At 40.2% G+C, this 52,808-nt stretch overlaps 2 protein-coding genes and 1 pseudogene across 2 annotated transcripts; all 3 read left to right on the forward strand.

Annotated features, from left to right (window-relative positions):
* Positions 1-11,953: 11,953 nt before the first annotated feature.
* On the forward strand, positions 11,954-16,550 carry LOC115579324 (major histocompatibility complex class I-related gene protein-like; the record flags this gene model as incomplete). The annotated part of the gene is made up of 4 exons (XM_030412827.1): positions 11,954-11,990; positions 12,851-13,117; positions 13,456-13,731; positions 16,252-16,550. Coding segments are annotated over exons 1-4 (879 nt in total), but the record flags the coding sequence as incomplete, so codon positions are not given.
* A 3,871-nt stretch (positions 16,551-20,421) lies between these two features.
* LOC115579325 (major histocompatibility complex class I-related gene protein-like) lies at positions 20,422-23,204 on the forward strand. The gene is made up of 5 exons (XM_030412829.1): positions 20,422-20,512; positions 20,729-21,073; positions 21,723-22,030; positions 22,157-22,253; positions 23,200-23,204. Exons 1-5 carry the CDS (start codon positions 20,422-20,424, stop codon positions 23,202-23,204), a joined length of 846 nt encoding a protein of 281 aa, XP_030268689.1.
* Positions 23,205-26,781: 3,577 nt separating this feature from the next.
* Positions 26,782-52,277, forward strand: LOC115578669 (major histocompatibility complex class I-related gene protein-like; annotated as a pseudogene).
* The last annotated feature ends 531 nt before the right edge of the window (positions 52,278-52,808 follow it).

Raw genomic sequence — 52,808 nt, forward strand, 5'->3', positions numbered from 1 at the left:
CAGACAGACAGTGATGGTGTTTGGATTGCTCAGTGACCTGAGACTTACTTATGAGACTAAGCATGTAAACTCCTTTACATTAATGAACATGAATGAATGTTAAGCTCAAATGTATTGTTTTTTTCTTTTTGTGCTGTTGTTTGTCTTTTCAATAAAATCCTCACATTTTAAAAATTTTGGTCCACATGCAGTTTGGTATTCAGTATTCTCACAGAGAAATGTGAACTCTGAGCAGAGTTAGTTCCCAGACAAGGTTAGCTTAGCTTAGCATGAATGCAGGAAGTTAAGAGATTTTAAACAGAGAGCCAGTATCTCTGTTAAAGGAGCCTTCTGACATCTAAACAGCTGACTGACTGATGTCCTGTAATGTTTAACCTGTGAGGAGGTCATACGATAGGTTTAGAAAGAAAGAGAAACAAACTGAGACTGAGAGACTCAGAGTGAGATACATGTTGAAACATGTTTCTGTTTGACTCCTAACTGTTTGGTGATCATCACTGAAATCTACATGGTAATTGCACCATAATTCTATAGAGTCCTTCTGACCTGTTGATAACTGACTCATTGAATGAATGCACTGATGTTGCTGAGCAGGGTGTTCAACACTTGTGCCCAGTCGAACGAGGTCAAGCAGTTTAACACTAATACAAACAGCTGATGTGGGACTGACAGAGGTCGTCATCTGATCTGAAACACTTACTCAACACATACTGTTGATGGCAGGTTCCCCTGACAGCTCCCAGATCAGCACACTGGATGAGGCAGTCATGAGAGTCTGTCATGTTGAAACACCTCAGCTAAACGTGTATGTAAAAAAAAAAAAAAGATAAACAAAGATCATGTTTGTCTACCCATTGATAAAACAATTAGCAAGCTGTTGCACAAGAATGGCAAAGGAAGTGTAGACAAAAGTTCCCCAGACAAGAAACTGGCTCACACATGATCATTTTCAGGTGATGGAAAAATATGAGAGGCAACTTCCTGGAGTATCATATTGCGGGAAGAAAACAAAACAAAGCATACTGTTTGAAAGTCTGAGTGGGGAGGTGTGGTGAGTGCAGGTTGAACAGTTGAACAAGGGTTGAGATTTTATGTTAATGTAACAACATTAGCTGGCTAGCTTACATTAGCCTCAAGGGCTAGAATGTTTGAGGTTGCTTAGTCGCACCCAGTGTTGGGAAGATTACTTTGGAAATGTAGTTGGTTACAATTACAAGTTACCCTGTTGAAAATGTAATAGTAGTGTAACTATTTCAATTACTTTCTCGAAGTAATGTAACTAATTACATTTGATTACATTTTGATTACTTTTCTTAATTTTGAATTAAATCTCTCAAGTGTTAACCATTTTCACATTTTAAGACCTATAGTGTGATAAACCTTTCAGCAGTACTTAAGGCTATATAAAAACAACATGATAAAAGACTCAACCAGACTGAACTTCTGTAACTTTTCTTTTTTTTTACTGTTAGAACAGCTGGATACAGTACACTTAATGTAACGTTCTTCATCATCTTAACGTATCTGTAAACTTTCACAGTCAACACCTTCAACAGTTCATGCAAATTTGGAGCAAGACTCAAATCAAAACACTTGCTCTTTTGCTCTGTAGCATTTTCCATTATCTTAACATATGTGTTAACTTTCACACAACACCTTCAACAGTTCATGCAAATTCGGAGCAGGACTTAAATTAAAACACTTGCTCTTTTGCTCTGTAGCATTTTCCATTATCTTAACATATGTGTTAACTTTCACACAACACCTTCAACAGTTCATGCAAATTCGGAGCAGGACTTAAATTAAAACACTTGCTCTTTTCCTCTGTAGCATTTTCCATTATCTTAACATATGTGTTAACTTTTACACAACACCTTCAACAGTTCATGAAAATTTAGAACAGGACTTAAATCAAAACACTTGCTCTTTTCCTCTGTAGCATTTTCCATTATCTTAACATATGTGTTAAATTTCACACAACACCTTCAACAGTTCATGAAAATTTAGAGCAGGACTTAAATCAAAACACTTGCTCTTATGCTCTGAGAATCAAAAGTGGCCAAGGGAATGATACAAAAAGCTAACAGATGTCCACACACTGTACATCATTCACTATGGATAGTATCAGTGGGATAGTGATGGTGGTTGTAACGGAGCAGCAGGACCTGTTCCATGTGGTCATCTCTCATTCTGTTTCGAGGTGCCGTCAAAAGATTGCCTCCATGACTAAACAGACGCTCCACTGGAGCACTGGAGGGCAATGTGGTGTTGTACTTTAGAAAAAGTCTCTTCACAGTGGGAAATGCCTGAAGAGATTTCAGATTGATATCTGAATCTTCGAGGTACTTTGTGACTTCATTGTGAGTTGTGCTGTCTGATGAGGATTTGGCATTATCAAAGACAAAAAAGCTGTCATCTGAATCGACATCAGACTTTGAAGTGTCACCCTGTGTCATTGCAACAGGACTCGGTTGTTTTTGTTGTTGTTCCATCGAAACTGCTTCCTGCAGGAGGGTTCCTCTCATATCATCTCTCTTCTCAGGGCTTAGCCAACTTAAACGGAACTTTGGCAGGGTCACAGTCGCCATCTTTGCTTCATGACTATCCATCACCGATCCAAAGCGGTGCTCTATGGCCTTAATGATAGCTATGATGATCTGTGCTGTATAAGTCACATGAGGTAGTTTTTCAGACAGCTTTGCCTTGAGGCTCAGCAGAGTTGGGATCACAAATCCATAGTAACATTTGTTCTCGCCCTGGAGAATGTCAATGGCAACAGCTAAAGGCTGCAGAACCTCAGTGTACTCTTTCAAGAATGCAGACTCTTGTGGATGAAGCATTGGGACACCAAGCTTGTCACAGATGTTCCTCAGCTGGTCTTCTGGTACCCCTAGAACTTTTGTGAGGGCCCTGAACTCAGAGCTCCACCTTGTGACTGACGGGATGATGAGCTGCATGTTGGCAATCTCTTGAATCACCTCTGTGGCTAACAGAGATCGATGTGCTTTGTTCCAGATAGATGAACACTTCGCCATGGCACTTCTATACAGCTTACGTGATGGGCCATTCGATCCTGCTTTGTGAACCTCATTGGTGGCAATTAGATTCAAGGTATGAGCAGAGCAGCGCTGGTGTTGTGGGAGGAAAAACTGCTCGTCATCTCCCTCTTCTTGAAAAAGACCATCTACATCCAGAAATTCCACTCCATCATTGTGGTCATCTGACTCCTCCTCAGTTGCACCAAACACACGAAATGCCTTTACAAAATTGCTGCCGTTATCAGTCACAGTGGATCTGACTTTGCTTTGAATGTTATATTCGGCATGGATTTCATTTAGTTTTGCTGCCACTACGTCAAAGGTGTGTCGTCCTTTAAGGCGTTCACATGCCAAAGCTGCAGAATGTCTCTCAAGTGTGCCTTTGTCAATCCAATGACATGTCACTCCAAAGAAACTGCGGTTTTGTGCTGACCAAATGTCTGCTGTTGTGCAGACACTGTCCACATCCATCAGCTTTGAGGTTAAAGACTGTTTCATAGATGCAAACTCTTTTTCGATGCGCTGCATCAGGGTTTTTCGGCACATAGGTTTCCTCCCGCCACTTATTCCCTCTATCAAATTCCGAAATGACTTCTGTTCCACCACTGAGAAGCACTGAACATCATCAATAACAAAATCAAACACCAGTTTGTTGACACGTTCCTGTGACACATTGAAACCTGCTGCCAGCCTGGCTTGTTTTAAAGCAGGTTGAGATGAAGGGATTGGTGATTCATCTTCCCTCTCATCAGACGGTTTGGATGGTTCTTGCACCAAGAGGACCCTTGGATGTTTCCTCTGAAAAAAAAGTTTATTAAAAACATAGATCAGTATTTTGGAATTGAGCACATATTTGTTCTTTACACAAATAATAAGCTGATAACAAAACATGTTGAAATGTAAATTTAAAAAAAGTGTTTGTTGCATTATTTATGTACAGCATGTGGAAAACATGATACCATGTTGACCCAATGACAAATGTGCACAATTTAGACAATAGCACAAGCCAGATAAGTGATGGCATAATGTTCCATAAAATAGACCAAAATTATAAAGATGAAACTGTTCAAAAGTTCTTATTTTATATGTTTAAAGGTTTAACCATATATTATGAGTCTGACCTTCGGCCTGTACTGAAGGAGGCTCACTTCCTCACTAAATGGAGCGACAACGGGCTGATTTCAGCCAAGAGGAGCAGATTGTTTTAATGGAGAGAGTATGAGCGATACAAAAAAGCCTGATCACAGCCTGAAGCAACAGTGTTGCTGCAAATATGACAAGAGGAGGCTGATTTTAATTTCTGACAGCTCTACACTGAGCTGCTTTTAAATATGAAGCTTTATAGCAACAACAACTGTTGTTTTAAACTGTGTTTTATATTGTTTTCATATATTTCACTGATCGCAATTATAAAATGCCAGTGTGTGTTTTACTGAAAGCGAGGCTGCGTATGAAAATAGGTTACAGTGGGTTTTTAGGTGCTGTAGCTACAAGCAAATCTCATGTCGTCTACAGAGTAGACTTACTCAAGATTTGCGTTTGGGCAACAGATAACAGGCGAAACAATTAATTTATTCATGACCACATTAAGTTAAATTATCTGTCCTGCTGCGAGGGCACGACTTCTTTCAGTGGTGACTGATGTATATAAAAGTAAACAGGCTATAGCCTAATAAATGACCTCCTGACGCGAGTCGGATCATCAGCTGAGCAGCGTATCCCCTCAGCTGAACATCTGTAGGCGGAGACGCTCAGAGAGAAAGTAACCAGCAGCGGATCAGCGCGATCTCTCCCTCCGTACAAATGCTCCGTTCTGATCCAGCTCCACTGGACTTTCAAAGTAAAGGTGACGCCGGCTGTAAATGAGTTAATTAGTGAAACAGCGGCGCTTTTATAGCCGATTTTAAGCTGAAACGCTGAACATAACCTGGTCTTGACCTTAGTGCTTGCAGTTACCATAGGCTACAGCTACATCACGCTACGTACCTTTAGATGTGTCTTCAGGTTCGACATCGACAGTTTCGACGTCGACAACACCTTAACTGCCGGCATACACTCTTTGCATTGTACCAAAATTTTTGGGCCCTTATCTTCTGTTTGTATAAAGTGTTTTTTGTATTTCCAGCCCAGGAACATCTTGTGCGCTGCCGACATCGTTGCTGCTGTGTCTGACTGCCGCCGTTTGTCCCAGCGTTGGTTGAGTTGAATGGCACATGACCAGAGAGAGCCAATCACAAGCGTCAGTTTTGGAAGGAGGATGTTGATATGAAAAAAACTAAAAACAAACATGAATCCAGGAGGGGCGAAAAACTATTTCATAAATCCGAGCTTTTGCTGCGATTTTTCAAATGTAACTTAAGTTGTAATCATTGAGATTTCCAAAAGCAACTGTAATTTAATCACATATTTACTCCCAGTAATGTAACGGATTACAATTACGTACATTTTGTAATTAAATTACGTAACGTCGTTACATGTAATTCGTCACTCCCCAACACTGGTCGCACCATCAGACTCTCATGATGCCTCTCTCATAAGTTGTTGTGGTCCGGCTAAGAAACTACAGATTGTAACCCATGACCATCAAACATGTTTGATCTTATCAGAGCTCTGACGAGTCTGAGCGGTTCAGTACAGCACATTATCAGATCATCTGTGTGGAACAGCTGGTTACTACTTTTGATGTTTTGTGTTTTCTTACATGTGAGCGAGACATGAGGTAGTTGTTGGAGAGGCAGCCGAGGCTAATATTAAAAACTTAACAGTGCAGTGTGAGGAACTGGCCATCTGTTGAATTCCTACTGCCATTAGCTAGTTAGCTCAGTTAGCAGTGCAGGTAGTGGTTTGGACTGTGAACTCAGACCACCGGGGGAGTGTTGGTGTGTGTCTAGGGCTTTCTGGTTAGTGAGCTAACTAAACAAAGAGATAGTAATTTCAAATTTGTCATTTCTTTACATTCTGTTGGTAATTTTATCGAGGTCTTTTTAAAAAATGTTTCCAACAACAATTCTTACACATTTAACTTGGACTCTTGTGGTATTAGGAACATTTCATGATCAAAATGTTCACTCTGAGCAGAGTTAGCTCCCAGACAAGGTTAGCTTAGCTCAGCATGAACCCTGAAGTTGTTTGAACTGAACTTTTTCACCTTAAAATAACTTCAGAATCAGTTTGATGGTACAGTGTCTTGTAACAGATGAATGTTGTCTCTGTCACTTGTTTCTGTACGATGTAACTTCAGTGATATGGGTCGCCGATTGTAAAGTCGCACATGCTAAAATAAAAGAGCAACATTTAGCAACAATCATGTTTACACAAAGATAATTTTATTATTATTATTCATTATTTACTTTTGACCAGATTTACAGCAATATTTGTGAACACTGATATTTATTTCTCTTGGGGGTTAAAGGGGAAACTAAGAAGGGATATGAGTTGGACCCAAATGCAGTTTGAACTCAGGAGGCAGGAAATGGGATAAACAAAAAGCAAGCTTTATTCTCAAGCCGAACCAGGAACCCAAAAACAGACAAAAAAGGGGATGAAAGACAAAGTAGCAACAAAACAGCAATAAAACAAAGTGCAAAAGAAAAAGTGAAAAGTACAAATTAAAACCAAAGTTCAAATCAGTGCAAAATGCAAAAATCCAAAAACACATACGAATGGAAACTGGGAGCAGACAGGGGCTGACAAATACAATGACCGGACAAAGAGTGCAGGGATGACACAGACAAAATACACAGACACTGATAATCAGACAAGGAACAGGTGAGGAGAGAGAGAAGGGAGGAGGCCAGGTGTGTTAACGAGGGGGGGAAAAGCAAAGAGGAGAAAGCCAGGAGGGAACAAGACTAACAGACAGAGGGAGGCACACAGGAGAACTTAAAGGACACATGAGACATGGAAAATCCAAACTTAAAACACAACACCAAATCAGGAATCATGACAAATCTAAAGGTTAAATGTTAAATCTAAATCTAAATGTTAAATCTAAATCTAAATGCTAAATAGGAATCTAAATGTTAAATTTAAATCTAAATGTTAAATGTAAATGTAAGATATAAATATGAATGTTCAATGTAAATGTTGAATATGAATACAAATGTTAAATTTAAATCTAAATGTTAAATCTAAATGTTTAATCTATATGTCATGGGTGAAGTTAAATATTTAGCTAATGTGCAAATTTACACTGCCTGCCACTGGAAGTACAAAAATAAAATCTCATTGACGTGAACAAGTGCTATCCGCAGCCTTCTTCGGGTAGTCAGATGCAGTTATTGCGCTGCACTGTTAGCGCTTAGCTGGGAACACTGGTAGGGACGTTTTTTCAGCAATACAGAGGTTCAGCAATGTGTCTGCTACGACAGTGACTGAGGCCGCACTATCGCTGCAGTGGCGGTTAGCGTATTCTCCGCTGTTGTTTCTTCACACAGAGACAAGCAGCTTGATGTTTGATGGGTTAGCATCTCAATCCCAACAAATTATAACAGCATCCATATGATTATAAACTGTCAGCACGTTCATGTTTAGATTAACAGGAGGACACCTGCGAAATACCTTGAAAAAAACACACAAAAAAACACGCGGCATCTTTGTGTGTGAAACACAGCAGTTCGTCTTCATGCCGGCACTGTTTGGCTCTGTGTTAACAAACAACATTGGAGCATTGGCGAACCGCCACCTGTGAAAAGGACTATTGAAAGCTACAGCATCCACCACAGTAGAGCCACCACAGCACTTGGTAGCTTTTATTTTGGTACTTCCGGCGACAGGCATTGTGAATTTGCATATTAGCTAAATATTTAGTTTCACCCATGACATTTATATTTAACCTTTATATTTAAATTTAAGATTTATATTTATATTTAATATTTAACATTTTTATTTTTATTTTCTATTTAGATTTTACTCAACTTTACAATCGGCACTCCATACCAACCTTCACTATATCTCAGAAGAGAGACGCACTGGCTCAAACTCCATATTCTCCCAACAACAACAACATGACTCAGCACATTTCGACAGAGTATTCTGTGTCAGGTTAAATAATCACAGACAGGAAGTTTGTTTCTGCAGAACTGGCACAGAACGACATTGTTACCATATATACTGTCGAACCGGTTCTCCTCCATCGAGCTTCATTATACATACTTCAGCATAAGCAGTCATGTTGCCTGAATCTCCTTCCTCACCTGGGTTAACTTTAGTGAGAAGGACGGATCACAGCATTTACTTTAACATGCAAGCTTTTAATACACAACATTGTTATGACGTAATGACCTTTGTTTATAATTAGCACCCACATTACATCTGACAGACTGTTACAGACCTGAGATTTGTGTTTATAATAGTGGTGTTGCACTCAGAAGCCTTCAGCACGTCAGAACAAATCTGTTATTCTTTGCCTGCGAGGTGATCAGAGGATCCGTTCATGAAGAAAGTGAAACCAATGATAACAGATAACAGACTCAAAGTGAAATACATGATGATTCATTCACTGTAGTGAGCTGAGCGTAGAAAACAAATGTATGAGCGGCATTCAACAATAATGAAATCACCCAAAAAGAAATAATACATATAAAGACATGTTTTTTCCCCATTAGAGCTCTGCCCACTTCAAACATGCAGCACGTGATTCTGGAGAAACATAGTTGATTGTTGAGTCTCATTCCCAGGTCATCAAATACCAGAGCTTTGGGTCGGGCAGCTGTGAAACTCTCAGCCTCTATTTCATACATGTCTTTGCTGCCATCTAACGGCTGTTTAGTGGTATTATATACAGTATTACAAACAGGGCTGTGACACTTGTATTGTGGAGCCTGATTCCCTTTCAAGTGGATAAAATAAATATCTCACACACACACTGGGTACTTTAAGGAATCCAGGTTTGACTGGTTCTGTCCAAACTGAAACCTTTGTAGAATATATGTGCTCTGTGGTATTTCTGTCTACTTTGGTTCAGTTGAAGTCGAGGAGCTGCTGAATGATTTCAGTGGCATCTCTGTGCAAAGGATCATTGTTATCATGGCGTTATCTACTGACTGATGTAGAATAAGTTATAGGTGGTGATACAAATGTACATGAGGATACATTCTCTGAGATCTGAACTATCCACTGAGACCAAGATCATGTAAATTCACCTGATAGTTGTGGAGCTAATTTTGTGTATGTCTGTGTAGACAAGCCACACCTACCAGCACCATGTTTACTTCAAAATATGTTGAAAAAATAAATACTTTTACACTTTACATTTATAGAATAACTTCAAGAATTTAAATAATATATTGTTTTCCTGTCTGTTGATTTTTATGTAAACGCTGAAAAGAGTTTTCTCTTACACACTAATGAAGCGACGCCTGCGAGCTAGTTCAGGCAGTCAACTCGAGCTTCACTGCCATATACACACGTGATATGCTTCTCTCCACAGACCATCCCACAAACGCACCCTCTCTATTGAGCGGGTTATTTAAACGCATGAATTTCGCTTCTCTCCCTCTGGCTCGTCAATGCTGCTGTTGCTCTGCACAAGCATCACCGCCCGCTCTTTCAGCCCACTACCACCCCAGCATCCACCTGCAGGCTCTGTCTAGGGGGAAATCTTTCATCATCACTCCCCAATATCTCATGTAATCATATCCGCGGGGAGTGGTGAGGTCAGAGCCTAGACGCCAAAACAAATCTAACAATGTTCTGCTTCTAATAAACATTTCAAACGTGAGTTGTCTGACTGAACTGACTTTATTGTAAAGCAGTGTCAAGATCCCAGTCTTTGTGTTCTCTTAATTCCTGTTTTATTTTGAAATTGTGCCCTCATGTGTTGCTTGTTGCTTTTCAGTTCCTCCCTCTGTGTGTTTTCCGTTCCTATGAGTTGTACTTTTCTTTTGTTTGCACTTTTGTTACTGCTGTCTCTTGTCCTTTTGACTCAGTTTTGGTGGATTATTGTTTTTTGTGAGTCATTCAGCTTTTGTTTAATAAAGCTCGTCTTTAGTTTCTCAATCCTGTCTTCCGTGTGTTTGCTGCATTTGTGTCCACATCTTGCTACCATATTGTAACAGAGCATATCAGTATCTCCACATGCTGCACGAGCCACCATCAACCCCCGACTAATCTGTGTCATTTTTCACAACTCTGTTCAAATTGATTAGTTGATTCATATTTTTGCTGACTGTCTGTCAGGGTACATGCTTCAGTGTATGGTGTTGACATTTAACTGGTGTTGCTGGGACAACATGTTACTTTACTGATGTTTCCAGATGTTCCTCTGATCCTACGCTCAACAGTACAGATACATGTGCTTCAGAGAGGTGAAACATTACAACCACTGCGATACAGGAAAGTCACTCCTCCTTTTCTATTGTGACATTGTTTTGATGAGGTCACATTTCTGACCTCCGGTTCTCCTTTATTTTTCAACTAGTGTCAAAAAGTAGAGATGAATTCATGATTAAGAATTCACCTCCTGTTTCTTCTGTTTTACTTCTAAGTTTTTTATTCATTCATGATTTCAGCACCAAAAACTGTTGTTTAAGTTAAGCTGTAGAGGTGTGAATACTTCAGCATGTTGTTGTCTTGTCTTGTTGTATCTGTTGTTCCTCGTGACGTCTCTGTGAGCAGGGCGGTGTGTTTGTCAGTCATGTTTCTGGATTCAGTCTGTTGACAGCAGCTGAAAGGTCAGAAACATTCTGTTAGTTCTCTTCTCCTGCACAGAAACATCAAGCACGCACATTTAATAAAGTACAACGAGTCGGTTACATCACTGAGAAGTTGGAGGTGTTCAGCTTGTCGCCTGCAGCTCTTCATCTAACTACTTATTAAGCACAATTATAAATTCAAATCAGTTTGTGTGCTGTTGGGACTGAGTAAGTAAAAAGGAGAGGAAAAAACATGAACTTCCAGCTGCTCTGTATTTATTAATAAACTAGCTAAAAGAATGAACTTGAAATACTAAATCAAATTAACTCAACTGTTTGTTACATCATGCTGCTTTTCAGCTGTTTCTGGAGACATGTTAAGTTACTGTTGTCTGTCAGATCACCAGCAGAGGGAGGACTTCAACCATATTATCTCTCTATAAAAGCATGGAATCTCTGTCTGTCTGTGTGTGTGTGTGTGTGTGTTTGTGTGTCTGTTGGTCAAATATCTCTGCGGATCAGGATCAGACTGACCTGCGACTTTCAACATGGCTGCTGCGTGGTTCAGTGGTGTGGAATAAGCATTTGCTTGGACTGCAATGATACCGTGAATGAATTATTTCATAAATGCTTTACAAATTCCACGAGCATTGTCCACCGGAGCCACCACAGTCACATGCGCACCAGAGCCAATCACTGCACACCGTGGCCACGTGCGCACCGCCAAAATGATAAGCATTTATATTTCATATGAGCTCATTCATGCGTGCTTGCCCTCTCCCAGAACTTTAAAAATTGCATCCATCTAATTTTCTTTCGGGTGCAGGTCGGGTGTCGGTATCAATGTATAGCGGGTCGGCTCGGGTGCGGAATGTAATTTGTGCTACTGTCGGAAAACGGGTCGGATGCGTTTTTAAGGATGGCAGGTGCGGGTTTGCAAAGTAAGACCTGTACTCCGTACCAGGACTCTGCTCTAAGTGACCATTTTAATCCTCTAGCTAATTATCAAGCTAAATATCCAACATGCTAGCTAACGTCAAGGACTGCGGTGGAAGACGATGGTAAAATATTTCCTTTCTCTAACACTGGATTTATTTATGCCAACGGTTTTAGATGATTTGGATTTTTTTGTGAATATACAATAACAAACTAGATGTTTCTATACAGTTCAACTCACCGTAACAGTCAGTCATAGGCGACATTTTTGTCATTTTGTAACTAATTCATGGCTGCTTCAGAGCAGCACACAGACCCACCATCCGTCACCGTGTGTGTGTGCGCATGCGAGTGGAGGAGGGCGTGAAGCGCACAGCTCCAGGTTCGAAAACAGCTTCATTTTATGATTTTTTTGCACTAATACAGCCCTGAATTAGCAGTACTGAAGTCATTCAAGGTCATGCAAACAAAAGAGACTGACTGAAACATCGGTATGCGTTGGAAAGGCGGAAATATTTTTTCACATTCCACATTTAGACCATGGCAGAGCAAATTAGACTATGGCGGGCCGCCACAGTCTTGTCAACATATGGGAAACACTGTGTATTTCTGCATCTGTTTTTCATTTTAGTGGTGCACATAGCAGAGTATTGGTCACAGCCTGATGTAATATATCACTTCCCAACTGGCTTCCTGTGAGAAAACCTGCCACCGCGAGGCTCACACTCTCTCGTCCTATCACTGTCAATCTCTCATTCCTCATGCCTAAAACTACAAACTACAAACAATCGTCCAATACTTCCATGAGTGATGGAAATGCCAGCCCACTGGGTACTTTCTGACACAGTTGCTCAATGAATAGTGCTTTTAATTCATCCTAACTCATCCTCAACCAAGATGAGATTGTGATCACACGGATCCACACAGAGTACATCGACTGAAAAGCGATGTATTTCTGACATGATTTGATGTATTTTCTGTGATAAAATGTATTTTAACTAAACTTGGCTGTGTTGGCCATTACTGGCTAAGCGCCTGTTTCAACTTGATCTTGATTCATCATATTTCTGAGTGGTGATGATGAGTGTGTGTTCAGACTGAATGGAGGCTGTTTGTTCTGCACATTACATTTAAAACATTTGCATTTTGATCCTTCACAGCAAACACACACACTTCATATCATATTTGTATTTTCACTTGGCATCGTATTTATGATTAGTGTTATTTTTGTTTGTCCTGCAGTGCTACACTCCCTGAAGTATTTTATAACTGCATCAACTGGAACGCCAATTGGAAGCCTCTCAGAAGTTGTTCTTACAGCAGAAGTTGATGAACTCCTGACGGTGTATTGTGACAACAAAAGGCTGGATGTAAAGGACATTGTTAAATCATTCTTCACAGAGAATCCTGAGCGGTTGGACATGTACAAACAAAGGTGTTTCCATTTTTTTCCAAACTTCTTCAAATCCTTCACTAACGATTTGATGCGTCTCTACAACCAAAGTGGAGGTACAGTATGTAACATGTTATAGCCTGTTTAACTTTTTACTGTTCTGCATCTTAGTTGTAAAGTGACCCAGGGCCTCAAGATACCAATCAGTTCAAACTCTAACATCATTTTACACATAACCTGAAATAGAGATTCATGTAAAGTAAACCATCATATCAGTTTGTCTTCAGTGGTCCAGCCACTACCTGTCATTCATCATGTCAACATTAATCAGCTGCTAGTTAGACTTGTTGCTGAAGCTGTTAAACACAAACTAATGATAATTATCTGATTCATGATCACATGAAATGTTTCATCTGTGAATCAGTGTTAATTACAGTCTCTGTCTCTGTCTCAGGTGTCCATGTTGTACAGATGGTGAGCGGCTGTGAGTGGGATGATGAGACTGGAGAGGTCAAAGGTTTCTCTCAGTATGGTTATGATGGAGAAGACTTCATGAAATGGGATCCGAATACATTTACATGGATCGCTCTAAGACCTGAGGCTGTCCCCGCCAAACTGAGATGGGATGCTGATAAAGATATGATAGAGAGATTTAAGACTACTCTTCTGACGTTTCCAAAGCGGCTGAAGGAGTATGTGGATTATGGGAGGAGCGTTCTGCTGAGAACAGGTAGGATCACCTGACCTGATGTAGTTTATTAGACACAGTGATCTTCATATAGGCTGCTCAGACTGAACTGTCATTGTATTATTAATCCAACCTGTCTGACATCAGCTTTTTTTGTAGTGCTTACATTTGTTTTAGTCCTGACCAATCAGAGACATCTTTGGGTGACATCACTCACCATCAAAGCTCAGACTGTGATGTCACAGTTAGTTTAAGGAAAGTGATTTTACAGTTTCAGTGTTTCACAATAGAAATAGTTCCACTGAACATTGACACTGTGATTGACGACCTGACTGTGAATCATAAGAACAGACAGACATTGTTCTTCTCTGACTGTAGTGAGTGTCTTTAGTGGTGGTGTAGTTCCCTCCTCTGTCTGTATACAGATCATGTGGAGGCTGTGTAGCAGATGTGTTGTTATGTACCCTGTCATTATTACACTGTGGTCTGGATACATGGAGCACATTACTTGGCCACCATCAACACTGTCTGAAAATAAGCATTTATTCAGCCAAGACTATTTCAAACTGTTGCAGGTGTACATTTTAAGTATGATAAACAAAAAATACAAATACAACCAATGAATAATTTTTTTTTTTTTTTTTTTTTTAAAAAGAGAAACAAACAAGATGAACTTTCCAAAATTTTGGTATTTATAAACCACATTTTAAGTATTCTACTCTCATATCCTCATATTTTTTACATGTTAAGAGGAAGTGTATCTCTGTCTCTACCTCGCCTGTGGTGCAGTGACCACAGACTCTTTCCTCTGTTGGCAGTCAGGACTTCCTGTGTCGTCCTTCCTCTATGGTTGGACTGTGGTCACTGAGTCTGTTTGGTCAGGATCTGTCTCTGCTTTGTACCTCTGACAGTAAAGAGATTATCTGCCAACTTGTATTCATGTTTAGAAACTGATAGCAATTAAATTTCTTTTGAGCTATACTTTGATTAGTCCATTGTTCAGATTATTCTCAGATTTGTTGATTGAATTAGTTTGTTTACGCTGATTGGTGGCTGCAAAGCAGTGCAGGTCTGAGGTTGAACAGTGTTGGGTGCTGGTTGATCAGTAAATCTCTGAACCAGCTGACAGAATAGTGCCTTCTCTTGATTTGGGAAATTGGGACCTAAATTCACAAGTTTTAATGTTATTAATCAGTTAATGATGGCCTAATTCTGCATGCATTGGTTGGTGTTCTTCTGTGGAGGTTTAATTTGTCTTTACATAATGCATTTGTTCAACATTAGCTTGAAAGCAATTTCACACCTTGTTTTATTGATTCCAAATATAATTTCTTCATCTTTCTTTTACCTTGTTTCTTTTCCTCTCTCTCCTCTTTAATATCTCTCTCTTTACTCTCCAGAGCTTCCCTCAGTGTCTCTCCTCCAGAAGACTCCCTCCTCTCCAGTCAGCTGCCTCGCTACAGGTTTCTACCCTCACAGAGCCTCACTCGTCTGGAGGAAAGATGGAGAGGAGCTTCATGAGGAGGTGGACCACGGAGAGACCCTCCCCAACCACGATGGAACCTTCCAGATGAGTGTTGACCTGAAACTTTCATCAGTCACACCTGAAGACTGGACGAGGTACGACTGTGTGTTTCAGCTCTCTGGTGTGAAGGAGGAAATCATCACCAAACTGGAGAAAGATCGGATCAGAACCAATGAAGGTAATGCTGACATCAATCCTGGGAAAAAAAAAAAAAAAAAAAAACCTTTAATAATAAACTAATTTAATTTTTTAATTTCTTCTAACCTGCTTCATCTGCACCAGTCTTAATTTATTGTATTCAACAGTGAAGTCCAGTAACATGACCGTCCTCGTCACTGCTGCAGTGGTTGTTCTTGCTCTCATTCTCATCAGTGCTGCTGGATTCATCGTTTACAAAAAGAACACAGGTAAGATAGAAACAAAATTCAGTACACATTAAAGAGAGAAGTGAAGAGAAAGTAAATACAGTCAGCACTAAACAGACTGAGTATAGACAGATACTCAGTCTGAGTGAGTAGAAGAGAGGAATAAAGTGACTAAAGATAATCTGGCATTTACAACTGTGACTGAAATTATTTGTCTTGTTCTGATTTCAGCCATCAGCCCTCCATCTTGTAAGTAAAACTTACTTTGGTTCTATTTCAGCTGATCTGACTCACACTTCATGTTTTAGATTAAAGAGGCTTCTTCAGTTCTGACTAACTGTTAGTAGCCAATATTTACGACTGACAGACGCTATTACAAACTGTCACGAGCACATGACATGATTCACATCATGCTGCTGGTTTCACACTATTCCCCTGATCAACAGTTCGCAGCAGTGATGTGCCAACAAACATAGTATTGTAAAAAAAAATAGTGCAGACGAAGTCTGCTAGCAAGTAAAAATGGATGTATATCATATACATCCTTTTTAATATTTTTAAAGGTTTGCAGATGTTTCTTGAGGAACAAAATGCATCCAATACATTTGTTCAACATTTGCTTGAAAGCACTTTCACACCTTCTGTTATTGATTCTCTCTCTTTCCTCTCCAGAGCTTCCCTCAGTGTCTCTCCTCCAGAAGACTCCCTCCTCTCCAGTCAGCTGCCTCGCTACAGGTTTCTACCCTCACAGAGCCTCACTCGTCTGGAGGAAAGATGGAGAGGAGCTTCATGAGGAGGTGGACCACGGAGAGATCCTCCCCAACCACGATGGAACCTTCCAGATGAGTGTTGACCTGAACCATTCAGTCACACCTGAAGACTGGACGAGGTACGACTGTGTGTTTCAGCTCTCTGGTGTGAACGAGGACATCATCACCAAACTGGAGAAAGATCGGATCAGAACCAACTGGGGTAAGAGTGAGATCATCTTCAATAATAAATAATAAACTAATTCACTGTTTTAATTTGTTCTAACCTGCTTCATCTGCACCAGTCTTAATGTATTGTATTCAACAGCGAAGCCCAGTAACATGACCGTCCTCGTCACTGCTGCAGTGGTTGTTCTTGCTCTCATTCTCATCGGTGCTGCTGGATTCATTATTTACAAAAAGAAGAAAGGTGAGAGAGAAAAAGGAAAGATTTCACTACTTTGATATCAGACTTTGAATTGATTTATTTTATTCAGGTTGCTAAATTGCTGAATTAAAACAAGCATTCAAGAAAGTAAATACAGTCAGCACTAAACAGACTGAGTATAAACAGATACTCAGTCTGAGTGAGTAGAAGAGAGGAATAAAGTGACTAAAGATAATCTGGCATTTACAACTGTGACTGAAATCATTTGTCTTGTTCTGATTTCAGCCATCAGCCCTCCATCTTGTCAGTAAAACTTACTTTGGTTCTATTTCAGCTGATCTGACTCACACTTCATGATTTAGATTAAAACATCTTTCACATTATTGTGCAGATTAACCTTTTCAACACTGTGTCCTCTATTTATTGTTTATGAAAGTTAACATGGGATGTTTGTTCTACAGCTCCTGTAAACAACACAAGGCTCTCTGAGCAGCTGAATCGAGAGACCGATTGCCAAACACACTCAGTGACTCTCTAAAGACAGTAATGCTTTTTGCAATATAAGTATATTTATATAAAAAAAGACTGATTGAAAAGGTGGGACTGTTCGATGTTCTATGGCTCTGATTGGTTGTTTTATTAATTGTTGTTTTCTATCAAATTCATACTCAAAACAATCAGGGGACAACATGTGACCAGACTTTAGTTACAAACGATTCTAGATACAGTGCAGTGGTTTTGTCACAGGAGCTGTGAGTCCAGCCAAGATCAGTCTGCAGTAGTCCAGGCGGGAGATGACCAGCACTTGGACCAGGAGTTGCCTTGTGTCCTTTGTTAGGAAAGACCAGATCCTGCGGATGTTGTAGAGGGCAAATCTGCATGATTGGGCCACAGCAGTGATGTTTGGGGGGCATGATAGTCCCTTGTCGAGGATTACTCCCAGGTTCCTCGCAGTTGATGATGGCGATACTGTGATGTCCTCATCAGTGACTGACAGGTCCATGCAAGGGCAGTCTTTCCCGAGGATGAAGAGGAGTTCAGTTCTACTAACGTTGAGCTTAAGGTGATGTGCAGTTGTCCAAGCGAAGATGTCTGCCAGACATTCCGAGATGCGTGTTGCAACGTGGGTGTCAGAGGAGGATGGGGGAAAGAGAGGAACAGCTGGGTGTCGTCTGCATAACAGTGGTAAGAGAATCCATGTGATGTGATTTTGCAGAGCCTAGTGATCTAGTGTATAATGAAAACAGAAGTGGTCCTAGTACTGAGCCTTGAGGGACACCAGTTTCCAGAAAACAGGGTTTGGAGAAGGAGCCATTCCATGTTACCTGAAAGGTGCGATTTGTCAGGTATGATGTGAACCAGGTTAGAGCAGAGTCAGTGATGCCAAGTTCAGCCAGAGTGGAGAGGAGGATTTGAAGGTTGACTGTGTCAAACACAGAAGATAAGTCGAGGAGAATGAGGACTGACGAACATGACGAGGCTCAGGTGGCACCGAGTGACTCAGTCACTGTGAAGAGGGCCGTCTCAGTGGAGTGAGCAGTCCTGAAGCCTGACTGATTGGAGTCAAGGAGGATAGTTGGTTGCAGACGGCGCGTTGCAGGGTTTTAGAGAGCAATGAAAGAAGAGATTCAGGTCTGTATTTTAGGATGTCAGTCGACTCTAGGGTGGGTTTTTTTAGGAGTGGCTTTACTGTAGCTTTCTTGAAAGAAGCTGAAATAAGGTCTGAAGTGAGGGAGGAGTTGATCAGGATGGTGAGAAATGGCAAGATGTTGTGAGATGTCTTGGAGAAGGAAGGAGGGAGATGTTTATCGACAAATGTATGACTATGAACTTATGAGACTAAACATGTAAATTCCTTTACATTGATGAACATGAATGAATGTTAAACTCAAATGTGTTCTTTCTTTACCAATCAGTTCAAACTCTAACATCATTTTACACATAAGCTGAAATAGAGATTCATGTAAAGTAAACCATCATATCAGTTTGTCTTCAGTGGTCCAGCCACTACCTGTCATTCATCATGTCATCAGCCGCTTCTTGCTCAACCTGCTAGTCATATCACGTATATATATATATATATATATATAGATATATATATACATATATATATATATATATATATATACACACACACACACACACACACACACACACACATATACATACATATACATACACCATTTATAAATTTAAGATTGACCGTATTTTTTTTTTCCGGTCAAACTCATTTTCAATGGGAGTGCTACGGGCACTTTTACGAAAGCATCAAAATCGCTATATTTAAAACACTAAGAAGGCTCGATACAACATGAAACTTTACTTGTAGTATCACCAGGGTCTCTACACATGAACACGAGCATTGAGAACATTGTTTGCGTACACAGAGTTTACTAAAAAGAAGGTTTTGGAACAACTCACCTTAGCAGTAGCTTCTTCCTCTAGCTGCCGTCATGGCAGACCAGACATACTCGGGGGATCGACACACCGGGCTGCCATGACAGTGGCTAGTGGAACAAGCTACTGCTAAAATGAGCAAAGTTTCATGATGTGTCGAGCCTTCTTAGCCTTCTTTCTTCTTAAAAATAGTGAGTTGCTCTGTGAATGGCAATAAATGTAGTGACTTTTGAAAGTAATTTGGGGACTTTATTTTTCCTTACTTTTTCTTAGTTTGTGTAGGTCTTAAATTTTGTTCAAAGTGATCTTAAAAAGGTCTTAAAAAGCCTTAAAATGTACTTGTTCAAACCTGCAGATACCCTGGTGATGGTATGGGGTGTGTTAGTGCCCATGGCATGGGTAACTTAAACATCTGTGACAGCATCATAAATGCTGAAAGGTTCATACAGGTTTTGAGCAACATATGCTGCCATCCAAGCAATGTCTTTTTCAAGGCAAGGTTTATTTGTGTAGCACAATTCAGACACAAGGCAACTCAAAGTGCTTTACAGGCACACACAAATTACATTAAAAGACACCAATTTTTTTTTCAGGGCTGTCCCTGCTTATTTAAGCAAGAAAATGCCAGACCACGTTCTGCACATGTTACAGAGAGTGCACTACACTAGACTGGCCTGCCTGCATCCCAGATCTCTCTCCCATTGAAAATGTGTGCTGCATTAACAAGCACAAAATATGACAACGGAGACGCTGGACTGTTGAGCAACTGAATTCATACATAAACCAAGACTGGGAAAGATTTCCTCAGTTTCCTGTCCTCAGTTCCCAAATGCTTATTGAGTGTTGTTTAAAGGAAGTGTGATGTAAGACAGTGTTCAACATGCCCCTGTCCCAGCTCTTTTGGAACATGTTGCAGGCATCATATTGAATGAAATTATGAACATTAAAAAAAAAAACATTCTTTCATTCTTTGTCTTTGCAGTGTATTCAACCGAATATAAGTTGAAAAGCATTTGCAAATCATTGTATTCTATTTTGATTTGCATTTTATACAACGTCCCAACTTCATTGGAATGTTGGGAGCAGCATGTTGAACAATGCTGTTCTTGCTGTGAAAGACAGCAGATGGAAGAAACTGGTTGCCCCCTTCCTTTGCAGGGATAGTAGCTTGGTTCTAACTTGCTTCGTGTTTCTTGGATTGTGTAATTAGCTGGTAAGCTTTGCGTCACAGCTGCTGATGCTTACTGGTCTGGAATACAAGCAGGAACTCATGTCACAGCAGTGAGAAGTTCTTTGGGCCTGCTGGAAATGCAGCTGGCGGCTCTCAGCAGGTCCCAGAAGACTCCAGGAGAAGAGAACTTGAGGGCAGACAGCCCCATGAGGAGAGAGGTGGAGAAGAGCAAGAACAAAGGACGGTGCTGAAGTTTTGACTACCTGGTTAGTGGGGGGTCTGTCACTCTGACCAAAAGTAGTTCTCTTGGCAGTCTTTGCACCGAGGTGTGAAAACAGGGGAATTCTTGGAAACAGAGTTAAGTTCAGAGTCCATTTTGAAACCACAATGAACGACTTTATCTGTGGGTCCCAACAGAATCAAACAATGTACAATGTTTTTAAGATTATCTGTCCACTGTATGTTTCATCTGTGAATCAGTGTTAATTACAGTCTCTGTCTCTGTCTCAGGTGTCCATGTTTTACAAGAGGTGAATGGCCTTGAGTGGGATGATGAGACTGGAGAGGTCAAAGGCTTCTCTCAGTTTGGTTATGATGGAGAAGACCTCTTGGAATTGGATCCAAATACATTTACATGGATCGCTCTAAGACCTGAGGCTGTCACCGCCAAACAGATATGGGATGCAAATAAAGATTTAAGACAATCCTATAAAACTGCTGTTACTCTGATTTTTCCAGAACAGATGAAGACGTATGTGGAGTATGGAAGGAGCGTTCTCCTGAGAACAGGTAGGATCACCTGACCTGATGTAGTTTATTAGACACAGTGATCTTCATATAGGCTGCTCAGACTGAACTGTCATTGTATTATTAATCCAACCTGTCTGACATCAGCTAGTTTTATAGTGCTTACATTTGTTTTAGTCCTGACCAATCACAGACATCTTTGGGTGACATCACTCACCATCAAAGTTCAGACTGTGATGCTGCCAAACAGTTATCCCAAGTGACCTATCGTAGGCAACTGGACTGATTTCATTTTTTTCATTTTTCATTTCAGAAGCTTCACCTCACATCCAAGAGGCTTCTTCAGTTCTGACTAACTGTTAGTAGCCAATATTTACGACTGACAGACGCTATTACAAACTGTCACGAGCACATGACATGATTCACATCATGCTGCTGGTTTCACACTATTCCCCTGATCAACAGTTCGCAGCAGTGATGTGCCAACAAACATAGTATTGTAAAAAAAAATAGTGCAGACGAAGTCTGCTAGCAAGTAAAAATGGATGTATATCATATACATCCTTTTTAATATTTTTAAAGGTTTGCAGATGTTTCTTGAGGAACAAAATGCATCCAATACATTTGTTCAACATTTGCTTGAAAGCACTTTCACACCTTCTGTTATTGATTCTCTCTCTTTCCTCTCCAGAGCTTCCCTCAGTGTCTCTCCTCCAGAAGACTCCCTCCTCTCCAGTCAGCTGCCTCGCTACAGGTTTCTACCCTCACAGAGCCTCACTCGTCTGGAGGAAAGATGGAGAGGAGCTTCATGAGGAGGTGGACCACGGAGAGATCCTCCCCAACCACGATGGAACCTTCCAGATGAGTGTTGACCTGAACCTTTCATCAGTCACACCTGAAGACTGGACGAGGTACGACTGTGTGTTTCAGCTCTCTGGTGTGAAGGAGGAAATCATCACCAAACTGGAGAAAGATCGGATCAGAACCAATGAAGGTAATGCTGACATCAATCCTGGGAAAAAAAAAAAAAAAAAAAACCTTTAATAATAAACTAATTTAATTTTTTAATTTCTTCTAACCTGCTTCATCTGCACCAGTCTTAATTTATTGTATTCAACAGTGAAGTCCAGTAACATGACCGTCCTCGTCACTGCTGCAGTGGTTGTTCTTGCTCTCATTCTCATCAGTGCTGCTGGATTCATCGTTTACAAAAAGAACACAGGTAAGATAGAAACAAAATTCAGTACACATTAAAGAGAGAAGTGAAGAGAAAGTAAATACAGTCAGCACTAAACAGACTGAGTATAGACAGATACTCAGTCTGAGTGAGTAGAAGAGAGGAATAAAGTGACTAAAGATAATCTGGCATTTACAACTGTGACTGAAATTATTTGTCTTGTTCTGATTTCAGCCATCAGCCCTCCATCTTGTAAGTAAAACTTACTTTGGTTCTATTTCAGCTGATCTGACTCACACTTCATGTTTTAGATTAAATATGTTTCACATTATTGTGCAGATGAACCTTTTCAACACTGTTTCCTGTATTTATTGTTTATAAAAGTTCAATCCAGGATGTTTGTTTCTGACCTGCAGCTCCTGACAACAGCACAGAGCTCTCTGAGCAGCTGAATCCAGAGACCTGAATGACAAACACACTCAGTGACTCTCCTGGTGACACTTTATTTAGCTTTGAACAGCTAAAAGATAGTAAAAGAGTAAAAGATGGCTTCTTGCTATATAAGTAACATCAGATAAAAAGGACTGATTGAAAAGGTGGGACTGTTCTATGTTCTATGACTCTGGTTATTTTATTGATTGTTGTTTCTGTCAAATTCATACTCAAAACAATCAGGGGACAGTGTGTGACCAGACTTTAGTTACAAACTATTCTCTAACTTTACAAATTGTACATTAATCAGTTTATAGAAATGAGTATAGTAATTTTGTAGTAAGACATTAAGTGGTGGTGACGTTTAAATCATGTGAACATTGACTTTTTACTAATCGAGATTTAATTTAGAAAAATTGTGTGTGTGTTCATTTGTGAAGATTATCTTGAAATTTGTAAGAATCATAAACTTGTGTTTGTCACAGAGATTATTTGATTATCTGCATTTTTTTCTACAATCTAATTCAAAAATCCCATAGAATTCTTGTGTACGAACCAGGGTGATGCTACCTTCAGGGTTAGCCTCCAAAATTAGTTTATTGCTACACCACTCTATAGATAGAGAATATAGAGTTTGGTCTATCAAGGAGCCAGTGCGTCTCTCGTATGAGCGGTGAGCAGAGTGGGAGATGTATATTGATAAATTTACAACTTTGAATTTATGAGAGTAAACATGTATATTCCTTTACACTGATGAACATGAATGAATGTTAAACTCAAATGTGTTGTTCTTTGTTTTTGTGCTGATGTTTGTCTTTTCAATAAAATCCTCACATTTTAAAAAGTTTGGTCCGCATGCTCATTTGTGACGACACTTCAATATATTACCTGAACATTCAGTGATCTCACAGAGGATTTGAATGAGGAGATTGATATCAATGTGAACTCTGAGCAGAGTTAGCTCCCAGACATGGTTAGCTTATTTTGGCACAAATTAAATTGAAAAATTACACAAATTAAATGTACAAGCAACATACGACAACAATATTATAAATGACTGAGAAAACATGATGGAATGTTACTCTAATGAAAATCACCTGTTTCTTTGTGATTCCTAACTGTTTGGTGCTCAACGTTCATTTACATCTACAATTGCACTATAAATCTATAGAAAAAGTCTCTTCATGCTTTGTGCTTATTTGTTTATATAGGTTTATTACATTTACTTCAGTTGGTAAAGTGTTCTGATGTGGGCCTATAAATGTATTGCTGCTGTTAATATTTGTATGGTTAATGGCACAAATGATACCAAAATGTCCTATGTTTTGAAAGGCCTTTGAACGCCTCAGGTTTCTGTTGTTTGGATTCTCATTTGTTTGGGCAGGTGTCAATCATTTTCTCTGTTATTTGGGATTAACCTGTCGGATTGTTAAAGGGGCGGGATTAGAGGGAAAGCCCGGGAAATGAGGAGAGAAAGAGCTGCGGAGAGAAGCGGAAAGATGTTAAGTCCGAGCTAACTTTAAAATAACTTTATGGAAAAGTATTATTTACCGTTATCAACTAGAAGTTTGTGCGACTGTTTGCTTATTTTTTAACCGAGCGTGTTTTAGAAGTGAGGGCTCGTTACTGGCGCTAACTGAAGACAATGATGGGACTGTTGCTAGCGGTTAGCATCGCCAACCTAATCAGGAGAGAGATTGGACGTTGACACGGCTGCTGCAGGACGGAGGAGTCGGTGACGGACCGAGCCTCAGGACAGAACCGAGCCTCAGGACGGGTCTCTGGTCACGTCGCTGCCTCTGGGAAGAGGTTTTGGAGGACATTGCTTGGTCGCTTTTCCGTGGTTCGGGTGAGTATCCTGACCTCAACGGTTATTTCTGTATGAGCTCACGCATGCGCACCATCACTGGTACCAACTGAAACAGTACAAAAACCCGGAGTATTACTATTGTGAAGGTTTCTAATGTGTGTGTGTATTCTGTTATGAGGTGATTCAAAACCAAGGAGAAAGATATGAGCCACAAGGTTTATTAAAACAGTTTATTATTGCTAAATCCTTGTTTGAAGGTGTTTTTCATGCTGATGATGTTTATATTGAATAAGAGCTAAAGTTACAGTTAAAGTAAACTGCATGGGGGACATTTTAATGCTCAATAATAGTATAGCTGCATTAAATAAACTAACCAGGCCTTTCTGCAATTTAGCCAGAGTCATTTTCAATGTGTGTTAATTATTTTAAAACATCCCAAATGATACATTTTAGTAGCTCTCACCAATTTGCTCCCATGCGGTCTGATACATAAAAGAGGTATTCATGAAAATCATAAAACAGAGTCGAGTGAGAGGGCTACAATAGAAAATGTCTTTATACAGTATAGAAATTTAGTTCCTTATATGTTTAAACGTGTTGCAACAAAAGTGCCAAAAACTTTTTGAACATATTTTTAAGAAGATAATCATCTCAGGTGTGTTTGGACTCTCTGAGACTGCTCCTCTTTATGAAACGTTCTCTAAACACAATACTCTAAAAAAAGTAAAGAATATTACATCAATTCAAACAAAGGCAGTGAGTCGCTGTAGGTGTGTGATGCTATAAAATAGGTGATTTAAAAAAAGAAATAAGACAAACCATTATTTCTTTTACATATAAAAAAAAAAAAAAAAAAAAAAGCTTTTCTACCAGCTAGGGATGTCCCAATCCGATCTGTAGGATCGGGATCGGGGCCGATTTGGGCATTTTTCCGCTGATCGGAATTGGCGATTTTGAACGTGGACCCAAGCCTGATTTTATTTGTTTTTTGTCAGAGCACAATTTGCGGCACAACGCAGACGCGCACGTAACGTTACTCTGGCAAATCTGTGGCTTCAGTGTCTGCAGTGTGGAAATAACTTAAACTAGAAAGCGAAAGCAGTCCAACGGCGACGTGTAACATCTGCAACATGACCGTTCGTGGAGCTGCATTTAATACTACTCAGTTGATACGGCTTATAGGAACAAACACTCGAAAATACAACGAGTTCACTCAAGCAATACAGCAAAGACACCGAAGCAAAAAAACACTCACGGATATTCTCAAAAGGAAAGAGAAATATCCTCGAGACAGCGACATGGCCACAAATATTACAGAGAGCAAAATTAAATTAATCGCTCTGGATAACCAGCTCATGTCCGTGGTAGAAGATGAGGGTTTTCTTCGTCACCTGGCAATACATTATATTGACTCCACTTTTGAGTTACAACGTGCCGGTATGCGCACTAGTTTGGTGGGTCTCAAACAGCAGATCATGTAAAACAGGCAATCGAGGAGATGCTGAACGTGTGTGAAACAGACGAGCAACGCGTCCACGTCATTTTACGTGACAACGTAAGGAATTTGTAAAAAGCAGTGGATGATATGGGGGTACCAAGCGTGGGCTGCGTCTCTCACACTTCAGCTGGCTGCACACGAGGGTCTGCTGTCACAGCGCAGCGTAACACACTCACTTGCTAACACAAGGAAGGTGGAGGCCAATGTTGTAATAGCATATGCAGAATAAGGACGAGCCATATGAAAGTATAGACTTTGTTTCAACAAAATAAAAAAAAACCTACTAAGGAACAGCTTGGATGCAGGTACTTTGTTTCTTAATGCAGCTGTATTATCCAGGAAAATATTAGTTATGGCTAAGTATCGGAACGGGACTCAGTATTGGCAGTTACTAAATATTGAAAGACTCGGATCGGTATCGGGGTAAAAAAAACCTCATCGGGACATCCCTACTACCAGCTAATTTCTATTCTGAGCTCACTCAGTGAATTCAGCTGATCTCATGCTACAACTGAAGGGTGGCGTAAAAAAGACAAAGTTCAGACACACACGTACATTAAATGTGTTAAGTTGTGCTTCATGAAGTTGAATTGCCATCAAATAAGGTTTAACACCTCTATTTATATCTATATACACCTCTATATATGAAACTTCATTATATGAGTACAAGAGCTTCAGTTTATTTTGAGTTTAGCAAAGACCAAAGACCACAGGAAAACCTGTTGAGGAACTTTTACTCCTGTCTAAACCTCTCATCCCCACTGGGGGGAGCTAAAGACACAGTGATGGAAGGAAGGAGGCGTGTTTATCCAAACAGAAAACACCTCCTCCCTTTATTCACACCGTGAAGATTCAACTCCACTGATTCAAGTCAGCTGTTGCGTGGATTAAATTTCCTTTTAATCAGAACATGAAGATCTTCATTCTCTTGCTTCTCTCGAGCCACTTTGCATTTTCAGGTAAGAGAACTTTCCTTGATTTACTTCCTGAAAGCAGTTTATGAAACACAGAACAGTTCAGCAGTAAACTAGTGACCTGAAGCTGGAGACTGCCTGTCTTTATATTTCAGATCAACCAGTCTGTCCAGCTCAGGGCTCAGATAATAGAATGAATTAGGACGTTGTTCTAAAGTTCCTAAATCACTTTGATTTGTGTTTAACTTTGGAACAAGCACAGATCAAAGTCTGTTGTCAGGAACATACTGTAGTCCTGAAGCCTGTATTACTGTGCTGTTACTGGAGGCTGTATGTTGTAAGTGTGGGGTGAAACATAGGAGACAGAGGACTTCAGACATCATACCAACATTTTACTACAGTTTAATATCTGTATATGTAGAATATGTCACAGCCACCACGACACTCTCTTACTTTCACTTTCTCTCCGTAGCCCCACTAATTACCCTCTGCCTTTCTCGCTCTTTTCAGCGGGGTAAAAATAAATTAAGTCATGATGCATTTGTAAAATTATCTAGAAAGTCAAACTCCATGTAAACAGCTGCCATGCAGTACACAGGCATCCGGCGTGTCCATCTTGTTAGGTGGTCCAGGAGCGTGCACAAATGGGGTGCTTGAGCCCCTGCCCTTTTTGCCTTGCAGGGGTGGTCTTGCATATGGGCAGTGTGGGCAGCCGCCCAGGGCGCCATTCAAGGAGGGGCGTCATGAGCGCCAGCAGAAAAAAAATTATATATATATTATTTTTGTTTCATTCATGTCCTCCAGTTTTTGTATTGCTAATTTACAGTCAAGTCAATAGCCTCTTTCACACTGCTGTTTGCATGCAGGGATCCTGCGCCAATTCTCCGCACCCTCCCCTGTGTGAAAGTTTCAGATGCGGAGAGGGGGGAAATTTGGCTCCGGCGCTGATCCGCCTCTGGAGGTAGTATCAGGGCCGCATTATTGGTGAGCCGTCCCAGTGTGAACGGATAAGCAGAGCGAGGGCGTGTCGGTCTGACAGTCTGATAACTACACAGGTCCTTCACTCAACTAAATACAGAGAAATTTCTTACAAAGCAACGTTACAGGACCGAACAAAAGTAACGTAGTAACTGTAACTGTCTTTGGCAACTTATATGAGGAAAACAAATGGACGGGGGGACAGGCTCACCTACTGGAGTGGGGGAGCAGGGGATTCATCTAATAGTGCACAACAAATGCAGTTAGTAGGGTAAAGTCAATCACATCACAAATTCCTTCCACATGAAGGACATTTCAGTCATGATAATATTGTGAATAAAAGCCCATAGTTTCACATATGTTTTGGGGGTTTGATTAAATAATGAAATATATTACAAAACGAGGTGAATTGAATTGGATTAGTCTTAACTCTTGGTTGACAGTGTTGGGAGGGGTCACGTGTTGATTCCCGAGTGTCAAACAAACAAATGGATAAGAAGACACAGACATCAGGTGCCCAGTTCTGGAAAAAGAGAAAAGAAAAGAGGAGAAACGAGCAAAAAATAAAGGTATGGAGCCATGTCAAATACTCTTCATAAGTGTGACCATGCATGTAATGAGATGAAATGATGTTAATTAGTATAAGGTAGGCTAACTCGTATGTTTGTTAGCCTCTTGCTACACTGTTGGCTATAATAGTAGATGACAACAGCATCCGTTTTCAGTCCAACTGACTAGCAAACATTATATCTTATTATTTTCACCCTAATAATGTGTATGTAACACAACATGACTATCTCACATATTGTTTGTTAAACATCACGTTAGGTCCTGTGCTGCTCAGTAAAGTGAATTATCAATTCTGTAAGCTAATTCAAAAGACGTATATTACACAGATATTTTGTGATGTAGCTTTTTGAGTCATTTGGAGTGTCATGTATATAATAAGCCATCAACCAAGGAGGTTGTGTTTTGTTTTCTATTCATTTGTTTCCTATTCTAAAAGTTTGATACATTATGCTTAATAACAGGTTTATTTAATTGTGCTATTCCTGCATTGATCATTTATGTTGTATTTTAATGTGAATGCAGGGGACTTTTTAAATATTTTGGAGCACCCTCTGCCACTAGCCAGGATGAGGAGCCATCTACCTCCGCAGCCACACACATCTCCACAAATGCTGTCTGATCCTGGGGATGAAGACCCATTTACCTCTACTTCTCCCCAGCAAAACTCATCGTCTCTTGAGGATGAGCCTCTGTGCACTGACCTGCTAACTGGCCTTCAGTTCTGACACAACTGGTTTCCAGGCATGCGCGTCGCCAGGCACTTTTTACCGGGGCTGTGCCCCCCTGTAAAATTCCTGATGAAGTTTCACAGTTGAGTCTATTTTTCGTCACAGACAGTTTATGATCACAGAATAATATCCGTACCCCTGCGCTATGAGGCGTCGAGAAGTAGTTGACAGCTCCTGTGACAGGTGAAAGCCCCGGAGCCCCCCTGCAGTAGATACTGAATGGAACGGGCGACACGTAGTGCGCGAAATTTAAATTCAAACACTGCTGCGGATCATAGATACAGATACACTGACATCGGGCAGCCTGGCGGGCGTCATGGACATCAGACAGTTCTTTAAAAAATGGGATCGAGACAAAGACGCAGCAGGGAGGAGGAGAAATATGAATGAGAGGGAGAGAGGTAGGTTTAGCTTTTTTTGCTCGTGCACTGAGACATATGTTAAAGGGAATCATTTAGGGAGAGAGCTCAGCTAATGAAGACTAGTTTATCCACAGGACGTTAACACACTGACCTACCGTATGTTGCTCTGTCGGCTGTGATCGGGCTGTTTTTAAATACTTAGAACAGAAGACATGCAGGTTCGATATTCAAATTAATTCATTAACACTCGAAAAAGAGTGGGAGTAAGATAACTTATTTAATCCCACCCCTGTTTCTCACCAATAATTTAACACAGTTTTTGAATACTTACTCCTGTCTTTTAACATCAAACCAGAACAGTGAACAAAACGGCCTATACCAGATTATAATAAAGTAGAGATTCGGCCAAAATTCTTGGCCGATACCGATTTACGGTTTTAAAGGAGGTCTGACCTGCCAAAACCGGTTTTTCCGATACCGATTTTCTATCTAAGAAATTATTATAATCATATAATAGACACCAAATGTGTTTGGCTTGAGTACCCTTTCCCAAATTTTATACAAGTGCCCCTCTCCCAGACAACATTTTGCTTATATAACTGCAATTAAAACCACAACTAGTGGTAGGCTATATGATGCTATCATAACCCCCCTTTTCAAGAATAAAACATCACAAATAAGAAATAGACTGAAAGTTTCAACAGTGCCTCCTGAGCAGATTTATTTTCAACACTGACCATAACATTCAGTCCAGTTTACAGGTCAATAACTAACTTACATTCAAACACGTCCCAGCAGTTGCCTGGTACAATGTAATTTATTGACTAACCCTCCAGTACCTCTGGGTACCCCCAGGGGTACTTGCACCCCCATTTGAGAAACACTGGAATAGTTGACTTTCAATGTCACATCACATTCAATATATTGCAGGCTTTCAACAACACCTCAACACAAGCAGCAGTTGATAAGACAAAAGAAAACTTTAACTCCATCTAAAAAAATAAAGTGCAATGAAATCTTTGTACTTGAAAATTAAAGCTGGTGCTCAAAGCAAATTGCACCACCTCTTTTAATATTTCAAAATAAAAAGTGCAGCATATAATATAGGATAAAACTAAAATATTAATACAAACAAAAGATAAAGTGCACTATATGTACTTGAAAATGAAAACTGGTTCTCAAAGTAAATTGCACCACATTTCAGGCCTTTGACCTCTCTTGACATCTCTAAATAAAAAAGTGCAACATAATATGGGATAAAAAAAAAAAACACTAATACAAACAGGTAGCTTTAGGTTGTGAACAAAGTACTCAGTCCCACTCTCAATGCAATCACTTAACCATCAATGGCAGGTTCTTCTTCACAAACAGAAGCATCTCTGCCTTCTCACCAGAAAGCCTGTTTCTTTTCTCATCTATGACATTACTAGCCTAGCTACACAAGCGCTCACTATCGACGCTTGTACATGGAGCAGAGAGGTAGGCTTGGGCAAGCGGGGCAAGTGCAGGGTAGTGTGTTTTGTTTTCGTGCCAGTATTTCAGTACATCATTTACAGTTTCATCTTCAGATCTCTTGATGGGCAACTCGGACAGGTAACGATGTAACTGCACAGATGAAGGGCTGCCCAGCAGTCGCTCTTCCTCATTGCTAGCACTCTCCTTCAGTATCTCATCATGCACCGAAAGCAGTAGACTTGCCCTTTTGGCTGCAGGTTCCTCAGAAGGCTGATCAGGTTTGGGTCTGCTGGCACTGGTGTCCACTGTGTCCAGCATGTTCAGAAGCACCCTTTTCACTTCATCCTTTACTTCTGCTGAGAAGTAGCAGGTTTTGTATCTGTATCAACAGACAAAAGGAATTTTATTTTATTATATAGCCACATTAGCCAGGCAATACATAAATGTTGTGCACTCTCAACAAAAAACACCTTTTTTTGTTTTAATTAATTGTATGTTTTGATAAACCCATGCAAACACATTAGCCTATAGCTTAGTAGCAAATGCTTATTCATTTAAGAATAGTAGTGGGCTAATAAACATTATTAGCAGTAAGTTATAACTTGCCTGGGATCCATAGCAGTGGCCACAGCGTACAGTGGATTCTTCTCGATGTCTGCAAACCTTCTCTGGACCGCTTCCAACAGCGTGGCTTTGGCAGTGCCCACACCACGGTCTGTGTCTGCTGCTCTCCCCAAAAGGCGCTTCAGTGCAGTGATTTCAGGGATGACAACTGCGGCGGTGGCTGACGAGGAGCTAATTGTCTTAGTGAGTTCCTCAAAAGGTTTAAGGATGCTCAACACATTCTCAATTAAACCCCACTGATTTGTGCTGAGTACGGCCGGGAGCTCGTGTTCTGTTGCGTATAAGCCCAGGGCACGTTTCTGTTCCAACAGCGACTGCAACATATAAAATGTGCTGTTCCACCTCGTGGGGACATCTTGTTGCAAGCGCTTCGTGGGTTGACCCAACTCCTCCTGGATAGCGTGGAGTTTTGAATAGGCTAGCGATGAATGTTTAAAGTGCGTGACTATTCTCCTGCCTGTTGCCACAGTGTCAGTGATAGTGCGTTGAGACTGCAGTCCCTCACTCACCGCTAACTGGAGTGTATGAGCCATACACGGGATACTGGGGAAGTTGCCATCATTCAGTGCTTTGGTCAAATTCCGAGCGTTGTCACGCAACACGACATGAACCCTCTTCTTGTCGATTTTCCACTCCGCCAACATTTTTTCAAATTTGGCTCTTAGATTGTCCGCGGTGTGGGACCCGGGGCATTCTTCACAGTGTAGAAGGACTTGATGTAGCTCAAATTCATCATCCAGCCACTGAGCAGTCAGGCTCAACATTGACATTAAGCTCACGTTAGAAGTCCAAATGTCCGTTGTGAAACTGACCGGGGATTTAGTGGCGTCCAGCAGTTTGTGTATATGGCTTGAAACGCTCTCAAACAACTCTGGCAGCGCTGTGTCAGAAAAGTACCGCCTACTTGGTAATTTGTACCGTGGACTCAGGTGTTTCATCAGATTTACGAAGCCTTTATCCTGCACTACGCTAAACGGCTGGTCGTCCAGTGCCATAAACTCCATTATTTTCCTAGTGGTGGCGTTGGAATTTCAGTGTTGATGTCGAACATAGGAGCCACGGTGGAGGGTTGTTGTGGTTGCTGCGGCTCTGGTGCATCCCTCCTCTTAGCAGCAGTGTCCTCCTTATATTTGCTAAACAAACCTGGATGTTTCTTTTCCAAGTGGCGTATTAAGTTTGTTGTTCCAAATGTCTTAGGCGTTGATCCTCCACGGCTTACTTTTGACTTGCAAGCACTACAAACAGCGTGTTTTGGGTCGTCCTGGGGCAAAGTGAAATAAGTCCAAATCAGCGACATGTTTTCTTCCTGAGTCTTGCTAGTTTTTAGCTGTTTTGCTCTGTGTGTGTTGAGCTGCTACGCACCGCGCATGCGGGTCAGTTTGATCGGCTGAATACCGGAAATTACGACAGTGACCGGCCGGTCACCGATTGGGGCCGATTGGATATAAAACCGGCTTTTTTAATCGGCGGCCGATTGATCGGTGCATCTCTATAATAAAGCGTTATCTAATTAACCAAATTGTGAGTGAAAATAGAAATAATGTACATTCATGGTAGTATTACCGCGATCAAACAGGAAAAATTCCTTATTGTGAGACTGTTAGAGTGAATGAGGCTAAGCCTAGGCAAAAGCAGTTTTTTATTTATATATTGTTGTATTTACAATGCTGTTACAGAGAATGAGGAGCAGGAGATGCAGGTGGACAGTCAAGTCAGAGTGAGGAAGTGGAGGAGAGAGACAGACGAGAGAGAGGCAAAAGACATGAGGGACCGTCACTTCATCACTGATGGAACAGATTTCACAGAAACAGATATATCTGTTGAGGAGGACACTGGTCAGACTCAGGGGGCAAGACGCAAGACTATTCAGATTCAGAATGTGGTTAGTGATGTCTCTGATTTGGGGCAGAAATGTGATGGTCCGAATCAGATAAAACTGTCTGAATATCCCCAGTAAAGGTTTGGGTTGAGAAACCGATCCTTCAGTGCCAACTGGTTTAGAGATTTTCCATGATTAGAATATTCTGTGAGTAAAGACGCCGCATGTTGCTTTTCTTGCAGAATGTTTGGGAAGAATATTAGGCATGATAATTTTGTCAGCACTGGTGTGTCTAATTGGAAAAAGGCATTGGACATTTTCAGAGAACATGAGAAAACACATGCCCATAGGAGCAGTATGATAGGATGTCATAGCTTCAAGTCCTGCACTTCCCATGGCAATGTAGCTGAACAGTTGCATTCAGCACACGAGGCGGAAATAAAAGAGAGACGTGAGTACTTGACACGCATTGTTGCCATCACAAAATATTTAGTGAAACAAGGCATTCCATTCCGTGGCCACAATGAAGTTATATCCAGCAACAATGCAGTCTTACACAGCCCCATCACACAGCACATATTTGTCACCTTCATCCCAAAATGAAATCATAGAGTGCTGTGCTGAGGTGTCAGTGTCTATAGCGAGTGAAATCAAACGCGCTGGAATGTTTGCAATTATGGTAGATGAAGCCAGAGATGGCAACAGAAAACAATTGGCCATATGTGTCTGCTTTGTAAATGAAAGAGGCATTAAAGAGAGTCCTCTGGCCCTGACAGAACTTAGAGAGTTTGATGCAGAAAACATAACATCAGCAATTGAAAATCAGCTGACACTCAGTGGCATCAACCTTGTCATGTGTGTTGCACAGTCATATGATGGGGCTTCGGTCATGAGTGGTGCTGTTGGAGGTGTGCAGGCAAAGTTTAGAGTTAATCATCCAGAGGCAATTTATGTCCATTGTTACGCCCATCAATTAAATCTAGTGCTCTGTCTATACCAGAGGCCAGTCAGTTGTTTAACATGCTGCAGTGTGTGTGTACACAACTTTCAATACATCAGTAGTAAACCATCATAAGTTCAAAAATGTTCAGACCAAGTTGGGCTTGCAACCAACTGAACTGGTGCAGCTGTCAAAAACACGCTGGTCATGCCAGCTGCGCTTTGTCAATGCAATGCTGGAAAACTTTCCTGCTGTTATCCAGTGCATCTCTAGCTTAAAGAACTGCACTGCAGTGGGACTGCATGTTAAACTCAGTCAGTTTTCAACTGTTTACATTGTAGGAACACCAGCCCTTATGTCTCCATCACGAGGCTTTGCTTCCTTTCCCCGTCCTCTGACCTCTAACCTCTCAACCACAAGACAAGACTATTTTAACAAACAAAGCATATCTGTTTGACTGAATATTTGCCTCTTCTCCCCCCTTCCAAAGAAGATAAACTCTTTCTTCCTCAGACCAAACGATGTCCAGTACGTGGCCTCTTCTCCCTATAGAAAGGACGATGTGTTGCTCTCTTGCTATAAACAGATCATCGGAGACCTTCTGTTACTACCTAACAACTAAAAACAATAGAATCCTCTCTCTCTCCACATCAGATGACAATCTTTGCTGCATTCCAATCCTATACTCATCCACCTTTCAATATGTTCTGAATAACTATTAACTACAATTTCATCTTCTTAATTTTAGCAGATTCCCTAATAGCCAAGAAAGTCATACAGTAGATATTTTCCATGTTATTGTCAAGCCCAAATGAAGTTGATTACTTAATGAATTTGGGGTTTGAAAGAAACCAGCCCCCACCTTTGCGATGGGCACAGACTTGCATATCATGATCCTCTTTGTGTGTAATGCTTGTGTTATTTACCAGTTAAATGTCTGATGTTTTCTTAAGATAGAACTACAAGGAATATGTATGGGTCAATGACAAATAAAGCTTCTGAAAAGGTATTTTTTAAAAGTATTTTCAATATAGATGTAATGCATATTTTTGAGTCCAGAACAATGTGTTGAACAAGTCTCATTTATTGGACAAGTTTTCTAACTGTTTTAACTCATTTTTTAACAGTATTTTTAACTTCACAATAAAAAAAATGTCAGGTGGCGCAACCAACTATTCATGAAAATATATATACATTCCTAATAGATCTTTTAAGATGAATTCTTTGGCAACTATCCCTTATGGTGTCTACACTAGGTAACACATTATTTTATCATTGTGTTTTTGTTTTTTTTTACAATAAGTTAAGATTTTTGCATTCCATAGGTCAGGTTTTAAGTATCCTTAACATCCAGTTTTGCATTTAAAGACAGGAAAATAAGTACACAAATACACAAATTCATATATATTTAGTATAATAACTACACACATTAAATTTAGTAAACCATTTGGTCACTTTAACCTATCATTTATTGTTTTAAATTGGTTGCACCACCTGACGAATATTGGTTGTACCACCTGACATAAGTTATGACTTGAAAAATGCTGGAAAAAAAAGCATTTTCAATTCAAATAGTAACATGTGTTTTAGTCATCAGTCTCTTTTTAAGGTTTCTTAAATAGAGACTTAAACCTAACCCATCAAAAACACTTTAGATAAGATTACATTTGATACAACACTACAACACCATAACACTATTTTAAATGGCAACAATGAAGTATCTTTTAACAAAATCGGAACATTTTCAAATGTTGGCTCAACATTGGTAGACAATATTTGATCTCAGTTTTGTGTATTGAAGTATTCCCAGTCAGAATTCATCAGCTGTGTGTGCCGTGAATTGAGAGGCTCTGGCTCTGCAATCACTTTGAGCACTTCAGCTGCGTAGAAAAAAATGATGTCAGCACGATGGGGCCAAGTGAATGCATTTTTTCCTGCCAGTTGCTGCATGCAGCTCACCTCAATCTCTTCCCCAACTACTTGAAGGACCTGCCCCACAAATGGCTGACCTTCGTAATTCACCATGACAAATTTTCCATTTAGATCACTGCTCTCATGCGCGCTCTCATGGGCGCTGGCCTAAGCACTGTCCCGTGCACTGGCTGTTTGGAGGTTGACCAGTATGGGATTGTGGCATTGGCAGATATTTGGTCTGCTACAGAAGCAGGAGATCTCTCTGTGCATCCCTGATTCAGTGGAGATTACTTAGTGCATCGCCAAAGTTCCCTTTACAGGAGGCACAACCTCAGGGACAGCTTCATCAAATCTTTTGATGTCTTCCTCAGTCACCCAGAAGAACTTGACATCAGATTTCCTCTCTGTTAGGAGGTTGTAAAAGTCTTCTGGGGTCTGGACATCTTTACCCCTTTGGACAGCAGAGTCAGCAGTGCGCTTCACTGCACCGCCAATTCCATCAGGGGCGCCTTTTCCATGGGACTTCTCTGAGAAGTTCCATATCACCTGCCGGAAGCCTGAGAGGAAGGGAATGGTGCTGCGCAAATAGAAATTCTTTCTATTGCGGTATTGGGTGACTGGACCATCACTCATCACATGTAGAATTGTAGGAGTTGGATTGCAATTCATCACATCCCTCAGCACTGGCTCCAAGTGGGCCCAAACAGCTCTCTCATCATGCCGAAGAGATGCGGAGATGGTTGCATAGGACTGTGAGCCTGCTGCTGTATAAGCCACACGTGTGGACTGTGGCCTGCTTCCGACTCCCTCCAAAATGAAAAGCCTGCACCTCACTATTAAGTTTGCAGGAGAAATTCTCTGAAAAGTCCATATGGAGGACAATTTCATCTTCTCTTAGGCTTTCTTTTAAAGCCCTGCACTCTTTGGCTTGGTGCAACCAGTTGTGGTGGTGTTTGGCTAGGCTGTCGAGCTTCTGATTGAAAAGCCTGTGGTAATGGAATTTCAACCTCATTATAACAGCATTTAGGGCAGACTCGATACATGCATGTCTTGTTGTCTGGACTGCATACAATAGAAGACAACAGCTGAGACATGCTGGTTGTTTTCAGGAAACCTTTCTGGTGCAGTTTTTCAGTCAAGAGTTTGACATTCTCATGGTCTAAGCACGCACATGTGCTCCTGTATGATAATTTTGGCTGCGTTACAAAAAAAGGACAATATCGGACAAACTGTCTTTAAGACAGCCTGTAAGAATTTTGCACTTCAGAATTATACTGCAGGTGGAGTTCAATGAGGGGTTTAACTAATACACGTCTCTGTTGTTTGTCTTTGTTTTTTGTGACTGTGTCCTTTCTCCCTGGCAGTAAGCGACTGTTCTCATCTCGACAGAGGAAGTCTACAACTCTTTTTTTTCTCTGGGTGGCCACTGGACTTGATCTGTCTCCTTCAGTAGATTTAGCCTTTTGCTTTTCTGGCTTCATTTTCTTTAATCTTTCTATTCGTTTTCTTCCTGTGCAACTTTGCTTTCTCTCTTTTCCATCTACTGCGTGCTTTTCTTTGTGGTATTGATGATGCATTAGGTGTATCTACACTGACAATATCATCCTTGTTGGGAGGGTTAGGTTCAAGCTCTGCTGGGGGTTCTATTGACTTTGGTGTGAAATTCAAGATTTCCTCCATGGCCTTTTCTCTGTCCCTGTGCTTTCTCTGATCTTGCCTCCACTGTAGCCTCATTTTTTTCTTTTCTTGCTTAGACAGTTGGCTGATGGGGGGCTTCACAATTTTCCCCTCTCTCTTCCTCCTCTGATAACTATAAAACACAAGAACTAATAAACTGACAAATTCCCATTTAAGAATCTGAAAGTTTTAATATAATAATGATGACTGTAAAATGAACTGTTGTGTTGTATCTGGATGCATTACCTCTCTTTTCTTTTTGCAAGATATGCTTCCCTTGCAGCTGGGTCATTGTTAATGCGCGCCCTGTGTCGTGCTGACTTTTCTTTAGTTGATAGTGGCATCTAAAATGTACAAATTATCATGTGAAATGTTTTAAAGTGTATAATATCTTTAAATTGAAAAGTAGTAAACATTTAAGAAGTGTCATGGATACACTTAGAGCTTTGAATAGCATCATATAGTGACATTCCTTGCAGTTGTGCCACCTGACTTACTGGTTGCACCACCTGACTATTGCAACTAATCTCGAATTAAACAGGCTTTTGTTTGGATGCTAGCATTAGCCTCTACCCTTGTCATGAAGTTCAAACAGACCACTTTTTAAAAAAACAAAGAGTTTTATGATAAAATAACAATTTTTAGTTTTACATTGGTTGTACCACCTGACATGGGAAGTGTACCAGCCTACATATCAGTTGAAAGTAGTTATTTTTATCAGTATTTGACAGAGATCTACAAACCTTTTGGCTTTGTCCCAAGGGCCCCTGGGTGTCCTCTGGCTGATGCAACATCCTGTTTACGGCTATTGTCTCTTCACTTCAAAATAAAAGTCCAATGTTTATGGTTGCACCACCCTGACATTTAGGGAATGTAAATTGATGGACAAAAGTTTTGCAGTTATTTTAACAGCTTTAAAACTATTGATATAAGAAAAAATATCATTATCCAAAAGACTTCCAACATAAAATAATGCCAGAGTATTTTATTTTGAATTTATCATTATTAAAATAACATTTTTAATAGTTTTCTTAGTCTGCTCACTTGCTCGGACAGTTGCACCACCTGACATCTTAGAGGTTTGAGTAGCCAAAACATAAAATAATATAATTATTTGAATTTACTGAAAAATGTATGAAAATAAATAGGATTTATAGAATAAAGTGATAGATGTCATGAATGGATTAAATTATGTTTTTTATTAAATAATGGACTCGGACCCAAAAATATGCATGTCATGTCATTGACCCGTATAAGTCCTTGGTCCTACTGTGTATTGTATGCTTTATGGTTTATGTTATATACTATTGTTTTATGCCTTAATCATGTTTTTAATTCTTTCATTCTTGGATCATAACCATGTTACATCTTTTAACGAAGACAAAAATTCGACTTTTAAGATGGTAAAGTTTTTGGGAGGTTAAAACACGATTTCGAAACATTAAAGCAATAGTTTAGTTAGATTAAAGTGTTGTGGGTCTAAAATCCAAACACAGAAGGAGTATTGTCAGCCAGCCCCACCCCTGTTCTCGGTGTGTCTGCTGCAGCTCTCACTTTCGGGTCCTGACTTCGGTCAGGACTTTGAGACTTCTCTCTTCTCTTCTCTCTTCTCTGCTCACTCGCTCACTCTCAACTCCTTTTTGGGTCCTGACTTCGGTCATGACTTGGAGTCTTCTTCTCCGGGCTCTCTTGCCCCCCTGTTTCTTCTCCTGACTTCTTCTCCTTCTCTCTTCTCTTCTCTTCACTTTTTTATTTTTCATTTATTTTTAAAGTAATCTTTACTTTTATTTTTGCAACAAGCTCTAAGAAAGCGAATTGAATAACTACTTTAAGTGCTCTACTTTTATCCAAGTCTTTAATAGAACAAATTATTTTCTTTTTGATTTTTGATTTGATTTTAATATAACTTTAAAGTATCACCGCCTGATCCAGAAGAAGTTGAATTAGTGAAAGGATCAGAACTTGGGAACCACCTTAAAACATCAAGAAAAAGTCTTTTTCAAGACTGTGATCATCTGATGAAGAACGTTGCAGTCCATCGTCTGCCTCAGAAGCCGTGCAAGGAGTCTCCACAAAAGAGACTTTGTGTGTTCCCAGCCGAGATCAACTCTGCCCCCAGCGCTCCCAAGGCGGAATCCCCGCTGGGCCTCCGGACCAAGAGTCCCTCAACAGAGTACCGGCCTTCCCTCTGGCTACTGGACCGACGCGCCGTGCCGTGGTCCAACCCAGAACTCTCAAAGAGACCAAGCTTCAGTGCCTCCTGACTCCCAGTCAAAACAGGCTGAACGTCTTCATACAGCTGGATCCACACACGTGAGAATGAGTGGTGTCTAAAGTTCTGACTTCTGTCTTATAAACTTAGGAAAGTTGAGGTTAGGGTCTCGTTAGTAAAAAAGTTAAAAGATTACTCCCGTTATACTTAATATATAAAAACCCGACCCTTTAACTTTACCATCTGCCGACGGTCACATAATTTATTTATTTCTTATTACAGTCTTTACCTTTTCTGTTATCTGTTGTTCGTCTTAAAATTGTCAGTTCATTTATGTTACTCCAAATTATTTAGTCAATAAATATATATAATCATTTGTTTTTGTCTGGAACTTAATTTTGATGTGGAGAATCGATGAATACGTGCAAAGAATTCACTGCTTCAGAATATTGAGATTGAATAAATTGATTTGAAATTGATACTCTAGCTGTCCAAGTCAAACTTGTACAGTTAGATGTTTGGAATAGTTCCCTCCAGCCTATTTCAGTAAATCAAACAATGGAGGTGGTGCCCCTTCTACGAGTGTAAAATTAATCACCAGTGATTAATGACCTTGATTATCAAGCAGTGATAGTCCCCTACATTTAGACCTATGGTGCCGTCCATGGGAGGCCCGCATAGTCTACCTACCTGTCCTACAAATTCGTGGTGCCCCGTGTGAGGCCACCCCAAAACCACGGTTCTCTGCATTAAATTAACTACAGACAAACATCAGTTGCAATAATCAAAATCCAAGCTGTTTTAATATCGTCTGACTGTCCACCGAGTGATTAGTGTGATACTTAACTTTATATTATTGACTGCATACACCTTGAATTGTGCATGAACATAAAATTTCGCTGAGCTTTAACAGTTGCTTAAGATAAAACTAATGTGTACAAATGCTGCTTTGTAACAAGATTTATGAGTGATAAGAGAGATTTCCAGCATCGCTTACGTTGAAAGTAATGTACCCAGATTCTGCGTTGTAACCAGATCTGTGAATTGAAAGACCGTTTAGATTCCACCGCGCGTTATTCTTTTGTCCGGATGCTGCGTGTTCCAGATTCGTGACCTGATTTGCATGCACAAGTGTCACCGTACACTTGACTTTTAGCCGGTTGGGCGGAGTCGGTGGCTGCGCGACAACAGCATCGATAAACCGTTCCTGTAGTTACACTGCCACCTGCTGCGCGTTCGACAGGGGTGTGTAGTGAGCACAGACCCTTGCGTGTTCTGATTTAGAGTAGCTAACTAAACAGAAGACAGCTGTGTTTAACAGTGAGAGGTTGTTCGTTAAGGTACTACTCCGTGTAGTGTAGTACCAAGATCGGTTGCCGTGGCAACAATTCTGTCAAAAGGGACAGTGTGTTTAGACCGTGAAAAAGGGGCGAAGAAATCCTCCTATCGGTCTAAATCGTGAAATCCGAATTTGTAAAATTAATCACCAGTGATTAATGACCTTGATTATCAAGCAGTGATAGTCCCCTACATTTAGACCTATGGTGCCGTCCATGGGAGGCCCGCATAGCCTACCTACCTGTCCTACAACATGCTTGTGGTGTTTAAGGTGTTGTTGTCTGTTAGTGATATCCTTCAGAAATACCTGCAAAGTGAGTCAGTAGATCTGGCAAGGGCTGCTGAGTTTAAGGCAGCTGTGTGTGATACTCTGAGACAGATGCGCACTGATGAGAAGGCTGCTGAACTGTATGATAACATGAAGACCTTCTGTGCAGCAAACCAGATTCCTGAACCATGTGGCACTTCCAGACAGAGGCAGAAGCAGAAACGCATGGAAGATTATGTAGTGGAGTCTAGCTTTGGAGCAGTAAGTGACCTCAGTGATTCAGAAAAGTTAAAGAAAAACTGTTTCTTCCTTGTCTAGACAGAATGGTTGCAGATATGAACCAGCGCTTCTCATCTGTAAACATCCAAATTCTAGAGGGTGTTCTGGCATGTGATCCAAAGTCAGACAACTTTCTCTGTGAGGAGCGCCTCTCTGGCCTGGCAGGTCCTTACAAGGTTGAGCTGAAATCAGAGAAGGTTCTTGTGGCAAAAAACTCTAAACTCTAAAAATCTAAACTTCCATAGAGAGACGCTCCAATTAAATGACATTCAGTCAGTTTACACAGCACTAGATCCAGTAATGTTTCCATCCATTACTCAAATCTTTCAGCTTGCTCTCACAATACCCATCAATAGCTTTAGCTGTGAGAGAACATTCAGCGTTTTGAGGCGGCTACATACGTGGCTAAGGTCAACAATGACGCAAGATAGGCTGCAGCACCTGACGCTTGGCTGTTGAGAGAGATCAGCTTAACCATGTTAGTCACAGTCAAGTCATTGACTGTAAAGCTGCAGCTCTAGCAACGCCCCTGTTTCCAGGGGACCAAATCAGGTACCATCTGACTTTGTATTCCCTAGAAACGACAGTGACGGAAGAAGTTGCCACCATCAATACTTCAGAAAGTCATTGGTTAGTGGGGAAAAAATATCTAGAAGTTGGTTGGTATTCATTTTGTGCTTCTTGTACAAAGTGTAGTAAAATTATTATACTCTCTTAAGTGCGTTATTGTACTTGTGTGATGAAGGATTTGATTTCACTATTTTATTTTTATTTCATTCTATTATACTAGTTATTTTGATTGTTGGTACCTATTTGTATTTATGATTGTATATATGTTTTATTGTAGCCGTTACTGTGTATGTTTGGCCAAATTTCCAACAATGACTTTATTAAATGATTTTTTTTTAGGTTGTGTCTGTGTCGGCTGTTTATCTTTCCACAAATCTTCAACTTCTTCCAGATATGTTGTTCCTACTAACAGTCACAGTAGTAATTTCTTGGTTTTGTCACAATTTTGGATGTGTAGCCTGTATTTCTAGTTTACAATTGCCCTCCAATAAATAGCCTAATAATAAACCAGTGTTTCTCAGTATTATGATAATATGAATAAACTCATGTTGACAATAATTTGTTGACACTAAAGAAAATCACGCAAAGTTGTTCTTTGTTTTTTATCGAGTACAAGAAAAAGAAAAGCTTCTTCATGATGAGGCAGTTATAGAAGATGATCAACTCTATTGCCCTGTGACAGGATCAGAACAACTGTCATAAACAGTAGAGGACTGAAAAACAACAGTCAATGAGAGACTTTATTGAAAGTCTTTGCACAATAGCAAACATACAGTATGAAAAGACAAACCACAGTTCATTTTATAACTTTCAGATTCCGTGAGTGTCTTCTGTCAGTAAACTCACTTCATTTCACCAACACATGTTGGTGGTGGTCTCTGGTTTGTGACCTCTGTGTGTCATTGATAAAATGTCCTCAAAATCACATTAATGCTAGAACTGGATAACAAAATGAAGTTTCACAGTATATTCAACTTAATACCTTTATAACAATATTGCAACAATATTTAAAAACAATAAACACAATGAGATTTCTGATCAATAATCATCAGTAATGTGGATATAATGACGACGTGGGTAAAGACAAGTATTAAAACAAGTACAACAGTCTGGTAAGTTCAGAAAATGGCATCAAGTAATGTCGCCTTTAAAACCAGGAAAAGACAACACTTATATCATGATATAATATCAATAGTCTAAGATGACATATAGTCTCTTTTCATAGTAACAGTATGATATCAATATATTGCAGCTATAAAGGATGCTCACGTTCATATTAGAAGGGGGTCCTGATAGTTAAAGTAATTTGAGTGTAACTTTTCTTTAAAGTCTGTCCAAACACCAAAATGCTTCTCAGTAGTTGGTGGGCCGTACTGTAACCCTGTAATGATAGAATAGGTAATAAATGAGTTAGATAAGAAGATTCATGCTGTAGATGGCAGGCCTTAACCTAAAGTGTTATCATGGCATCATATTTATCAGGAGTGAGATGATGATGATGTGTGTTACGGCCGTCGCCGAGCTCTGCCTCCATTTTGTGTGTGTGTGTGTGCCTGCCTGCCTATCGGTGTTATTTCAGGATGCTAGTGCTCCTCCCCCTTCTTGGCCTGAGGGATTCTGAGTGGAGCGGCACCTGTATCGGCGCACCAATCTGGATGGAGCAATTCGCGGAAGTGGCTACAAATGTCTGGCCAGCATGGCAGTCAGGGTGGCTGTGATCTCCATTGAGCAGCACGCCACTGTGTCTCTCGAAACTGTACAGACTTTGACTTGATTGTGAATGTTGCGGCATAGATGTGTTTTTGCTTGTCACTAGGAGGTTGTGTGTCTGCTTGTGTGTGTGTCACTGGGGCTGAATGATTGCCTGATGAATGCCACCTATGTCTGACTGGGAATTTGTTTGCTTGATGTTGAGAGAGGAGAAGCAGGGTGCTTATATTTCTGTTGAGCGCTAAGCTTTTTTTACCATAACATGGACCATTTCTGCAAGTCCATCCACAAAAATGTATGCATGAGTACTTTTCATTGAAAGGGTAAAATAAACACCCACAAACTGCAATAACGGCTTCCTGTTTCTCCTTGGATTAAGCGCATCTGACAGAAACCTGTATTCTCCTCTCAGTGACTTATTGGATTTCGAATGGTCACGATAAAGTGAATGAAACACTCATTAATTGTCTGCAGACTGGGCCAGGCACAGTTAGATTATAGTACTGACCGCACACACCTGTAGTTTACTCGTTGTTAGATCCACTAGGTGGAGGGGTGCTGTTCCGACTGTTTTTGGTTTTAAGTGGATAGGGAAGTAGGTAAGGTTTTATTTTCATTTTGGTTAACAACAGTAGCTCAGTTTAGGAGTCCTCTTTTGGTTATATTTGGTTTTTGATTTAACAGCACTCGCAGGCCCTCAATCCTCCGCTTATTGTTTGTGTTCTTTGTGACAATTCCGCTGCTGGCAATTAAATAACTTTAATTTACCAATTACATCTGTTTTATGTTGCTTCCCTTTCCCCTATCAAGCTGGGTCGTAACAATCTGTGTATTTATACTGAATGTATGATTCTCTTCTGTCCTGCAGTGAAACACTCCCTGAAGTATATCTACACTGCATCTTCTGGACTCCCAGACTTCCCGGAGTTTGTTGCAGCTGCAGTGGTTGATGAAAATCTCTTGGTTTACTGTGACTGCAGCAAAAAGATACTCCAACCAAAATATGACTGGGTGAAAAAAGTATTCGAAGATGATCCTCAACACTTGGAGCATTACAAAGAATCATGTTATGAGGGGCAGCAAACTTTTTTCAAAGCCACAATCAATAGTTTAAAACAGCGCTTCAACCAAAGTGAAGGTACAGTATGTACTATGTTATATTTCACCTTTTACTTCATGAACTGTTCCTTCAAACTATGAAAATAATTTGTAAAGATATGTATCAGAAATATTTGGAATTGATTTTATCAGCCTCCCTGGGCTGAAAGAAAGTTTCCATCATGCACAGTGAAAAAGACTGAAAACTTTGACTAATACTGCTTCAGGGGATACGTGGTGTGCACATTTACACAAAGGGATCAGAAATCCTTTAAATCGTTTATTTGTCAGACCTAGGCTAGAAGGAGGACTCAGAAGCAGAGCGAGAACAGTATAACCAAGCTTTTATTCCTATGGTCATGGGCTGGAGGTACACAAAGTAAATACAGAACAACAATACATAATGATTGTGAATCTAAATACACTCCATGAGCCATATTTACGGGGTTAAACTTCTCACAGGAGAGGAAGTAGGAATCAAACAACTCCAAATAATACATCACAGTCTGGTGTGAAGGCAGATACACATCATGATTACTGGCTGCATTTAAACATCACTTAAAAGACATAAACAATATGTCATCTGGATGCATGTACCTATAACTTAAAGAATACAACAACAATGTATCAGGAACAAATTGGCAGAATAAGTTGAAACAAACTAACATGTGGCAGCTTGGTCTCACACAGAGACACATACAGGACACACCCAGCATATATGTCCTCCTCTTACTAAACTCCTTCCTGCACACAGGTAGGTGAATCTCTTCTCCAGTCAAAGCCTCACAGAACTGACGCTCAACTTGACATTTTTTAACACACAGAATATAACTATTATAGTACAAAACTAGAGAAAACTGTTTTTGTGTTAGTCCCCGCTGTAATAGTTTGGACTCAAACCAGCAACGCTGCATCACTGTTCATTGTTGGCATGTTAAACCTTAAAGTGATGAGGTGAGGTGTTTCTTCTTCTCTGTCTCTGTCTCAGGTGTTCACATTTTACAGAGGATAAGTGGCTGTGAGTGGGATAATGAGACCGGAGAGGTTATTGGTTTTAATCAATATGGTTATGATGGAGAAGACTTCATATCAATCGACCTGAAGACAGAGACATGGATCGCTCCAAAACAACAGGCTGTCAGCACCAAACTGAGATGGGATGCTGACAAAGCTAGAATTAAATTGATTGAAGATATCCTCACAGTGATTTTCCCTGAGAGGCTGAAGAAGTATGTGGACTATGGGAGGAGCTCTCTGCTGAGAACAGGTAGAATCACCTGACCTGATGTAGTTTAATGGACACAATCACGTTCATACAGTCTGCTCAGACTGAACTGCTGATGGGTTTATTTTTTATAGCTGTAAGATTTGATGTCCTCCTAACCAATCAGTAGACACTGACATGTTCAATCGATGCTCAGACTGAGATAGTCATTGTACACTTAGCATGAGTTAAGTAAGTTTGCTGTCTCATTGTTTCAAACTAGAAATAGTTTCATTGATCTCTCTCCAGAGCTTCCCTCAGTGTCTCTCCTCCAGAAGACTCCCTCCTCTCCAGTCAGCTGCCTCGCTACAGGTTTCTACCCTCACAGAGCCTCACTCGTCTGGAGGAAAGATGGAGAGGAGCTTCATGAGGAGGTGGACCACAGAGAGATCCTCCCCAACCACGATGGAAACTTCTAGATGAGTGTTGACCTGAAACTTTCATCAGTCACACCTGAAGACTGGACGAGGTACGACTGTGTGTTTCAGCTCTCTGGTGTGAAGGAGGACATCATCACCAAACTGGAGAAAGATCGGATCAGAACCAACGAAGGTAAGAGTGAGATCAGAGGGTGCTGAAGGGGAGTGCATGGGAACAACAAAAAAAGTAAACTCTTATTGTATTCAACAGTGAAGTCCAGTAACATGACCGTCCTCGTCACTGCTGCAGTGGTTGTTCTTGCTCTCATTCTCATCGGTGCTGCTGGATTCATTCTTTACAAAAAGAAGAAAGGTGAGAGGAAAAGATTTCAGTACAACTCAAAGAGAGAAGTGAATAGAAAGTAAATACAGAGTATGAACAAATACTCAGTCTGAGTGAGTAGAAGAGAGGAATAAAGTGACTAAAGATAATCTGGCATTTACAATTGTGACCGAAATTATTTGTCTTGTTTTGATTTCAGCCATCAGCCCTCCATCTTGTAAGTAAAACTTACTTTGGTTCCATTTCAGCTGATCTGACTCACACTTCATGTTTTAGATTAAAACATGTTTCACATTATTGTGCAGATTAACCTTTTCAACACTGTTTCCTGTATTTATTGTTCATAAAGTTCAATCCAGGATGTTTGTTTCTGACCTGCAGCTCCTGACAACAGCACAGAGCTCTCTGAACTGAAACATAAATAAATAAGATATACTTAAAATGTCTTTCAGGTAATGTTACCATTTACACACAGGTTAAAATACTTAACACAAAGAGCACTGGCAGCACATGGACACATAGTGACATAGGTAGAGCACAAACAAAAGGCTAGCACAAACCTGAGCTATGTCTTGTTTTCCCCCTGTATGAGAGGGAGAGTACACCACAACAGGTGCTGCAGCCAAGTCAAAGGGCTCTCCACTGAGACAAGCAGCACCTTATCACTTCTTGATTGACAGCCGGTCACATGACCACAGGCAATCAACTGGTCATGTGACCATGTGTCTGTGGCAATTATCACACTATCCCCACACAAGTATTTTAGGATTGGATCCACATGTACTCCCAAATGGATTACTAACCCCGCTCCTCGCACAACATTTGCCAAATATTTTTGTTTTGGCGATTCATTTACCTTGTACACAACCTTTTGCCCTACAGCAGGAAGCACCAGCTCCGGTGCAGCAAAAAAATAAAAAGTACGACTTGAAATTCAAACTTTCTGTCGTAAAATATGCAGAGGAAAACTCTGGAGAAGCAGCCGCTAGACATTTCTCTGTCGACCCAAATAAAGTGAGAGATTGGCGTAAAAATCAAGCTGAGCTTCAGCGTCTGTCCAAGCAGGACAGCAACAGGGCCAGGCTGCCTGCTGGAGGGAGGAGGACAGCTAGCGAGGAGCTTGAGATAAACATGCGGGGATGAGTTATCAGCAAACGGAAGTTTCCCGCAAAATGATCAGGGCGATGGCGGAACAAATGTACGCCACCGTGAGTGTAGCAGCGATGAGGAGTTTCCTCCGCCGCAACAACTTCACTTGCAGAAGGATGCCAGAGAATTCACCGAGAAGCTGGTGAAGTTTGTGACATTTTCATCCCGGACATTTGTGAGGAGGGAATTAAACACCTGTCCCAAATTGCCGCCTGGTCTGTTAGGTGGCTGACAAAAATGAATGCCCCGGCCATTATTTGGTATTTTACGGTGGGTGCTAATTTCCACTTCTGCTAGCTAGGCTAACTAAAGTCAGTTCAGAGTCAACAAACTTACCCGAAATAAAATGATCATTGTACAGCCTGGAGTGTTCTGTCGGCGTCCAGTGAATCCTTCTAATTGCAGCTATCCACTTCTGTCTCCTTTCTGTGTTCTTGGGAATGTTATAAAATATGTGTCCATCTTTGTTTGACTTGCTGTTATTACAGCCTGCAGAACAGCAGATAGACGGCATTGTTTACATTAGACTACCGCAGCTCAAGATGGCGCTGTGACTCATGTGTGACGTCACATGAAACGCATGACTAAGTAACGTTATATAAAAAGGACTTATTGTAAAGGTGGGAATGTTCTATGTTCTATGACTCTGATTGGCTGTTTTATTGATAGTGTGACCAGACTGTAGTAACTCTAACTTAACAACTTGTGTGTTGATCTGTTTATAGAAAACATGTATAGCCATTAGCTCGAGGTGTTCGGGCGTTGGGCGGCCTTTTTTAACAATGTCCATCTTTTCATTAAAAGGTCGTCTTGAAAAGGACACTGACAATAAATCTGCACCAATATCATCTCCACCTGCTGGACTTTTAGACAAGTGCTAATCTTGGCATCTCCATGTAGTGATCTTGCACTGTATTTTATTTCATGTACTGATCTTTGTCTATCTGTGTTGTAATTGCTGTCTCCATTGCTATTTATTATCTTATGTGTTGTGTCGGTGGTTGTGTATTGATACCTGGCTGCAACTTAATTTCCCCCTGTAGGATAATAAACTTTGACTTGACATGACTTGACTTGGTATCAATATCTTCTCTACCTGTTGCCATTTTCAACGTCGGCTATCAATCACAACTCATTAGTTAAGCTAGGTCTCACGTGACTGAGCATTGAGCAACCTGTGAGGAGGTCATAAGATACGTTCAGAAAGAAAGAGAAACAAACTGAGACTGAGAGACTCAGAGTGAGATACATGTTGAAACATGTTTATTCACAGCAGTGATTTGAGCTGGTGGTTAACAAAAACTAAGTGTACAAGCAACATACAACAATAATAGAAATGACTTAAACACAGAGGAACCCTGAGAGAAAATGATTAAATGTTACTATGTAATACTATAATAATCAATATCATCTGTTTCTGTGTGATTCCTGACTGTTTGCTGCTCATCCTTCACTAACATCTACATGGTAATACTTAGAAATCTGTCTGCTTCATCTTTATCAATGTTAATTAATATTGTTAATTGGTATCAGCAAGTTATATGATTGACAGAAACCAAGCAACCCAAAACTTGTAGCCTGTTCCTGATAGGTGCATAGAAATATGTGATGTCACATGTTTTTCCCCCATTAGAGCTCTGCCCACTTCAAACATGCAGCACGTGATTCTGGAGAAACATAGTTGATTGTTGAGTCTCATTCCCAGGTCATCAAATACCAGAGCTTTGGGTCGGGCAGCTGTGAAACTCTCAGCCTCTATTTCATACATGTCTTTGCTGCCATCTAACGGCTGTTTAGTGGTATTATATACAGTATTACAAACAGGGCTGTGACACTTGTATTGTGGAGCCTGATTCCTTTTCAAGTGGATAAAATAAATATCTCACACACACTGGGTACATTAAGGAATCCAGGTTTGACTGGTTCTGTCCAAACTGAAACCTTTGTAGAATATATGTGCTCTGTGGTATTTCTGTCTACTTTGGTTCAGTTGAAGTCGAGGAGCTGCTGAATGATTTCAGTGGCATCTCTGTGCAAAGGATCATTGTTATCATGGTGTTATCTACTGTCTGATGTAGAATAAGTTATAGGTGGTGATACAAATGTACATGGAGACACATTCTCTGAGATCTTAACTATCCACTGAGACCAAGATCATGTAAATTCACCTGCATTTTTACGAGGTACGACTGTGTGTTTCAGCTCCCTGGTGTGAAGGAGGACATCATCACCAAACTGGAGAAAGATCAGATCAGAACCAACAAAGGTAAGAGAGAAAGGTGAGATCATCTTAAAAAAATATTGATTATAAATAAATCAACTGTTTTAATTTGTCCTAACTTGCTTCATCGGCATCAGTCTTAATTGATTGTATTCAACAGTGAAGCCCATTAACATGACCGTCCTCGTCACTGCTGCAGTGGTTGTTCTTGCTCTCATTCTCATTGTTGCTGCTGGATTCATCGTTTACAAAAAGAAGAAAGGTGAGAGAGAAAAAGGAAAGATTTAACTACTTTGATTTCAGTCTTTCAGTTGATTTATTTTATTCAGGTTGCAAAATGAAAACAAGTATCAGAGAAAGTAAACACAGTCAGCACTAAACAGACTGAGATACTCAGTCTGAGTGAGTAGAAGAGAGGAATAAAGTGACTAAAGATAATCTGGCATTTACAACTGTGACTGAAATTATTTGTCTTGTTTTGATTTCAGCCATCAGCCCTCCATCTTGTAAGTAAAACTTACTTTGGTTCTATTTCAGCTGATCTGACTCACACTTCATGTTTTAGATTAAAACATGTTTCACATTATTGTGCAGATTAACCTTTTCAACACTGTTTCCTGTATTTATTGTTTATAAAAGTTCAATCCAGGATGTTTGTTTCTGACCTGCAGCTCCTGACAACAGCACAGAGCTCTCTGAGCAGCTGAATCCAGAGACCTGAATGACAAACACACTCAGTGACTCTCCTGGTGAAACTTGATGTAGCTTTGATGAACTAAAAGACAGTAAAGGAGTAAAAAATGGCTTCTTGCTATGTAAGTAACATTAGATAAAAAGGACTGATTGAAAAGGTGGGACTGTTCTATGTTCTATGACTCTGATTGGTTGTTTTATTGATTGTTGTTTTCTTTCTAATTCATACTCAAAACAATCAGGTGACAGCGTGTGACCACACTTTAGTTACAGACTATTCTAACTCTAACGTTACAACTTGTGCATTGATCAGTTTATAGAAAACAAGTATAGTAATTTTGAAGTAAGACATTAAGCGGTGGTGATGTGTAAGTCATGTGAGCGTTTGCGTTTTACTAAGCAAGATTCAATTTACACTTCAAAAGTTGTGTGTGTTCATCTGTGAAGATTATTTTAACGAACAAAACATGTAAGAATCATAAACTTGTGTTTGTGTTTTTATTTTCTGCTATTTTCTAAAATCCATTTAAAAATCTCATAGACTTCTTGTGGAGGGAACCAGGGCGATGCTAACTTCAGGGTTAGCCTCAAAAACATGTTATTGCTGCACCTCTATAGATCGAGAATATGGAGTTTGGTCTATCATGGAGCCAGTGTGTCTCTCGTATGAGCGGTGAGCAGAGTGGGAGATGTATATCAACACATTTACAACTATGAACTTATGAGACTAAACATGTAAATTCCTTTACACTGATGAACATGAATGAATGTTAATCTCAAATGTGTTGTTCTTTGTTTTTGTGCTGATGTTTGTCTTTTCAATGAAATCCTCACATTTTAACAAGTTTGGTCCACATGCTCATTTGTGACGACACTTCAATATATTACCTGAACATTCAGTATTCTCACAGAGGATTTGAATGAGGAGATTGATATCAATGTGAACTCTGAGCAGAGTTAGCTCCCAGACAAGGTTAGCTTAGCTTAGTATGAACACATGAGCTTAACATGAGCTGACGGTTTACACAAATTAAATGTACAAGTAACATACAACATAATAGAAATGACTTAAATACAGAGGTACCCACAGAGAAAATTATTAAAAGTTAATGAAATACTCTAAATCATCAATATCACCTGTTTCTGTGTGATAGACTGTTTGGTGCTCATTCTTCACTAACATCTACGATTGCACTGTTCTATAGAAAGAGTCTCTTTATAGTGCTAATTTGTTTATATAGGTTTATTACATTTACTTCAGTTGGTAAAGTGTTCTGATATGGGCCTATACATGTATTGCTGCTGTTAATACACTGCCTGGCCCAAAAAAAAGTTGTCACACTAATATTTTGTTGGACTGCCTTGCTACCAAGCT

Source organism: Sparus aurata, chromosome 3 (assembly GCF_900880675.1).
Source record: "Sparus aurata chromosome 3, fSpaAur1.1, whole genome shotgun sequence".
Classification (NCBI taxonomy): domain Eukaryota; kingdom Metazoa; phylum Chordata; class Actinopteri; order Spariformes; family Sparidae; genus Sparus; species Sparus aurata.

Excerpts from the sequence above, each read along its gene's own strand:
- LOC115579325 (XM_030412829.1), top strand. The coding sequence starts at position 20,422 with ATGCAGCTGGCGGCTCTCAGCAGGTCCCAGAAGACTCCAGGAGAAGAG. Across the intron at positions 20,513-20,728 it reads GAGGAGAGAGGTGGAGAAGA|ATTATCTGTCCACTGTATGT; the intron begins GCAAGAACAAAG and ends AATGTTTTTAAG. Across the intron at positions 21,074-21,722 it reads GAGCGTTCTCCTGAGAACAG|AGCTTCCCTCAGTGTCTCTC; the intron begins GTAGGATCACCT and ends TTTCCTCTCCAG.